The sequence below is a fragment of the Manihot esculenta genome, chromosome 4, assembly GCF_001659605.2.
Source record: "Manihot esculenta cultivar AM560-2 chromosome 4, M.esculenta_v8, whole genome shotgun sequence".
In the NCBI taxonomy this organism is placed as follows: domain Eukaryota; kingdom Viridiplantae; phylum Streptophyta; class Magnoliopsida; order Malpighiales; family Euphorbiaceae; genus Manihot; species Manihot esculenta.
In genome coordinates, this window is record NC_035164.2 from 34,647,766 (window position 1) to 34,708,713 (window position 60,948).

Here is a 60,948-nt window from a genome sequence, read left to right on the forward strand (position 1 = left end):
ATGTCTGAGTGTCTTTTTGAGTATTATAATTCAAAATAATAATATTTATTTTCTTGATTTAAAAAAAAAATAATATGGCATTAAAAATAATTAAGTTATTAATGTCCTATATTTGAATATGCATTTGAGTTGTCACCCTACTTCCATACACATCAAGTGATGCAAACAAAAAACTCAAGTGATGCAATACCAACAGATTCTGATATCTGAAAAAGGAAAACGACAAAACAAAACAAAACGACAAACTTATCCAAACTGATTAACCATAAAACGCATTGAGTTGCACCGTCGTCGTGACTACGAGCATCTACTTATTTCCTCTCACGTGTGTAGACACTTCACACGTGACATTGACCCGTGTTTGTCTATTAGTTGCCACTTGTACATTTCCTCTTGTTCCGTTTCTATTTCAAAATGGAAAATTTATAAAACCGTACTTGCATTGTTAATAGGTTAATTTATATAATTTTAAAACTCATAAAACATACATACTTAAATTTTAATTTCATTAAATATTTTAATTACTTTACTCATCTTTCTAAATATATTAGAGTGTATTTCAATAGTTAAATTTTAAATAAATAGCTATTTAGTTTTTAAATTTTAAAATTATTAACATTTCAGTTTATTAATTTTAAAAATTATATAAAAACATTCTTATATCATGTGTGATATAATATTTTTCTAAAAGTTTTATCACTATGACCGTATGATGGAATCAAGTGTTAAAATTTTAACGATTCGTGATTTGGATCATTTAAATTTTATCCATAAAAAAAACGATTAAATTAATACGATGATCAGTATTCAAAAGGACAGAAAATTCACTCTCCCATATCTGGTTGAGCTTTTCATAATGTATAAATTACTATTAAAAAATATTATATAACAAATTTTCATTACGTTTATAATAAAAATTTCTATTCACCGTTTGGTACTAGTCGAATTTATAAAAAATTACTAATTAATCTTATTTTTTTACAATATAAAAGTAAAATAAAAAATATACAGAGTTCATTATAATTTTTTTTAAATTCAAGTAAACTCTTTAATATTTTTGATTTAAGTGTCGAAATGTACACTCATAAATATTAACCACTCATCTTTTTTTAGAGTAATTGATATTTTCTAACTCATTCTCCATTTTAGATCCCTTATTTTATAAAAATATTTTTTATATTTTCTTTAAATATTATCAATCAAATGCATAAAAATGTTAAAATATTTTACAGACTTATAAAAATATAATAATCAACTTATTATAGAATAATAAGAAATTATAATGCAAAATAAGGAATCAAACCAATTTGAAAAATCCAGCACTCATCCATTGAGCATGAAAAACAAATATATTTTAACATGTGAAAACTTATTTATACTCTTATAAAATTAAGATGAAATATTCATATTATTATGTGAAATTTCTTTACCACATCTAAAATTTAATGTAGTATATGATTGAATGGTAATCCTTTTGACTAAGCATAGAAATTAATTAAATTATTATACATACATTTGGTTGCTCAGAAAGTCTTAATTTTGATAAAGAGATGGGTAATTCAACAAGTCCTTTTCAAGAAATTTGAAATTAAAAAAGAAAAAAGTAATGATGGTGAGTCTAACAAGCCAGATATCCAACACCAATCTACTAATTGTCTTTGGTCCATCCTTTTTACTTTAATTTTTTTTTTTTTTACTTTATCAAAAGATTTTTAAAATGCTAAGGTGTCCACTTTAACCACAAAAAAAAAAAAAAAAAAAAAAAAAAAAACTAATTTAAGAGGGAAAACCACTAATTTGTCTTAGTTTGGGGAAAAGATTAGTTGACAAAAACATTCTCATCCAAAATTTGATTATTGTGTTGAGGTTTATTCAATTATTACATTAATTATGGTCACAAGTATATGTGGAAATCTATTACCTTATTTGAAAAATAGTAAAAAAAATATTTATAGAAGAAGTCTTCAATTTGGTGAACAGAGGTGATCCACTCATAGCAAAGAGACAGTTGTCAAAGATATTGAGGCATGATTGCCACTTTGGAAGGAGAAAAATAAAATAGATGGTGGGCCTTAATTAGTATAGAAAATAAAACATTGCTGTATTGCCATGATCAACATTTTTGTTTTTTAGATCATGAAACCACTGGCTAAAGCTTTCTTCTTTCTTCTTTTTTCTTCACTTAACACATTCTTCAAATCTTAACTAAAGATTGGAATGGTGGGGACTCTAGAGGGACAAACTTGGTTGCCCCTAAGAATTATTGTCTAAATCTTTGAATTTCAAAGGGAGGGAAAATGACATTAATTATAAATAAATATTGAATATGATAATATCAATATATATATATAGTTATGTGATATATTTATTGTTTATGGTATGTTATATTAAGATTGTAAGATAATTTTAGTTACACTTTTAAATAATTTAAATATAATATAAAATATTTTCTAAAATTAGAGTGTCACAAAATTATTTCCATGATAGATAAAAACTCCCCCCTACAAAAAGATTGAAATATGGGGTTAGGTGTTGAAAAGAAGAGATAAGAACAAGAAAAAACAATAAAATAAAAAGGACATGAGGCATTGAATTACAAAGTTAAAAAAGTGAAAAAACAAAAGGAACAGAAGAAGGCAAATCGCTTAAAGAAAGGACTGTGGGGTTTCAACAGTTCACATGCAATAATTGAGCCTCCCATTATTATTATTACTATGCTATAAAGAAAGCATAGGAATGGGTCTCAGAGTTTATATTTGAAATTTGAAATTTGGTGATATTTTTTAATTCAGAATTTTAAATTTAAAAAATGATTTTTTTTTCCAAAAAAGTAAATATTTTTTTCTTAAAAATAACTTTAAATATTCTTTTATTGGAAAAATGTTTTTCATTTATATGTTTTTTGAGTGTTCCCAAGTGATAAAACATTTGATACCCATATTTTATAAAACTTGCATTTTATTTTCATGTTTCATGGGTTTATCCTTTAGGACTTTTTGAAGGGTGGGTTGATCATTAATTATTTGATTTAAAGAAAAAAGAAGAGTTGGGAGGGTTTGTGAGAAGGTTCTTGCATTTTCTATCTTAATTCAAATTATTGTCTTCTAATCTTACCAACTTTTGTTAAAACAAGGATTATGATAGTGATGGCAATTAACCATTTTGCTTCTTTTTATATCTAATACAATGACTTAATCATCTTTAACTTTGAAGCAAAAGCAAGCACTTAGATAAGCTTAACAAGGCCATGCCCATGCCCATGCCCATGCATGCACTAACCTAATTAGCTCTTTATTACTCATCATACTAAACATGGGATTAAAGTAAGATTGACTACCTTTATTTACTTTTATCTTTTTTTCAAAACAAATAATTACATGGAGGTATTTTTCGACTAAACCGAATTAATTATTTTACAATTTTTTAATATATTCTAATAAACTTAAAAGAAAAAGTAACAAGAAGTTGGCTCTTAAATTAAGATTTAATTATTTAAAATTTTAAATACACATAAGTTCTAAATGTTAGGCGTTGAACGTATTCACATATAGGTCTAATGTTGATCATCAAACCGACACCTCGTCGGCTAATCGTAAGTACTAGATTGACACCATTTTTTCTGGGTGGAAGAATGCTTTCTTCATCGGGAATGGTCTTACCTTGAATTTATTAGTTTCTGGTAACTTCAACCAGTGTGCAATGGCTGCTTTTATTGTTCATTAATTGGATCAAATCTGGCAAGGAAAATGCTCCAATTGGGCTGTAGGTTTTGGTCCATTCTCAGAGTTTACATAGGGCTTACGATCATCTGACAGTCGCATGGCTGGCGGGCTTTGCCTGTGCCGTGCGCTAAAACTTCAAGCGAACAGAGCCCAAGTGCGGCCGAGTTATTGGATGCAAGTTTTTTCTTCCCCTCTTTTTTTTTTTTTTTTTCTTTTCTTTTTAATGACATGGGGAGTATTTCCTGTAGAAGTACACGGATTTATGTTCACCTATATTTGTTGTTAAAATTCAATTTAAATTATTTTCAAATTTTTATTCAAATTAAATCAGAAGTTTTAGTTTAAATTTAATTTAGTTTATAATTCAAGAAAATTAAAAATTAAAATTTTAATTTTTATAGAACACCTCTAAGATTTGATAAAATTTATAAAATAATTTCTCACTTCTCTTTTAGTAACAGAATTAATCCAACATTTAAAATTAATGTAGTCAAATACTCCTATAACTAAGCTGTCCTCTTCATAGACCCTTGGTGAGCATCATGCACCGTGAGCAATTTTTAGGTCCGCCACCGTTAACTTCTTCGCTTCTATCCACAGTTTCTGACCTTTCTTCCTCTGATGCTAACTCAAATGGAAAGATCAATTAGAAATAATTGACAACGGATGCCAATAATTCAAAAACCCTAAGAAAAGAGAGAAACATAGAGCAAATAGATAAATTCACTTCATGTCCCGAATGATGCGATGATGAGGAAGACAAAGAAGGTTTGGAGGAAACATTATCATGTACACAATCGGCAATGGAAATGAGAAGCTCTCGATCCCTCTCTCGGTCTCTCTTCGCCATCACGATCGTGGATTTCTCATCTCCAATGACTTGTAGATAAAGAAAAAACAGACAGAGAGAGAGAGATGGGGTGACGCCGTGTGAAATTCGAAAAGCCTCCGGTAGCTGCTCCGAAGACCCAGTCTTCAGCCTGGCCGCTCTCTATCAATGAGAAGTTTGCAGGCGACCAAGGCAATGCAACGCCGAGCCCCAAAGAGCATATCTCTTTTTGAAATGCTGGAAAACGTAATGTGGCAGCTACAACTCTCTCGATTTCATAATGGAATTCTGGGTTATTTTCCTTAGTAAATGTTCTTGTATATGGAATAGGTCTAAGAGGAAAACTGTCAATTCTTTCTCTTCACTTAAAGAGTATATTAACCATTAATAAAAATATAATCTCCAGAAATGGCAATTTGCTTTTTTTTTTTTATTAACAGAAACGGAAATTAAACCTAAAAATTAATATGTTATAAAAAATTTAATGAGGAATTATTTTGTGGATTTTGTTAAAATTCAGGAGTGACCCTGTAAATTACCTGATAAAAAATTTGAAACAGGATTATTTTTCTTGTAGTTTGGCTGCTTGGTTTAGTAGCAAAATATAATTTTCTTCTGCTTATCAAAAGAAAATAAATATGTGAATTTAATCTATTTTACACGTGATGAGTTCCATATTCACGATATCTCTTTATCAACAATGAACGTAGTCAAGATTAAAAAAAAAAAAAAAAAAAAAATGGGTGAAGAAAAAAGTGCATTGACTATGAAACTATTGCCCAGTGATTTTGATGAGAAACTGGGTTACGTCTCTGGCGAAGATCCTCCAGGAGTCGGCGAGTCTCGTGGCGGCCAGAAGCGCTGCAGTGCCTGTAAGATTTTCTCATTTGCTTGGTAGATATTTCTAGTTCTTTCATTTCATCCAAAACAATCCGTCTGTTTCTGCATTCTATGCTGCAAAAGCCTTGATCTCCCCTGTTACTTAGTTCTAATCCATGTTAGATCTATCTGTTCACTTCTCTCCATGATCAACATCCCACCAAACAACTAAACTAATTAAATTAATTAAAAGGTTAATATTAAATCCAAGTTGATGAAGATATAATTACCTATACATGTAGATGTCGCTGTCTAGTCTCAACTTCTTGTTGCATAAGTAACAAGATTTGAGGTAGCAATAAGATTCAATGGTGGTGGCTGAAGAAGAAGCAGCCGCTGGAAGGTGACGATGATTTACCTTTTTCATCGAAGATTTTAAAACCACATTAGATTTGGATTTTGCTTCTGATGATGATATATGAACTAGAGTTTGCAGCCCAACAACCATTACTCTCTCCTTTGAAGTTGCACACGTTGATTTGGAATCCTGAGAGAAACCTGCAAGCATGGCAAAGGGATTCTTGAAATTTCTTAACATTTTCTTGGATTTTGAAGGAAAGAAAGAAGTGAGAAGAAAATTATTGGTGAAGCGTTGAGTGAAGCAAAGAGATGAGATGGATATATAGAAGAAGAAGAATCATCTTGGCCACGTAGGACACAGTCAGCTATGATGCTAAGAGTCTTTACCTGTGCTGAAAATAATAATAATTTGATAAGATTTTGAGGAGTTAGAGCGTTTCAATATTAATTACAAATAAAACCAAAATTTATATTTTATTTGTCCAATATTAAAAACGTGGAAATTGTGAAAACAATTGAAAAGACTTCGTCGCTAAATGGATTAGCATTTTTTTAAATTTAATTTATATAATTAATATAAATAAGAGTTGGCTTCTCCGCAGAATATCCTAAATTCAAATTTAAAAATGCTAACAGATCAACAATAGGTCATATTTTTTTTTAGTCTAATATTGTTCTTAATTAACATGATTAAATTTCATCTGTTTATGAAAAAAAAAGTGTATTGTGAATTTATGAGCAAGAGGATAAGATTTTTTTCGCAGTTGTAATAAGGATAATTTTGAATGGTTTTGTGGTGGAGTGATTGATTTAAAGGATGAAATTCTTTCCCTCATATAAAAGCAGATGATTGGTTTAATTTTGAAAATTTTATTTTTATTGTAAAGCTTTCTTTTCGCGTAGTCTGATTGGGTTTTAAATTATACAAGCATAATATATCTAATTTTGAAAAATTTATTTTTGATTGTAAAGCTTTCTTTTCATATGATTTGAAAATTTTATTTTTGATTGTAAAGCTTTTTTTACGCATAGTCTGATTGGATTTTAAATTATACGAACATGATTGGTCTAATTTTAAAAAATTTATCTTTGATCGTAAAGCTTTCTTTTCATATGATTTGATTAGATTTTAATTTCAATTTCAAAACAACCTAATATAACTGCTCTCGTTATATTGAAAGTGACTACATGTTATTCTCGTCTAGAAATGTAATTTATTTTTTCATGTTAAGCTGTTGGTTTTGTAACTTATTTTAATATAATAAAGTTTTGAATTAAAAAAAGTTATGAGAAATAATAAAGCACAAGTAAACAAAATTTTATTATAATGTGATAAAATTATAATACTATTAATATTATTACACCATAAATATTTTTCTCTCTAGTTTTCAAGTAAGCAATATCTATTTTTCCAATGGAACTTTTAAAAAATGTTTAGTTTCAAAGATTGAAAAAGAACTAATAAGCCTCAAATTTCTATTTAACTTGGTTCCGAATCAAACATGAACATATTTTATAAGTTGGTTTGCATATATAAGTACCCAATCCTTAAATAAGCTTTTCATATTTAAAAAAAAGTTTCTTTTTTAATGGGATTTTGATAAAAGTGAACTCATCCTTTCTTTATGTACCAAACTATATATTTTATAAATATTATTGATTATAATTATATTTTATTAACTGTTGAGTTAATATTATTGGTTATTATACATAAAAATTATTTTATAAAATAATTTAAAAATTTTATCCAATTAAATTTGAATTTTCAAAATAAAATAACATATAATAAATATGAAAATTTCAAAATTCCAATAAACCATTGACCGAGTCTTACTCTATGTTTTGCCCAGCTTGAATCTGAGCCTAAACTGGACCTTAATCAAGTGTACTCATAACCATGTAGTGAGAACAGATTATCCAAGCAACCCTCAATTAGCGATTTTAATTAAAAATAGAAATTGTTAAAAGAATTAAGAATAATATTATCAATATGGAATTTATTATTATTTATTAAGATTGAGTAGGGGATTTGTTTTCTGATATATATTCTCCAACTCAGTGAACAATGGTCCAATTGGAAAAGAGAAAAGAACATATTGTTTACAGTCCGTAGATAACTCCACGTTATTCTGGATTTTACTAGTATCCAAGAGTAAGTGGATTTCGTAAATTATACTTATCTTCCAATAACAACAATTACAAATATTCTTTCTAAAAATAAAATCAAATATTCTCAGACTTCAAAAACAAATCTCCTGCTGGAACTCTTCTTCTAACACTTAGTATAAAACAAACGCTTCATTCACCGATTTTACCCAGACAACCCCAAACACCTCTTTCCTACTGCTTTTTGTCAATTTAAATGTGGAGGATTTTAAATTTATAAATTAGGAGTTGGGGAAAGATATTTGTAAATTTAAGATTGAGATACTAGATGGCAATCGAAAAGTGTGTTTGATGTCTGTTTAATAGACGCTAAGCATTTTTTTCTTTTAAATTATAGTTTAGCACCATTTAAAGTGGCGTCGGATCATAATTTATTTTTTTTATTTTTTAATTATTAATATATTATAATAAAATATTTATATTATATTAATTTAAAAATTAAATTATTTTTTAGTTTTAATATTATTTTTTAATTATTAATAATAATAAATTTAGTATTATTATGTAATTATATAACGGTCTAATAAAATTAATAAAATATATTATAAAAAAATTTATAATTAAAAAAATATAATATAAATAACATTATCAAATTAATAATATATTTATATTATATTAATTTAAAATAGTATTTATATTATATTTTTATAATAATAAATATTTTTTATAATTTTAATATATTAATATTTAATAAATTTTATTATTAATATTTAAATAAAAAATTACTGAAACTATATTTCAAAATTATAAAATTGATATTATGTTGCGATTAGATGTATAAAAATAATTCAATCATATAATATACATTTGTCCAGTGATAAATTTTTTTATTATTTTAATAAATTAATACAGTAATTCTGCAATTTAAATATGTTTAATGTTATTTCACATAAAAATAATTATCATAAAAATATTTTTAATATATAAAAATACTATAAAAATTAATAATAAAGAGACTGCACATAAAAATATTTAGAATTATAATATTATGCTTATACTGCTATTAAACCTATATAAAATCGCTTCATTGAATTAATTATTTAATTTAATTATTATTTACTTTTAATAAATTATAAATGATTTGCATAAAATATTTAAAATTATTATATTATTTTACTATTTGATGTTATAGGAGAACGAAATTGTTTATAATTTATAAAAAAAAATAAATTAATTAATTAATTTAATTGCAGAAAAAATTAATTAAATCTATTATCTTTAATAAATTATAAAGAATCAGTTTATTCCATTCAACATTTAATCACAACATAATTTTATTCTATAATTCTAAATTACAATTCAATAAAAAATAAATTAATTTTTATAATTTTAAATATTCATATTAATTAATTAATTTATTTATTTATATTTTATTAATTATTTAAATTACAGCATAATTTTATTTTATAATTCTAAATAGCAGCTCAATAAAAAATAAATTTAATTTTTATAAATTTAAATATCCATATTTATTTATTTATTTATTATTAATTATTGAAATTACAATATAATTTTATTCTATAATTCTAAATAACAGTTTAATAAAAAATAAATTTAATTTTTATAATTTTAAATATTCATATTAATTAATTAACTTATTTATCAATTTTTTATTAATTATTTAATTCAGTACTCTTATACATATATTTAATAATAGTAAATAAATTTATAATTAGTATTATTTAATTATAATATTATTATAATAATATATTAAAATTAATAAAATATAAATATTTTATTATAATATGTTAATAATTAAAAATAAAAATTTAAATCAGGGTCTACCACCGCTTTAAGGCGCCCAAACCATAATTTAAAAAAAAAAAAATACATGGCGCCGCTTAAAGTGACACCGGGTTCTGGCGCCAAATATAATTATACTTATCGATGTCATTTGACATCTCAACTCTAAATACATAAATATTTTTCTTTCAACTCCTAATTCACAAATTTAAAATTCTCCACCCTAAATTGGTAAAAAGCCCGTCGTTCCTGATTGTTTTCCTGAAAATGGACAAACTTCAACTCAGGAATTTTCTGCTCCTCAGGTTGGTTATATTATTTATTTATTTCAATAGTAATTGGTACATGTAAATGTGGTTTGTAATGACTTATGGCAGTAGATGATCATATGCAGTTGCAACAGAAAACCCGAGCAGCCAGCAGGAGTTATCAGTGATGAGGATTGAAGAAGGCCAAAGATTTGGCAGAGAAGAAGGTTAAGCAGAAGGAGAAGACGTTTTGGATGAGAGATCCCAAGACTGGAAACTGGATTCTGAGACTCATTTTGGCCAGATGGATGTTGCAGACCTGAGAGAAGTTTCTTACGGAAAAAGATAAAGTTTAAACCAATTCCACATACTTCATTTGGAATATGGAAGAGCTGCTATTTTTTCTATGCGTGTACAAGCTACAATCCAGTCTGCTTGTCCTGTCGTCTTATAATCAGCTAATAAATCTGCTGTTTTGCCTTTTCTTTGCTTGGCAGCTCTTTATTCAGATCAACCGGCACTACATTTCTTTTAAATTAACCCAGAAAATAATAATCACATTGATAGACATTTTTCTTCTATAATTGCACAAGAGAACAAATTAACTGCATAACTTTAAGCACAGGCCTACATATAATTCAATTTGATCCCCACTATATTTAAGACAAAATTTTATGCGCTGCATTCAAAATTGTCAAGGAATACCATGCATACATGTTTGTGTCATGTTTAAATCTAGATCAGTGACAAGTTTCATCACTGACTACAGATAGAGTGTAGTATGCCGAGGTCAGTAAAAAAGCAATGTCAGGTACAGAGGAGCATAATCCATGGCAGATGTTTCAGCTCCACCTTCAATGGGATGGGTACCACAAAATCAATGGGCTATAAGGCAGGTGCTATGTCTTTTTGGTCTAAAGGATAAAGACGGGCAAATGCAAAGCAAAGATTCTTTAATCGACAAGCAGATCAATGAACTGAACCCTAAACTCAAATGCTGAAGTTTTAATTATTATGCATTAATTATCCAAAACATTGTGCTGACTGTAAGTAGGGGGTTACTAATTAACCAAGTTGTTTGTATGGAATGAAATATTTCACCATATAAATAAAAGATTTGCATACCTTGTATCTTTCAGCAGCTACTTATACAAGTCTATTCGTGCTATGTACCGCCAGTGCAATATGGCATGTCCCATGATGTTAATACACTCCACTTTCGACAAGTTCATCTGCTTCGACAATTGCCATCCACTTCGTCCATAGAATATACGCAACAGAATAGGTGTTTCACTGGAAATCAAGCATGGCCAGTTCATTTGACAATCTTAATACTGTCCTATAAGGGCTTGATCCTCTGCATTTGATAGCATGGCAAAGTTAAAAGTGAGGAACAGGAGAATAAAAAAGTAAAATAAATAACTAAACAAGTGCATTCTGTTAATCAATCCTGAACTACAGCAAGAACCCATTCATCAAAAACAGAATCATGATGCAAAGACTCTATGCCAACAAGAGAATACCACCATGTTTTTTTACAATTAAGCACGGTGTTTACTGGACGATCCGTATGTTAATGAGGTGGATAAATGCATTTTTATATTCTTCATTCATCAATCAATGGACAGGAAGACAACAAAATAAGCAATGTATAGATAAAACTTTTGCTATTTTTAGACTGGGGAGCATCAAAGAGATATCAGGCGATAAAAGGAGGTGAAAAACAAATTGACTTAATTCGGATGACCAAAAGTCTGGATTAGATGATCTTTTACATAATTTGCAGTCCACTCAGGCATACTTCAATTCAACATTGAAATTATAATTGGCCAAAATAGATAAATGATCCAATTTCAGTTCCAATTGCCACATTTCATCCCAAATTTTAACATAACATCCATTAATCACTAACATAAGCAAACCATTAAAAACAATCAAATTAGCAATGACGGGGAAGAAAAAGAGAAGAAGAGAATACTCACTTTGAGCGAATCTGATGCCTTACTTGGGCTCGACTTCGAGCTCCATCATTGTCGTCGCCTCACTGTTCATAATCGCAAAGCAAGCGCCCTAATTGCAGAAAAAGTGTCGGCTAAGTCCGGCTGCTTCGTCCAGTTATTAAACTCCTCGTTTTGATACCATGGATTTTTTTTTTTTGGTTTCCACGGATAAAGGACTGAAATTGAATCCCAAAATACCTTCAATTTAAGTTTTAATTTGATTTCAATTTTGGTTAAATTTAATGGTTATTTTTTAAATGTTTTCCAAAAATTATTTTAGTTGAAAATTAAATTAAATCGCGTTAATTATTTTCAACTAAAATATCTTGATAATTTAATTTTAATTCCAAGTTAAATCAGTTTAATTATGGCTAGGAAAGTCTGCCCATATTGATTCCTCGAAACTTATTAATTATATGATACGAATTTGAAATATAATACAGGCTCTCGCATTTAACATGGTTAATTAAGGTAATTATTTTTAAAAATATTGACGAACTAAATAATAATTAATAAAATATATAGAATATTTTTTAAACTATAAAAGTATTAAATATTAAATTAAATAAATAATAAATTTCGATTGTGACATTTTTTTACACAGAAAAATCCATTAAAATTGACTAACTAAAGAAATAACTTGGCTAATTGACGAAAAGTATATATATATATATATATTTATTTTGAGGTTGGCAAATGATTCCTATTAGGCTGCCATGATATGGTTTAATTAAGTTTTTTTTTTAATAAATTTATTCACGAATAGGTCATTTTATAAAATCAAAATTTTTAATTATTCTATCAAATAAAACTTTAAATGAATCTCATATTTATTTAAAATAGATATGAGGTTGATTCCTCTATTAATATGTCCTGCCACATATTACAAAAACGTTTCTGTCCCCAACCAAAATAAAAATAAATTATTATTCAGAAATTTATTATATTTTTTCTATATCAATCATTTATATTTATATCTCTCTATTAAAAAAATATGTTGTATTTATCTTCAATTACATATAAATAAACTAACAAATTATGTTAATTCGAGTACTATGAAATTTAATAATAATTAATCTAAGAAAACTCAGAAAATATTTAACTAAAGAGACACTTTTTTTATTTGCTAGTTTACATATGTACAAAAAGCCATTCTCTTTACATATTTTTTTCCCCCAAAATTTCAGATTTTACATTTGATGAGATTATAGACGACAACAAGTCCCATGATGAGACAATGATCCATGCATGGCTCCACCACCATTGTTAAAACATCTTCACCTAACACAACTCCACTCTTCGATTCCTTTCTCTTCACCTACAAATAAAAATTAACACCCACATCACTTAAAATAATATTAATTACGTACAACACAAATAAATCTATAATTGTAGCTTAATTACCTCTGCTATGAGTTCTCCAGACTTGTCTATTATCTTGCATGTTGAGCTGCGAGTCCAGCTTTGAATCTTGTATTGCAAAGTCTGATTCTGGTCTAACCACACAACAGCCCTGCATGGTGACCCTCCTCTTAAAAGCCTGAAGCTTTTTCTTACTTGAAAACCTAGTTTTCTCTCCTCAAATTCATCACCAAAGGTTCTGTAGCCTTCCCAACAACCCAGCAACTTCAATTTCTGCACAAAGAATTGCTAACGATTAATATTAACGTGGGATGTGAGATAAGAGAATATTATACTTGTTACTTGCCTTGCGCAAGATGGTGAAGAGGACCTTGCCCCTGGAGTCCATCAGAAGAACTTGATTTCCAGACTTGCAGTTGTAGTTATCGACACGGTAAACGACATGGCCGTTTGAATCGAAAACGGTGCAGCCATTGCCACTCAGAACCAGAGACTTCATCCATATAGTGAAAGTTTCTTGTTTAGAAGTGAAGTAACAGGGAGCTGAAGAAACAGGTGCTCGTGGGTGAACCTTTGCCATGTCTGTCTCAGTTTTACTTAGTATTTTTCAACAGCTCTTTTAGTCTTAGGTTTCTGTTAAATGCTTAAATATATAGAGGGCAAGGGAAGCGGTTTATGCTCAACAATAGTATAATACAACTTGGAATTAGGCAAAGGCGAGTTAGGCTTTGACTCCATTTTTGCAAAATTACATTATTAAATAATTTTTTTTTTTAGAAAAAAAATGGATCTATTGGACCGACTTAAAAATAAGTATATAAAAGTACTAAGTTTAATTTATTTTTTAAAATTGTTGTATCTTTCATGAAAACACTAGTTTAATGCATGAAAGTTATTATATATTTGGTATGTTAATCCTTATATCTTTACAAATTTTATAATTTTTGGCATTTAATTGAGACATTTTTTTATTAATTAAAAAAAATAAAGTTATATATATATTATTAATATTATAGTTAAAATATATATACGTAAAAATTATCGATAATAAAAAGGAAAAAGAAAAATGACAAGTTGGCAAAGTGCCATATTGTATGTATGGGCGGATTACTGAAGCATTAAAAAAAGATATCATGAAGAGCAACCTGCACAAATTTTATATTTATTGTGATTGGAAATTTTATTATTATTAATTATTAGTTTATGGTATTTATATAAAATTAGATTACTCTAATCGAATCTTATCGCTTTAGTGACTCTATGTATGGCCCATTTCACATGTATCTGTTCCCAATTGTAGATTTCGTCATCTGCCCTAAACCAAATAACATCAAATTACTTTTAAATTTTAACTTAACGCTCAATTTTCATTTCTCTATTTATTATTCATTTTTAATACTCATTTCCTCACTTTTCATCCAACTTAATGGATATGTTTCAATCCAAAAATTAAAAATTAAAAATTTAAATATTTTTAATAAATATAAAAATGAAATTAAACTCTCTTATAATCCTCATTCACTTTTTTTTCTGAAAAAAAAAATGGAGTAAATGTTATTTTTTGGAAAGACAATAAATTTCATTTTTTTTCCATATTTGTTTTTAGTGCATAAGAAACACAGTCTTTCCATTTGGTACAATTCATTCATTTGAAAATAATTTAAATGAATTTTTTTAATTGAAATTTTTTTAAATTAAAAATAATTAAATTTATTTATTTTAAATAAAAATTAATTAAATTGAATTGAATTTTTGTGAAAATAAAAAGGAATAAAGTTTAAAAAATAAAAATAAAAATCAACTTCAACGGAATGATTAAAAAATAAGATTATAATGACTTAAATACATGATATGATATACAACTGGCATGATGATGGACCATTTTAGAAAGTTGATGGTTTTCATTATGGTTCGGTATATTAGGTAATTTTAAAAAAAATAAAAATATTTAAATGAATTTTTAAAAAATATATACATAAATTTTATTTAAGGTAAAAAGTTCTTTTATGTTATATTAAATAAATCATAAAATTTAAATTTGATAAAAATATATACCCTGTTGAATTAGGTTTATAAATATATAGATTATCTACGATCGAGTTTAATATGGTAATAAATACATATAAATAAATATAAAAAATTTCAAATTTAATTTTTAAATTTTTGATCTCCATTTATAAAAAAAAATACATAAATTATTTTATTTAAATGTGAAATTAAAATAATTTACAAAATAGTATTATTTTAAATTTAATTTAAAAAACCATAATAAATAAAAATTATACAATTTTAAATTAATAATTTATTAATGACATGTATGGAAACTATAACTAAAATTTTAATTTTAATTTATGGTATCTAAACGTATTATTAAATTAAAAAATAAATAAATGATTTTATAATGAATATAAGAATTGACAAAAAAAATAATTAAATTATATCATTTCAAAACTATTGATTTTGAGGGATATAGATTTAAAAAATGGGTTGGTGGCTTTTAAATTTAAGTAAAAATTGCAACAGGTCTATTGAGATGGATGCTTGGCCAAACGTGGACCTTTCATTTAATGTATTTATCTTACACTTGATCATACTTTTCAGTTTATTTTTAGATAATTATATATCTAAAATTTCCTTAATTACTTTTATTTTGGCCAATAGATTTTGATATATTACCTTATTTTCGGCTTTTTTTCTTTAAACGATTGTATTATATTTATTAATTATAATAAATTTTATTTTATCATAATCAATAGTTAATATATATTTATTATTTTTAAAATTAAATAATTCTCATTATTTATAATGATAAATATATATGAATAAATCTGAGAGTTACTGCACTTTAATTTCTTAATTTTTAATTTAAAAAAAATATTTTTTAAAAAATATTTTTTAATATTTTGGATACTCATAAAATTTAATAACAGAAAATAGTTTTCTAATTGAAGAAGAAATTAAGATATTTAAAAAAAAATATTTTTTCAAAAAATTATTTTCCACTTATTAAGATCTTAATGTATAAATTTATTAATATATTTTACTTTTTAAAATTAAAATTAAACAAAAAAAGCAATTATATCATTAAAAATATTTTCACAAAAAATATATTTCATAAAAATATTTATTAAATATAAATTATTTCTAAAACAAATGGAGCTTTAATCATATATTTATAAGAAAAATATAGTTTTTTTTTTCAATTTATGCCTGTTTTTATTATTTTTTAATATAAGATATATATTTTAGTCGATTAATTTAATATTTTTTTCATATTTGTGATAAGAGTTAGTTACACTGAAAAACATCTTCTTAAATATATTAACTAAAACTAATATAAAGTTTAATAAAATATATTTTAATTATAAAAATACTAAAAATAAATCAATAAGTAAAAAATTTAAATTATTTTTAATCGCATTTAAAATAATATAATTTTAAATTCTCAATTAAAATAGAATTTTTAATAATGATGGGAGATAAATTTATAATAAAACAAAATGTCAATAATTACAAACAGGCGAAGTGAGCTGCCAGTTAGCATTCAAATCTAAATCTAAAATTAATCAAATATTTCCTGAAAACACAAGTAAGCATGTTTTGTCTTTGGATAATAATAATTTAATTATGAGTATTTTAGTTTTTCTTTCTTCTTAATTTTCTTCACTATAACAAATCAACCCTTTTGCTTTGCTTCTCCTTCAAACCAGCATGTCTGCCAACAGCTTCCTTTTTCTTTTTCTTTTTTTTTTTTCCTTAATTTTTAAGATAATACACTATTATTTCTATATTATTATAGAAAAATACTGCTATCAATTGTGGAAATGCTTCGATTAAATTAATTATATAAAATGCATTTAATTGATTTGTTTTTTATTTATTGTCCTTTTTATTAAAAAACAAATCTCATCAGTCATGCCATTTCATTCATGGAAAATGTGTAATTATTTTTTAAAGTTAATTACTATATCATATAAATTTAAAATCTGAAAATATAATTTTAATAGGAATATGCAACATCATAAAGGAAATATTGTGATAAATTATTAATTTATTGTAATATTTACATTTTAAATAATAAATTAAATAGAAAATAATAATAAAAAATAAAAAACGCGTTTGGAGATAATTTGGGGAAAATCTGAGAAAAAAATGATTGGACACAGAAACACAATTACAAGTACACAATGGAGCTTTACAGTTGTCAAAAGTCAACAGTCAAACCAAAACCCAAACTCCTAAGAAAACCATGTCCATTTTCCACTTCCTCAGGAATACTGTTCTGAAATGACGTCGTTTTTTTAAGTCTCGAGTCCATTAAATGGTACCGTGGACGTGTGCCCACGTTATCAACGGGTCTCTTTCTCTATGCAGAAGAAAAAGTAACAAAAATTAAAAAAAAAAAAAGAGAAATTGTTTTAATTCATTAAATATACATTTTTATGTTAAAAAAATGATATACAGAGGATTATATATTATTTGATCATTCAATCACGAAGCAGAATATTATTTATTGTCTGGTGCTAGTCTATGATGGGTTTTGTGTTGTTTTTTCTTATTAAGATTTTCATATTCATATAGTTTATCTACATGGAAAAGCGTGAGAAATTCAGGATCATGAATTCATGATTGTGATCAAAGGATTGAATCATATTGGTTATCTGAAAGAATCGCTGTCTGGGTAGGCGGGCTTATGCAAAATCACCACCTACCCCTTTGTCACGGATTCATTCACTACGTGGCGCAAGTCCCTTGGAGAAGATCTTGATTTTTGATGTTATTTTTCTTGATTGCCTTTTCAAGGTAACATTTGGTTCCTCATTAGAACTTTGTACAAATGAGAATAGAGCTCTTCGTTTTCTTATAGGAAACACTCATATAGATATATATATATCTCTGGGCATTGTTTGGGATACTGGTTTTTCAATTTATTGAATTTCAGAGGTGGTTGTGAGTTGTTTCACTGAGAAAACTATGTTTTCACAGATTGAGGGGCTCTTTTATGGTTTTATACAGTTCTGAGCTTCTGGGTTCTTTCAATTGAGTGTCCCTTTGGTCTGTGTACAATTTATTTAGGGACTTGGTTCGTTGGTATATTTAGCTCTAGTGTCTGGTGAAAGGGGTTATATATCAGCATTTTTTTTTTCGCTGAGAAGTTGGAAGTCTAGTTGGAAGTTTGAGGTACCGTTGAGGTTTCTTAGAGGAGGCTGTGGTTTAGAAGATTTAATATTTGGATTGAGATAGGAAAGTTGGATCTGCTGTAGCATCGGTGACTGGCCTGTGATCATTTGAATTTTCATATTGGAGTGTGTTAGTAATAGCAGCAGCATAGGGTTTTTTGTTTCCTTTAATGTCTTTTTAAGTTTTTGTGAGCCTTTTGTTTCTTGATTGAAGCTGAAACTTTTGGAATAAGGTTTGTTAAGTGGAAAAATGAGTATAGCATGATGAACGGGCCTGTAAGGGGTGTTTGTAGATGGATTCTCCTGACAAGACATTTTCTGAGCTAGTTGGGACATTGAAATCGTGGATCCCTTGGCGATCTGAGCCACCAACAGTGTCAAGGGATTTTTGGATGCCCGATCAGAGCTGTAGAGTATGCTATGAGTGTGATTCTCAATTCACAATAATTAACCGTAGACACCATTGTCGACTTTGTGGTCGTGTTTTCTGTGCCAAGTGTACAGCCAACTCAGTTCCTGCATCATCTAGTGATCAAAGGACTCCACCGGAAGAGTGGGAAAAAATTCGGGTATGTAATTATTGTTTCAAACAATGGCAGCAGAGGATAGCTACTTTTGATAATGGAATCCAGGTTCCTAGCCTGGATCTTAGTAGTTCACCATCAGCAGCAAGTTTGGCCAGCTCTAAATCTAGTGGCACTGCTAACAGTAGTACCTTCACTCTTGGCTCGATGCCATACTCAGTTGGGCCGTATAAACGAGCTCAACAAATTGCAGTTCACAGCCCCCGTCAAACATCTGAAATGGAAACAAATTCATCAGATAAGCAAAGAGCAGTAGCATTTGGAAGGAGCAATGGCCTTGTTTCAGACATCGACTATCAATCTCCAAACCAATATGCATTTTCCATGAATAGGTTTGATAATCATCTCATGTTAAGCACTCCTATTGCAGTTATTATCTAGCATATGCATTAGAAATGCATAGCAATATAACAATCAAGTATATTTTTGTTAACTCATGTCGATTGCAGAAACTGACATACTATTTATCAACTGCTGAAAAAGTGTTCTTTATAAAAATATCGCAAAAAATGCTTATGTTTGAGGATAACATTTTGCAGTTTCAATTACAAGTGTGAATACACCTGTTACATTTAGTAGGTCCTCACCAAGCAAATAAAGAGGAAAGTGTATATATATAGGTGCAAATAAGTAGGATATTTTTGTTCATATATAATGATTGTTTATTTGATGCTCAGTTGTTGTTTTGTATCAGAAGTGATGATGATGATGATGACTATGGTGTTTTTCGCTCTGATTCTGAAATGAGGCATTTTCCGCAAAGTGAGTATTCCCAAAGTGAGTATTTTCACCAAGTTGAGTTCGATGACATAAGCAATGATGAGGGATCACATAAAGCTCATCTTGATGGAGAAAATGTTGACTCAAAAAGTTCAAGCTGCTCTCCGGTGAACCATGGTTTTGGCTCACATGATCTGGAAGGAATGACCCAGCATGGGAAAAAACAAGGGGTTGACATGGATGATGAATGTGAAGCACCTTCCTCCATGTATCCTGGGGAGAATGGCAATGCTGAACCTGTGGATTTTGAGAACAATGGACTGCTCTGGCTTCCCCCTGAACCAGAAGTTGAAGAAGATGAGAGGGAAGCTGGTTTCTTTGATGATGATGAGGACGGCGATGATGTGCATGAAGCTGGGGAATGGGGACGTTTATGCACCTCAAACAGTTTTGGAAGTGGAGAATTCCGTAGTAGAGATAAGCCAGGTGAGGAGCACAAGAAGGCTATGAAGAATGTGGTTGATGGGCATTTCAGGGCTTTGGTAGCTCAGCTATTGCAGGTTGAGAATATTCCTGTAGGCGATGAAGATGATAAAGAAAGTTGGTTGGAAATCATTACATCTCTGTCATGGGAGGCAGCTACACTGCTAAAACCAGATATGAGCAAAAGTGGAGGAATGGACCCTGGTGGATATGTGAAAGTAAAATGCATTGCTTCTGGACGCCGCTGTGAGAGGTAGTTACCACAATCATTTTCATTGTCCATGCATAATATAGTTCGTTATCTTGTTCCACATTCTCAGGCAAAAGCCCTGCAATATGAACTTTTCTTATGGTAGTAGATCATTGAGCAAGCTGTGGCATTGTTTATATAATTGTTTTTGGCATATGACTTTGGCTCAGATTTGCTGTTAAAGTTCGGTTATTGGGGAGTGGAGACATTGTTCCTGAAATAAGTTCTCTCTGCATTAAAACAACCTAAAAATATCCATAGAAAATTTTGAATTACAACAACCCTTGTACTGGTAAATATCCATAGAAAATTAATTATGTGACTAGAAGACCTGTAATGAATGGTAATTTCACAACTGTGCTCTAACTACAGTCCAGATTAGGGAACAATGCAACTTGATAATTTCACAATTATGGAGAAAACATAAGGAGATTGAAAAATCTTTTTCTTCGAGTCCTGGTAATTGCTAACACTGGACTACTGGAAACTTTAATTAGCTCCCATTGGAGGATTTTCTTTTTAAAAAAAAATCTTTTTTGTTTTTTTACTCCTATCATAAGATAGGAATTATCAAGTTGACTTTTTTGACAGATAATATAACTTATCCACATTAAGTTTATTAAAAACTGCTTTAGAGACTAAAACAGATTTTTTGCTTACCATAATGAAATTTGTTCTTTTATCTGTCTTTTGGTTGCAGTCATTCTTTCTATTGTTCTTACTTGGCTTTTTATTGTTTCTTTTCTAGTATGGTGGTCAGAGGAGTTGTTTGTAAGAAAAATGTGGCTCACCGCCGAATGACATCAAAAATAGAGAGACCTCGCTTGTTGATCCTTGGAGGGGCTCTTGAGTATCAACGGGTTTCTAACCACTTATCTAGTTTTGATACTCTGCTACAGCAGGTTGCGATTCTTTACTTTCCCAGCTTATCATTTATCACATTGTTACTAGTTACTTTTTATATCTTCAAATGCAATCATTTTCATTTTTTTGAACTTTTTCCTATCTTATCTTCTTTTTCATGGGCTCTCTCTCTTTCTCTCTTTAGGAAATGGACCATCTTAAGATGGCTGTGGCTAGGATAGATGCTCACCAACCTGATGTCCTCTTAGTAGAGAAATCAGTTTCAAGATTTGCACAGGAGTACCTTCTTGCTAAAGACATATCTCTCGTTCTCAATATCAAGAGACCACTTTTAGAGCGCATAGCCCGTTGCACTGGTGCTCAAATAGTTCCTTCAATCGATCATCTCTCTTCCCCAAAATTGGGCTACTGTGATATGTTTCATGTTGAGAAATTTTTGGAAGATCTTGGTACTGCTGGGCAGGGTGGAAAAAAACTGGTGAAGACATTGATGTTCTTGGAGGGCTGCCCAAGGCCACTGGGTTTTACTGTAAGTCCCTGAAACTTCAAATAATAGAGAATTGAAGATGATCAAATATTCAATTTCATTTTATAACAAGTAGAGAAAGTAGAAAGATGCCACTCTTGATCAAGTTTTTCAACCATATTCATATCTTTTATATCAATTCATGCTTTATCTCTGTTTGTTCATGAATTGGCTGGTTGTATGAACTCTCAACAGCAGAGTTATGCACATTGTGTAGCTATGCTCTTAATATATCATTTTGTTGATCTCGTAGACTTATTTGAAAATGATGAGCTGGATCTGATGCCAAGTTGTATTTACCTCTTCTGTTTCCATCTGTTTCAGATATTACTTAGAGGTGCTAATGGGGATGAGTTAAAGAAAGTGAAAGATGTTGTCCAATATGGAGTTTTTGCAGCATATCACCTGGCTCTGGAGACGTCTTTTCTTGCTGATGAAGGAGCATCTCTACCAGAATTCCCTCTGAAATCTCCAATAACAGTGGCACTCCCAGAGAAACCTTCAAGTATTGAGAGATCTATATCAACTGTTCCTGGTTTCACTATTCCTGCCAATGAAAAGCCTCAGGGACTGCACACAAGTAGTGAACCCCAAATATCTAACAGCGTTCCTATTGCATATAGTGACTCAACAATCAGCAGTTCTTCTATCGATCAAGTTGAAAGGCAACCACTAACTGATGGTCATAGCTCTCAATCCACAGCACTCAATTTGTCTGACTCTGGCATCAATTCAGCTGCATTTCTTTCTACTGTTCCTTCTAGAGTGAAAGACATTTCAGATTCTTACTGTACTTATGAGCAGAAAATTAAAATGGGATCTGGAGGTTCTGCAGTAGCAGAAATAACTCCTGTTAACAACAAGGTGACTGTCATGGGTGATCATCTTACAGTTAATGGCTTTGAGCATTCAGAAGGTATTATTTCAAATAATTCCCCAGACCATCTCAGTGAAGTGGTTCCTACTTTATCACACAGCTCAGAGGTATCATCTTCACAACAGGATAATAAAAGTAATCTTGAGGAGCCTGGACTTCTAAAAGAAGAATTTCCTCCATCACCTTCAGATCATCAGAGCATTTTGGTTTCTTTGTCTTCCCGTTGTGTATGGAAGGGGACTGTCTGTGAAAGGTCTCATCTTTTTCGAATTAAATACTACGGTAGCTTTGACAAACCATTGGGTCGGTTTTTGCGAGACCACTTATTCGATAATGTAAGTTCCTTTTTCTTAGATTTATTTATAGCTCTATTTATAAAATATAGGCATTGCATTTTAAAACTGACAACTAGTAATTATTTCTTAAGGGTTACACATGCAGTTCTTGTGAGATGCCATCAGAAGCGCATGTTCATTGTTACACTCATCGACAAGGCACTCTGACTATATCTGTTAAGAAGCTATCAGAAATACTCTTACCTGGTGAAAAGGATGGAAAGATCTGGATGTGGCATAGATGCCTGAGGTGCCCCCGTACCAATGGTTTTCCTCCAGCTACTCGGAGAGTAGTGATGTCTGATGCTGCTTGGGGTTTATCTTTTGGGAAATTTTTGGAGCTTAGTTTTTCAAACCATGCAGCTGCAAGCAGGGTGGCAAGTTGTGGTCATTCTTTGCATAGGGATTGTCTTCGATTCTATGGGTATTTGTCTTAATTTCTTTATTTTATTGTGCTAGAAAGCATAGCATTCATGTCACATGTATGCAATCTTAATCCTAAAGATGAATTTATGGCTCATTAGAGAACAAATATGTATATTTGAGATATCATTGGCTGGAATCCCTTGTTTTTGGATGCTTGAGTTAATGATTATGTTCAATGAAACTGATTATTAAACTCATATTTATAATTGTGTTCTTTCAACATAGATGGTGAAACTATATTGGCAGTAGTAACAAAAACCTTTCTTCTTATTCTTCTTCTTCTTCTTCTTTTTTCCTTTCACTTTAACAAACCCCTCCCTCTCTCTCTCTCTCTCTCTCTCTCTCTCTCTCTCTCTCAATCTCTTTGTCTAAATCTGAGAGTATCTCCAATTTTATTTGTGCAGATTTGGGAACATGGTTGCTTGTTTTCGTTATGCAACAATTGATGTTCTCTCCGTGTACCTTCCACCCTCAAAACTTGATTTTAACTTTGAGAACCAGGAATGGATACAGAAAGAAACAGTTGAGGTCAGTGGGCCCATTTGAATTTTTGGATATTTCATTTAATCAGTTTTCTTTTTTTTTGACAGAACTTAAATCAGTTTTCATATGGGTAGTTTTATTATCTGATGATAACAGGTTGTAAACAAAGCAGAGCTTCTATTTTCTGAAGTACTCAATGGTTTGAGTCAAATTGCAGAGAAAAGATGTGCAGCGCCACCAAACAATGGCACGAAACTACCTGAATCAAGACGCCAAATTGGAGAACTTGAAGCCATGTTAAAAAGGGAGAAGGCAGAATTCGAGGTCAGGCTTTCTTCATATAAGATATATTAGTCTTCTACTTCTAGCCCTTAATTAATAAAAGCCATATCCTACAAGCCAAGTTATATGCGTGGCCGACAATATTATTGAGACCATTTCAAACATGGATATCCATGTAGATAAATGGGAACTCCTAGCTAGGTAGCCTTTAGTCCACAATCTTTTTATGTAAGTCTTCAAGTTATTAGGATGAATTAAAATTTACTTGCTAATGCTCTTTAAATCATTATGGAAGCTATGCATTTGACTATATTTTACAGTATGCTAGGCAATAACTTGTTACTTATCTGATTTAGCTACAAGTTTCCTTGTGTCTAAAATGACTGTAAATAGTATCCTTCTCTCTGAGCACATTCGGATTCTTGGTCAACATACTTTATTAGCTAGTAATTTTGCAAGCTGGATAAGATCTTCTTAATCTACAGCAGGGGCCATATCATAACATCATACTTATGATAATCTTAATGTGCCTTATTTCACATCAATGGAACTACTATAATTATTCTTGGGTATGTTTGGTAGGATACGATCAAAACTGTGGGAAATTGTATGATTATTTTCCATTACTTTTGGTTGCACCCAAAAAATCTAATTAATGTACGTGTAATCAATTACACTTTGTTTATACTTTGTCTATTAATGCTTTCACATATGTAAATGCTATCATGATTATTTATTTGTTTTATGTTTTTTTCTAACTCAATGAATCTACTAAGTAAATGCCTATTTGCATTGCAACTAATAGAAAAAAAAAACAAAAAACAATTACTAGACAGGACTAGTAGTTGAGTGCTCCTTTTGGTTTGGATCTTGCCTGGGTTCAAGCTCCCAAGCTCTTTGATGTTGGGGAAATCTGAAAGGGTCTTGCACTTTCTTAGTTTACTTGCTATATTTTTGACCATTTGATGTGTAAGTTCCAATTGTTATCTTTTTGTTTTAGGAGTTACTCCAAAAAGTTTTGAACACAGAAGCAAAAAAAGGTCAGCCTGTTATTGACGTTTTTGAGATCAACAAATTGCGGCGGCAGTTGCTTTTTCAATCTTACATGTGGGACCACCGCCTAGTTTATGCAGCCAGTTTAGATAACAGTCTTCAGGATGATTTGAATTGGTCAAGTTCCAGACCTGTGGAAAAACCCATAGCTAATACCGAGCAGCTCAATGAGATGGATGTGAATGACAAGCCAGGAAAGGGTTTTAATAGCTATGACTCTCTCCCTGTCGATACAACATTACTTAAAATCCCTGGTCAACAAGTAGGACTTAGCAGTAATCCTGACCAGTCTGACACAGCCCATGAAACAGATAAGAGTCAAGGTTCTAATCACGGAAAGGAAGACCAATCTGAGGTTTCAGTTGTCATTCCCATCAGTGATCAACCCAGTGGCCTGGAATTTAGTGGAAATGTTCTCAGGACCCTTTCTGAGGGACAGGTTCCTGTAATGTCCGATTTATCTGATACCCTTGATGCTGCATGGACAGGAGAGAATCTCCTAGGAATTGGAATTTCAAAGGATGATGCCAATGTACTTTCTGATTCAGCTATGGCAGATTTCTCAACCACATCTACATTGCCGGAAGGGTTGGATTTGTACAATCGAGTGGAAGACCAAAATGGGCCCAAAGTCAGTTATTCACCTTCACATGCATTGTCCACCAAAGGCTCTGATAATATGGAAGATTCTGTAAGCTACTTAAGAATGCCCTTCTTAAACTTTTATCGCACGATGAACAAGAATTTTGTGGCAAACACCGAGAAGCTTGATATAGGGGGCGAGTATAATCCAGTCTATGTTTCATCCTTTAGGCAGTTGGAACTCCAGGGTGGGGCTAGGCTCCTTCTGCCTGTGGGTGTGAATGACTCTGTCATTCCTGTATATGATGATGAGCCTACGAGCATTGTATCTTATGCACTACTATCGCCAAAGTATCATGGCCAACTGACTGATGATGGGGATGTAAGTTCTTCCTTATCTGACCCCATGACTTCTCACTCTTTCCACAGTGTTGATGAAGTCACCATGGATCCTCACAGAAGCCATGGGTCTACAGAAGAGAGTATCTTGTCCATACATGGATCTCGTAGCCCTTTGCTTTCAGACCCACTCTTTCACACAAAAGCTATGCATGCCAGAATTTCTTTTGGAGATGAAGGCCCACAGGGTAAGGTGAAATATTCTGTGACTTGTTACTGTGCGAAACGGTTTGAAGCATTGAGAAGGATATGTTGCCCATCTGAGCTTGATTTTATAAGGTCTCTCAGTCGTTGTAAGAAGTGGGGAGCTCAAGGTGGCAAGAGTAATGTCTTTTTTGCGAAGACCTTGGATGATCGGTTTATCATTAAACAAGTCACTAAGACAGAATTGGAGTCATTTATAAAATTTGCTCCTGAATATTTCAAGTACCTCTCTGATTCAATTAGCTCCAGAAGTCCAACATGCTTGGCAAAAATTTTGGGGATCTATCAGGTACTTTCTCTGCAAATCCCAAATAGAAAACTATTGTAAATTATCCTAGTCATGAGTTTAATCTTACAGCTTTTGATACCAATTCATTGAACTTGTCGATACAAAATATTATATACTTGGCTGGCATTTATTGACATAGAAATTATGGTAAATTACCTTAGTCATTATCTTTCAGCTTTCCTTGGCCACTCATTAAACTTGTCCATACAAAAAGCTATATACTTGCCTGGAATTTATCGAGTCAATCATTGCCTTTTTGTTGGAAGGTTGCATCAAAGCATTTGAAAGGTGGGAAAGAATCAAAAATGGATGTTTTGATCATGGAGAATCTTCTGTTCGGAAGGAACGTGACCCGCCTTTATGATCTTAAAGGATCTTCCAGATCACGATATAATCCTGATTCTAGTGGGAGCAACAAAGTTCTGTTAGATCAGAACTTGATTGAAGCAATGCCAACTTCTCCTATTTTTGTTGGAAACAAGGCAAAGCGGTTGCTGGAGAGAGCTGTCTGGAATGATACTTCTTTTCTTGCAGTAAGTATCAAACTCTGTGTTAAGAGTATACGGTTTGAGAGGATGGGTGGTTGTAAAACATCTGAAATACCTATTTGTGCAGCTTGTCCAGCGTTAAAATGAATTCATTTTCAAAAAGTTAATTGTTTTATGCTTGTGCTGATGCAGTCTATTGATGTGATGGATTACTCATTGTTGGTTGGGGTGGATGAAGAGAAAAATGAATTAGTTCTTGGAATCATTGATTTCATGAGACAATACACGTGGGACAAACACCTGGAAACATGGGTGAAAGCTTCAGGCATACTTGGTGGGCCACGAAACTCATCCCCAACTGTTATTTCGCCAAAGCAATACAAAAAAAGGTTCAGGAAAGCAATGACTGCATATTTTCTGATGGTCCCAGATCAGTGGTCACCTCCCACTATCATTCCAAGTAAATCCCAGTCAGATTTGTGTGAAGAGAACTCACAAGGCGGAACTGCAGTTGAATGATACTGGGAGTCTGTAAGCTTGTACATTGCATATGCACTTTGGGACAATTAGTCCCACATGATTTTTCCCATGTTCATATATTTTCCTTGTATTCCTATTCTTTTTTTTTTCAGAATATAGGAATTATATTTGTATGTTAAAGAAAGAAAAGTTCATAATTATTTGTTAGGGAAGCAGAAGAAGGCTGTTGAAGCCGCAGGAATTTCAGGAAGAGGTATTAATTTGGACGACCACTCCATGAAATATCCGTGCAATGTATTTATGCATCTATATACAATTGCAGTGTCTGAATTTCGAGCGAATTTTATGTTTGATATTTTAGTTCTTAGATTGTGAGATTCTTTTCCAGTATTCGGTTTGTATTTCCTTCTATGTGTGGACATACTTTCCTTCCTGTACTGAAATTCTTGGGCAACAGGATGAACAGCTTCCCATTGATTTGGATTGACCATTTAGAAATAGAACTCCCTTCTCCCCAGAAGGAACTTTAGTAACTGGTGCTGGAATTTGAAAAGAAAATGGTACGAATAATTTTTGTAAGATTTCTTGGTAGATGTGCTCGAAAAAATGTGAATTGCATTAGTATGGTTCGCATATACTAGAAGGATCATTTTAACCTCTTCGAATTTGTTCCTTATATCTATCCACAAGGGAATTTTGTTAGATCTGAGCATAATTTGTCTATTTGAGCATTTAGAAATATTCACTTTATTTTGCTTGATGCCATTCTTATTCTTTTGAACATTGACCTTATTTTTCATCTATTACTGGTTGCTAATTTATTCCCCGCAGGAGAATGCAAGAAAAATAGTTGGGAGGAAAAGAAAAGAACCTGAATTATTTTACAACCAAAGACAGATAAAAGGCTTTCATACTTAGCATTTACATTTGAAGTACACAGATGAAATTGATTTGAGTTAGTCATTGATCAATAGAATTTGTTGAAGCCATTCCATTTGAAGTCCTCTTGCACAGCAGCAACTCCATTGTCAGCCTTTTTAAGCTCACCACCATTAACAACTTGAAGCAATCTTTGTTGAAGCAGATTGATAATCTCTGCATCCCTGAATTCATTCCAATCTATACTTTAAAATAACATCATAAAAAAGAAACAAAAAAAAAAAAAAAATCTGACCTGTTGTGTACTGTATTGCAATAAAATATAACAGGAGTAAGAATATGATCTGCATAAATGATTAAGCATCATCTTTGTGTTAGGATAATCTTCCTTTACCTTGAAGGGTATGCTGTTCTTGGAAGATGTTGATGGAACCGAGGGCCTTCATCTAATCCCTCACAAATGATCTCTCCGCTAATTTCATCTCTGTAACAGATTATCCCCTCAGATTGATTCTCAAACACCTGCTTTCAACGGAACAAGTAGACAACATTAATCACTGTTTCAATCTTGATACTTTTGGTGACAATCTGATGCAATAATCCAATTCAATGTTTAGAAGAGTATACCTTGTCTTTGAAAGATGATCTGACTTGAAGAGAAGGAGATTTCTTGAGTGGAAGCTGAGTATGCTTAAACATCTTAGCTTTGCTTCTAGGCTTTATAAATGGACCATAATTTTGAACTATGAGTTGATGATAAGAAAAGCTTGCTGAAGCCATTGATCATATGCAGCAACAAGAAGAAGAAGAAGAAGTTTGTATGGTGTTTGGTGGGAGTATTTAGGCTGGCAGGAATAGAATAATTTACAAGTTTACAAGGTTGGATATAAAAATTCCATGATTGACATGGTATGCCTTGTCACCAAGCATCAATTATCAGTGTAAATTTATGATCAGAGGGGCCCCATGTTGCTTGTCTTCTTGCTTCTTGCGTATACTGTTGGTTGATACTAAGCTCTTGTTTCTAATCAATTGGTTTGTGGGTCCACTCTCAATAAGCTATCCCTTTTGTGATTTATCCAAGCTTGGGTACCAAACACATCAGGAATAGGCAGATTCACATTTGGATTTAAAGTATTCAGATTGTAACATATTCCAATTTTTTTTATTTCAGGGAAGATTTAGTGGGTCATTTTAGATTGTTTATTGGATCATTATATGAGGAAAAATTTTAATTGTTTTAGAGTAGAATTGTTTTCAAACTAAAATAACTCAAATTTTAAAAATAATTTTATATCAATTTATATTCTTTAGGAAATAAATTACAGATAATTTGGGATCAGATTTAAAAAAAAAAAAAATACACCTCAGTGGAGAAGACTTTGGATCAAGTGAAGGGTTGAGTTGAATGGAAGGATTTCTAATTTTATTAAAATAGTGGATGCATGAGTCACCATATCAATAGGGCTCATAACCAATAAAATTTTAAAAGCACACATAAAAGAAAATTAAAATTAAAAAAAAAAAAAAGAAAGGGAGAGGAATTTGTGAAAAAACAAAATCTTCAATGTTTATGCGGAGAAAAAAAAAAGAAGAAGCAATCTCTAAGCTATTTATTGAATTTCCCATCAATCAATTCACTTCCAATAATTCAGTAGATAAATTTCTGTTTTCCTTTTTTCTTTTTTTATTATAGTGATGAGTTTCTACACCCTTAAAAAAAAAAATCATGATTTCCCATACTAACATAGGCAAAAAAAGCAAAAAATAAAAATTACTGGAAAATTGATGAAGTCAATGAAAATTTTTTATATATATTTCTTCCTAATTATTGTGTGAGAAAGTCATTAGGATTGATTATTTAATGGATTTAAATATAGTTAGAGCTTAATCATAGAAGTGGGTATTTTAAAATATAATTCATGTGGTGATGATTCCACCTTATACTTAGTCAATATTATTGGCTCTTCTTGCCCACAAATAGCCAACAAATCAATTTGCTTTTAGACCCATTTCACTCTATTACCCTTTCAATATTTTTTTAAATTATTTATGTCCAATTTTCTAATTTTATTATTTTGAAAATGATTTTTAGTATTATTGAATTAAGATTTATTGATTAATCTTTAGCCCATTTTTTTTATTTAGGATTGGCTTTGAGTGGATCTATTATTTTAGGAGATGGCTTTTGATATTTGGGCTATGGCCTTTCTAATGTAAATAAGCACATTGGGCTTTGTATTGTTGGCAAAAACAAAAGAGCCACGTGTAAGGGTGATGTGGCATATGAATAATAAAATTGACCAGAAAAGGAATATACGTCCACCTTGACACATGAAAATCACGTGCCTGACTCTGTTTTCTCCGACACTTAGGCCTGGAAAAGGGCAGAGGCAGGGGAGGAGTGAAAATGTCATATTGTGCCAGAGACTTTAGAGAGGCTTTTGGGAGATTAGAGATAACTGCAGTATATTTAGATTTTGTTTAAAGAATTTACTTTTTTTTAAAACGAAAGAGATAAGTAAGTTATTTTTTAAAAATTAGGTAAGTTATTTTTTAAAAAATTACTTCTCACAAAATAGAGAAATTGAACCAAAGTGTAAAAAATTTTGAATTAAGTTCCGGAATTCATTTGCCTGTGTTATCATCCCGTGAGCTGTGTATGATACTGCACAATTATAGAGAATGGGAGGGATGCAAAGTTTTGAAAACCAATAAGAACCTTCCTAAAAAGAAATGAAGAACTCAGAATTACAGCAATGAGATTAATTAATAAATCTATCATTTTTTTGTGCTTTCTTAGTACCCTACCAGTGTTTTTTTGCAGCTTCCAAAGCCCTCACTCTTCTTTTCAGGAAGTACTGTTTCGTCTCCTTCCCAGTCCTCACAGTCACAGACCCACAACTAATATCCATGTCATTGAGTGAAACACACTGGTCTCTCTCTCATTTGTTGAAGAAACAGTGGTTAAGTCTTAAGTGGTTATCTGATATCCCATGTGGGTCTTAATACTTATTAAGGTAATGCTTTTTCTTTGTAAAGCTACATTGTTCAACTGCTTCCTCAGTCGCTTTCCCACGAACACTTTTTGTTTGTTGTGTGTCCAAAATGAGGCAGGTGGATTGCTCAACCTCAAGTGTATCCAAGTCTGTCTTCCCCAGATAGCTCAATAGTCTCTATAATGGATTTCGCAAGTCCCAAATGTTTTCAAGCTGCTCCTGTTTTTGCGTCTACTGGGGTAACTTGTTTATTTGTTGCTTTTGTTTCCCATTAGGGTCTGTGGATTCTTGATTAACCTTTGATGGTTCTTCTTCTTTTTCGTTTGTTGATTTAGGATCCAGCATTGCAAAGTAAGGACAACAGGTTTGCAGACGCCTTTCAAGACCCACTTTGCAAGCTTAATCTCAAGGAGACATCTGAGTTTGTCAAGTCATTTCCAATGGCAGGCAATATGGAATGCAGAGGTTTTCTTGAATTTCCACCTCAAAGGAGAAGAGAAGGAGTGCATTCAATGGCTCAGAGGAGAGTAGAAATTCCCTCTACTCCTGGTAGGCCAATAATCAACTACAGCATTGGTAATCATACAAAAAAGAGCTTGCCCTCTAAGTGGGAGGATGCAGAGAAGTGGCTGATGAGCAGTTCTTGCCATGAATCTCCTGCTCATGCCTTTAAGCCATCGCCAGGGTCTTCAAAGATTCAGAAACAAAGTGATAACTTTAAGCATCAAATGGAAGAAGTTGCAGAGAAATCAAGGGTCACAGAGGAAAAAGTCTCAAAGCTTGTTCCTTCTTTTCAGGGGTCGGTATCTTTGGAACGAATAGCTTTTAGTGGGGTCTCTTCTTCTTCTAATGTGCTTCTAAAAGGTATATTATTTCTCTTTATTCAAATTTTAATGAAACCTTTACATATTTGGCTTTTACTTCTCAGCTTTCTCCCTTTTTGCTCCGCATTTATCCTCGTTATAGCCCTTCTCTTGTCTTCTAAAAGCTTAACAAAGCTTTGAAGTTTTTATCCCTACTGTTGATTGCTCAATTTATGCGGGGAACAAAACACACACCGGTCTCATCTGCAGAATATGTATCACAGAACTGTGAAATAAAAGAAATTGAAGTAAATAAAAGAAATGAACTGTGAAATTATGATGCATCTTCTTGTTTTAAACTATTGTATTAGGCTCAATTTGGTGTGAGTTAAGTTTTCATTGACTGACCCCAGAGGATGAAAAATAAGGTTGTAGCATTCTAGTTACTTGTCTTTGCAGCATTTCCCTTGCAAGCAACAAAATGCGTATTGAATGATACTTAATACTGCTAATGCCTTCATATAAAGCTTCAAAATATGTATGCAATTCTTGAATGGTAAATTTAAACTTTTTTCTGTGACAATTAAATAATCACAATTCTGTTTAAGATTCTTATCCTAAATGGAAGTGTATTTCCTACCCAATTTTTCGTTTATTTTGTTCTTATTTGAAGTTCATTTGCAAATGCAGACAAGTTCATTGATGAGGAAAAACCAGTTCTGCTAAATTTTAGATTCTCAGATCAATCAAAAGAAGGATTTCTTTTTAGAAACTCAGCCAATGAAGCAATGAAAGGTGTTGGTCCTGAAGTATTTCATGAGGTAGAACATAGAGATATTGGTACAGAAATGACTCCTCTAGGCAGTTCCATAAATTCTAGATGCCACACACCAATCAAAAGCTCATCACCTGCTCGCCATAACACGCCTGCTAATAGGTCAGGCCCTTTGCCTTTGGGGACGTCTGGCAGCACCAATAGTAGCATTGACATATCCCAGCTACAAGCTTGCCATTTGGCTAAGCTACAACTTGGGTCTCAATATGATTCTATTACATCAAATTGGAGCTCAAGGGAAGAAGAGGAGGAGGAAATATCAAAAAGCCTGAGACACTTTGAAACAGGCATCACTTGCAGGAAAAGTGTTTCAGATTCAAGAGCTGCTGCATGGGAGGAAGAGGAGAAGACAAAGTGCTGTCTTAGGTAAATTATTACAAGCTTAACAATATGCATTAACTTTTAGCAGCATTCTTTCCTGAAATGATAGTATCTGTTTTGAATTGAACCACAGGTATCAAGGAGAGGAAGCAAAAATTCAAGCGTGGTTGAACCTCCAAACTGCAAAAGCAGAAGCTCAAACAAGAAAGCTTGAGGTACTATGCTTATCCTGTTTTATTTAAGTTATAAATTCTTGCTTCTTTCATTCTCACGGGAGGCCACAAAAACAATTTGGCATTGTCAAGGAATGACTGCAAAAATCTAACACTTTGCCAAACCTCACATTGTGGGAATCCAATGCACTAGGACGCCCTCCCTTAATTCTGGCATTTCTCGCTAGTTTTTATGAAAATGCAAGAAAAGTGAGCATGATACTTGCCTTTGCTGCTCAAAAAAAAAACTTGCCTTTGCAGCAGTATTCTCATTTTTGGCTTTTAGCTGTGTAAAGTAATTGTCTCATCCTGTCTGTCATATAATTAGATTAATGTAAAGAGTTAAGCCATGTGAATAAGCTGTAATCTTGTATTGAAAAGTATTATAATGCTCGTTGTCCTATCCAGTTGTGCATATATCTATAATATGGCATTATAATGTTGGCCATGTCTAGTTCATGGTAGGCTTCGTTGCCTCGAGCCACTCACTGGTCTTTATCACGTTTGTCCTCCTGTTTTCTTGACTGGTCCACCTCCTTTCAAAATAAAAAAATGGGTCCACCTCTGTTGGGGTGTATCAGTGTAATCTTCAACTCTATATTCTTTGTTTCATGCTTCAGTGTTAAAGAAATAGGAAGAAGGCTGGAAGTCACCGTGTTCATGCATAAATAAATCCACAGTTGTTGCAACTTTTAAGCCTTCTGTCAGCTAGCGTTTAAAATTTTGTCGGGAACTGGAATTTACCCTTGAACTTTAACTTTTCTCTTGCCCGGAAGCTTGGCCTTTTAGTTTATGTTGATTAAAATAATAATTCCCCAGTATAATATGAAAATGATAGCACTAGTTGTCAGTTTATTTCTGCTTCTTGCATTCACACTTTATTTTGGTCGAGTGACCGTAGAATCCTGATAATTCTATCCCTTTGATGAAAATGGAACAGGTGAAAATACAAAAGATGAGATCAAACTTAGAAGAGAAGTTGATGAAGAGAATGGCAATTGTTCACAGAAAAGCTGAAGAATGGAGAGCTACCGCTAGCCAGCAACACACTGAGCAGATGCAAAGAGCTAGTGAACAAACCAAGAAGATGATGAACGGACAATTTTCTGGCCACACTTCTTGTGGTTGCTTTCCTTGCAGCATCTATCCTTGATCTAGAAATAAAAGATAGATGTATCCGTCTCCTGCTCATTCTAAGCAAAACCCAATTAAATATATTTCATTCTTTTCTTCTCCAAACATAATTTTATATCTATCATATAAGGAATCTAATAGAAACCGAAGAACTTGGTTTGAACTTCAGAAAAAAAGAGTTTCCCAGTGCACATCAAAGAGGGGGCGTAGGCTGTTTCGTAAAGAAGTACCATCTCAAATGGAACCCAGCTTCTCTTATAGCTAAAAAGAGCTTCTCTGACGATAAGGGGGCCAATTTCTGCAAACTTTAAATTTGCAAGGATAGACATAGGCTTTCTACCTAATAGGATTTGAATTGCAAAACTAGACCCAAAACTACTACTGATAGTCTAGATGGCTGCTTTAAAGCAATGAGTACTCTCAGTCCCTACATATTTCATCTCCCTCTTTGGTTCATAAATTTTGAAACAAACACACATATGCACTCATTAATCACAATTTAAGAGAAAAAAAAAAGGAATTGATAGATTAAACGTAAGATTTATGTCCATGGATAATATAAATATAAAATTCTAAGATGATGAAAAAGAGTATTGATATTCTGAAATCTAATAGAAGGTTGGATTAGGATATATATGTGTGAACTTAGTCTGAATGGCTCCTATTTTCCTTTCTTTATTCTTTTTCCCCTTTTATCATCTAGTGACGTGTAATCGTCATCCTGCAACATATTGTTGTCATGCAAGGCTATACATACGGACATATTGTGTCTTTTCCCATCGTCAAACAGCTATTTAATTTCTTTCGACGTCTGTATTGACATGATCCCAGATGTGTAGGGGTTTGTTGTCCCACGGACCCATCAAGTCAGTTGAGCTGAATCCCTTTCACTTAGACCCAAGCCTTGCTCTGTCCAACTTGCTGGTGCAGGGTCTGGACCGCGCTTATATGGGTGGACCGGTGTGATGGACTTTCATAGAGCTGTAACTTGGTCTTCCCTCATGAGTTCAGCTGTGGCCTGAGTATCCGAGGTCCAATTGTTATCAAGTACTATTTACCCACTCATTAATTATTCCATGATTAATAAGGGGTAAATCTCGAAGCCCCAATTATTACTGCTCGTTTCTAGGAGTGTTTTTGTCAAAACATCTTCTCTCCGCTTTTACCCATTTTAAATTCATACTTTTGATTTTATTCTCGATTCTTCTTCTTGCGCTGCTTCTGCTAACTTGCTCTCCTTCTCCTCTGTAATCTCTACTTTCTCGCTTCAAGGTATGTCTCACTCTTCTCATGGCTTCCATTAGAATTGTTAATGTTGTGGGTTTGGTGTCCTCTGTTACTCCTTCTTTCCTCTTTAATTTCTTCTCTAGCGAGTATGCTGACACCACTATCTATAGGATTAGGGTTCCTCTTCCTAATGAGAGGATTGTTTTTCTCAATCCACCTCTGACGGGCTTAATAGACGCCCAGCAAAGGCGCAACTTAGTTTTCTTTATTAAGCAGCGCGATTTCAAGCTAAAATTCCCTTTCACCCTTTTCTTTATTGAGGTCTTCCATCACTTTGGAGTGACCCCGTATGTTGTACCCCAACTCTTCCTCTTCATGTGCTATTTCAAGTTTGTCTGTTTGTGTTGGGGTTTTGCCCCTCTGTCGCATTGTTTACCACCTTCTTTCATTTCTTTAGATCCAACCATAAGTTTTATTATTTTGGTCCCGGAGAGGGTTGTCTATTTTTGCCGCGTACAAAGACTCGATAAAGGGTTGGACTGAGACCTTTGTGGTAGTCGAGCTGAAAGAGAGCTTAGGGATCAGTTAGGATGTTAATCTCTTTTGGTGGGAAGTCCCTCAGGACAACAACGACTTCCTCAGGCAGACTTAGTTGGACTAAGTCTGTCTTCTTCGGCTGACCTCTATACGGAAGAAGCATGACGTCAAGAAGTGCATATTCATGTCCAACCTCTGGAACTACCGGAAAGCTGGTATTGCTAACTATTATTTATCTGATTTTCTTCTTTGTTGTGCTTTTTTTTATTATTCTGAGTTCTAATTCGAATTGACATCTCTTTTTCAGCTTCTGCCATTCCCATAGACAACATTAAGCTCCCAAAGAACTTCTCCATGTCCTGGGAGAGCATGAAGGCTATGCTAGATGCCTTCAAGGCTGGCAAAACGGTGGCGGATGTGATCCTAGAGGTCTTTCAAGTCGTGGCCCCTGCTGCAGTAAATCGGACTATTGTCCCTGCCCTAACTTTGGCGTTAGTACCTACCGCAGAGGGTTCTCAATCTGCAGCTTCTAGGGCCTCCATCCTTGCTAAGGCGCCGGCTTCAGCCAAATCTCCGATAACTCTTAAATCGGCCTCCAAGGAACCTATTGCCATCAGCGAGTCTGCCGAGAGAGGTTCGAAAGAGGGCACTGGGGTTGCCCCTTTGGATGTCCCACCTCTCCAAGCTGTAGGGGCTATTGTGATTGGAGGGGCAGCTAGCAAACGAGTTCGGACCTCAGAGCTTGCGACTGAAGGCAGGGCTCCTAAGCGAGCTCGTGCTACAAGGCCTACAAAGATAGCCCTTCCCCCCTTCGCTGACAAAGGGAAGAAGGTGGTGGAGCAGTTATCCTCAACTCTTGACAACGAGCTCTTGAACGCTGCCGAAGTGACTCCTGAATCTATGTTGGCCTTAGTAGCCAAGATGTTTTGTAATAAAATGTTTGGGGGGACTCCGGATGCTTTAGATCCCCATTTTCTGGCTCTCATCAGCCACCTTGCCTACTCCACCAAGCAACAAGCGGCGTTCAGCACTCATTTCTTAGACGATCTCGGAGACAGCTTGAGGGAAATGTTCCTCATGGTAAGTCATATGCTCTTCTCAAGGGTATTTCTGAGTTCTTTGACTTTCTTAACTTTGTTTTTCTTTTTCTGTGGCAGGCCTTCGGGGTGTTCCTTGAGATCGACGCAAGGAACCAGTTTTTTCAGAGCTTAGTGGAGCAGCGCATAACTGAGGAGTGCCGGGATAAAAACATCGTTGCAACTGGTGAAGTCAGCGGACAAGTCATTGAGTTCAAAGGGGTTAATGAGGACCTCACCAAGCAATTAGGGGAGATGAGGGTATATGTAACAGCCCGGAAACCGAACTGCCACCGGCACTAGGATCCAGATCGACTTAAGGTCGCCGGGACCCGTAGTAAGCCTGCTATCCTGTCTGTATACCAGTGAAATCCCATACATGATCATACATTTTCTGTAAAACCATAAAACTTTTCTTTATTCCAAGGCGTAACCTGTGCATGCACTCTCTCTGTAATCCCTACTAGAGCTCCTCATGGCCCTAGGCGGATCAAACTCATAATGTTAAGCCTGGTTTTGCTCATAAACATACAACAAGAAAGAAACATACATAAACTGATCATGTGACTCCACAAAGGGATTACAAGTCTTATAAATCAAGCACCATTCTATACACTGTACATAAACATTATCTCTATACATTTACATGTCCACACTAGCTATTACAATCCTCTGTACTCTTCCTGTACCCTGCTGAGTTCTCTCTGACCTCTGAACCTGCACAACTGAAGTTAGGGGAGAGGGATGAGCTACACTAGCCCAGTGAGTAGAATAGGCAAATACAAGTGATAAAACATGCTCTCATGGAATGCAACACATAAGCACATCACCTCGGCCGGACTCTGACAACTGGTACTGAGGATGGTTCCCTAATCTGACTGTCTAGCTCTCTCACATAAGCTAGGAACCCCTGACACCCCTTCCTTAACATTCTACGAGCCTGGAGGGCTGATATCAAACCCCTAGGTGTCACTCTTCTGTCTCCTCTGAAGACACACTCTGACCCATCCTGGTCTCTGACACAGACTACCTTGTCTCTACAGTTCAGAGTAGCATCATACGTAGATAACCAATCCATCCCTAGAATGACATCAAAATCTGTCAACTCTAGAACCACCAGGTCAGCTGGAAGGTATCTACTCTCTATGCACACTGGACTGAACCGACAGACTGACTCTGCCAAAGATGGATCACATTTGGGTCCACTGACCCATAGAGGACACTCTAACTCAGACACCATCAGACCCAACCTCTCTGCAGCTCTAGAAGAAATGAAAGAGTGAGAAGCACCGGGGTCCATTAAAGCATACACCTCAGAACACCCAATGAGGAGATTACCTGACACCACCGTGTTCGACGTGTCTGCCTCCTGCTGAGTCAGGGTGAAAATCCGTGCTGGGGCTGACGGACCTGCACCTCGGGAACCCATCCCTGATGAAGAGGCTGCCCCTCTTCCTCTTCCTCTACCACTGCTTGGTGGTACGGCTGAAGCTACGGGCTGAACTACACTACCCGTACTCATCTGCTGGGATGGTGCAACCAAAGTCGCCTGAGGACATTCCCGTGCATAATGTCCCTCCTGCCCACATCTATAGCAGGCTGTGGATCCCAACTGACAAGCTCCTCTATGCTGTTTGCCACACCTCTTGCACACTGGAAAATCTGCGCCAGAACTGGAGCCACTACTCATTCCCAGACCCGACTTAAGCCTGTTCCAGAACTTACCTCTCTTTCCTCTGAATTTCTCCCATCTCCTCTTACTTGCACTTGCTGTACTCTGTGAGGAGGAACCTGGTTTAACACCAGAAGACTGTGCCTTGACTACACCTTGACTTATGGCACTGGCCTCCATCTTTCTAGCAGCATCCACAATAGAGTGGAAACTTTCCTTCTCCGCATGAAGAATCAAAGAGAAATACCTGGGATGAAGCCTTGTGGCATATCTCTTTGCCTTCTTCTGATCTGTATCATATGCTTGACCGACATATGGCAACAATTCCAGGAACTTATCTGTATACTCATCAACGCTCATCTCCTCCGTCTGTCGCAACTGCTCAAACTCCACAACCTTTAGTTCCCTGGAACTGTCAGGAAAAGCCCCTCCAGCAAATTCGTTGGCGAACTCTTCCCATGTCATACTCTCAAGTCTCGGGTCCACATAATGCTTGAACCACTCTCTAGCTTTCTTACACTTTAACGTGAACCCTGCCATCTCAATGGCTCTACCATCATCTGCTCCCAACTCACTTGTTATCATTCTGACTGCACTGAGATACTCAAAGGGATCATCTCCTGTATTGAATTTCGGAGCATCCAACTTTAAGTACTCGGTCATCTTCACCTTACTTCCCCCTGACGAACTGGGTTGCTGTGCTTCCACAACAGGGGCTACTGGTTCAGGAGGTGGTGGTGGAGGAACTGATTCCCTCACTTCAGGTTGTACTGGACTTGGATGAACAGGTGGGGGTGGATACATGTGATATGGTGGATAAAAAGCAGGATAGGGCATATATGGCATGTAGGGTGGATATGGGGCAAAACTGGAGTAATCCGACGTGCCTCCCATCGGATACTCTGGGCCCTGTGAAAAGGGTGGATAGCCAAACCCCGAGGCCTGCATGCCTCCCTGGGACTCCCCCATACCTTCTTCTGACCTTCCTATACCCATGCTTGCATCTCTACTCTGATCCTCTTCCATCACACCTCTTTCTTCTACTGACCTTCCCCCTCTGCTTACTCCTCTCCTGCTCTCGTCAGAAGACCTTCTAGGGTCTCGTGACGTTCCCTCCCTGCTTGACCTGTGAGATCTTGCCCTTGGCAAGGCAGGTGGACGAGCAGCTATACCCTCACTTACGGGTGGGACTCCAGTCAATCTCGCGGATCGACGAGTTCCTCGCATCTTCACTCTCTGGGAAACAACAAACACATAACACATCAGCAACACATCAAAAACATGCACATGCATAACTCATGGCATTGCACATCGGCATATAGCGACAGGACTGACATCCTATCCTAGTGGACATGTTTTCCTATGGTGCTTGACCTGATCAACCTCTCTATGAGCCCAACTCTCTCTATAGGTCCGACCATGTGAACCTAGGGCTCTGATACCAATCTGTAACAGCCCGGAAACCGAACTGCCACCGGCACTAGGATCCAGATCGACTTAAGGTCGCCGGGACCCGTAGTAAGCCTGCTATCCTGTCTGTATACCAGTGAAATCCCATACATGATCATACATTTTCTGTAAAACCATAAAACTTTTCTTTATTCCAAGGCGTAACCTGTGCATGCACTCTCTCTGTAATCCCTACTAGAGCTCCTCATGGCCCTAGGCGGATCAAACTCATAATGTTAAGCCTGGTTTTGCTCATAAACATACAACAAGAAAGAAACATACATAAACTGATCATGTGACTCCACAAAGGGATTACAAGTCTTATAAATCAAGCACCATTCTATACACTGTACATAAACATTATCTCTATACATTTACATGTCCACACTAGCTATTACAATCCTCTGTACTCTTCCTGTACCCTGCTGAGTTCTCTCTGACCTCTGAACCTGCACAACTGAAGTTAGGGGAGAGGGATGAGCTACACTAGCCCAGTGAGTAGAATAGGCAAATACAAGTGATAAAACATGCTCTCATGGAATGCAACACATAAGCACATCACCTCGGCCGGACGGATCAAAACTCCCTCTATCTCATCTGGGGTACCTAAGTACCATTTGCCTGGTCCCCGTAGGGCTGTTCCAGGTCTTTATGCCTGGTCCTCGTAAGGCTGTTCCAGGTCTTTCCTCTGAGGGCTAATGAATCCTCACGAAGTCCGTGCCGTCTCACATAAGCAATGTACAAGGAGCAATGCCAAGTACAAGGATAAATGCAATGCATCATCTTGGTGTACACTAATGCACTCACCCTATAGCATATTCATGATGCATGAAGCATGATAAAATATTCAGTTCTCATATTAAAACATTAAGTTAAATTCCACTCACCTGTAGTTCTCTCTGAACTGACTCTGCAGGTTCTGACTCTGGACTCACTGCTGATGTCCCTGATTCCTCTGGTCCGTACCTACACAGGTGGACTCAAATGAGGGACTAAACTCACTCAAGAGCATCTCTAAGAAACTCCCCAAAACCCCTCTAAACAAACCTCAAACCATCACATAAAACATGCAAAAGGAAGCTGGACAGGGCACTTTCGGCGGCAGGTTCGGCGGCCGAAACCCCACTCCAGAGACGAAACTCATGCATGTTCGGCGGCACCTTCGGCGGCCGAAGGTCTCGTCCAGAGACGAAACTCACACACTTTCGGCGGCCGAACTCCCTCTTTCGGCGGCCGAAAGTCCCTTTCTAAACCGAAAGCCTAGCTTTCGGGGGCAACCTTTGGCAGCCGAAACTGCCTCCACAAAGGGTTCGGCGGCCGAACCTTCCTTCGGCGGCCGAACCTGGTTTTGCCCGAAGGACAGAACCCTGCTCTGTTTCATGCAAACTTTGCCCAAAAACCTACAAACATGCATAGCAACTACTCCCAACTAGCATATACACATATATATGCACAAAGGGGTCTAAAACTATCCTAAAACCCCAAACAAACATAGCACATAACACTGAATCATGCTAGAACACCACAAATCACCAAAAACCTCACCTAAACCTAAACATGCAAACTACCCATACAAACTTCATAAAACCTTTCAAAATCAACAAAGAAGCTCAGGATCTTCACTTACCTCTTACACAACTTGAGGATGAAGGATCCTAACGTGGAGATATGAAGAAAAGCTCTTCCAAAGCTCCAAGCTTCAAAACTTGCTTCTTTTGCTCAAAACCTTCATAAATCACCAAAACTCTTAAAACTCTTGAAAGATTTGATGAAAATCATGGAAAACATGAAAGTCAACGTAGGAGAGGCTGAAACTCACCTCTGGCTGCAAGTGGAGGAGAAATAACCTCCTTCCACCGACCCTTGGCCCTTTTATAGGTGGCTGGCCAGACCACCTTCGGCAGCCGAACGTGAAGCCGCAACCATGCAATGTTCGGCGGCCGAAAGTGCCCTTCGGCGGCCGAACCTTTGCATTTCTCCCTTGTTGCTTTTCTTTCAAAACTCAATGCTTTTCACACTTCAAAACATGAAAACAAGGGAAAATACCTTAAAAACATATGTATTACCCTTCTCGAGGGTTCCGACACCCGAGATTCCACTGGACTACAGGAATTCCGATGCCGGACTCGAGCCGGGTATTACAGTATAGGTTGCCCAGGCCTTCCAATGAATTTTTGCGGCTGAGTCTAAGCGAGATGAAGTTTTAGCACAACTGTCCTCTTTAGAGGAGTCCTACCGTCAGTGTGATGAGGCCTTAACTCGTACTACTGTCCTCTAATAGGATCTCAGCAAACACATCGAGGATCTGAAAGGAATGGCTTTGGCGGTGGAGGAGTATTGTCTCCAGCAACAACAACTTCGTTAAGAGGTCACTGCTCTAGAGGAGAGGTGTTTCGCATTATTGAGAGATGTCCGGGCTGTAGAGAATATGGTCCAACAGACTTGTGAGGAGCGCTTGCGGGAGTATAAGGACTTTATCGAGCTAAAAGCCAAGATCTAGCAGGTTTGTGAAGTGCAACTTGAGGAGTACAAGACCTCCAAGGAGATGAAAAAAAAGAATATACAGAGAGGTCTTCCGCATGTTCGTTTCGGGCTACAATCAAGGTCTTAAAGCAGCTAGAGATGCCCCTCCACTTCGTTGGCAAACCTACGAGCTCCTAAAGTGGACAACAACACTTTGCCTAAAAAGGCTCCTTGCTTACCTTCTAGACCTTAAGGGGAAGATATTATAAATAAGCCCTGAAATGACTTAGTTCTAGTTCTCCCTCCTTTGCTGCCTTTGTAACTCATTACAACAATCAATAAAAATTTATATTTCATTATTTTTTCTTCTGTCTATTTTTATTTTTTATACTTATTAATTTATTTGTATGTTTGTATTTGAGCAATTAACTTGTGTAGTTTGGTCTTCTCTCATGAGTTCGGCTGTAGTTTGGGTATTCGAAACTTAATTGTTATCAAGTGTGATATAATTTTTTTAAACTCTTAAGAGTTGAGCCTTCTGTTGCGGCTAGTCTGTTACTATATTCCTTATAAAGTATTCTTTTGATTTGTATTGTGAAACTTTAAATTCAAGTCGTAATTCAGTTTATAAAAAATTATATTTAAAATTCAAAATATATAATTAATTAATAATAAATCTTCTAAGATATTCCAAGGATTATATGATGATTAATATTATCCCATGATTAATATTCTCCCATCAAAATAAACTGATCAGGGATTTTGTAAAATAATGTAAGTAATAATAGAAGATAAATCTTTTTGGTCTATCAATTTAGTGGGTACCTATATATATGTGACTTTAAAAATCTCATATTATTTCTAAGGCGTAAGAAACAGATCCAACTCTCAAATTTAGCAAGGGAAGGTAACATTTCCATTTTTTTAACAGGAACGAAAAGATTGAGAAAAGTTAAAAGTCCTTGGGAAACGTTGTCTTTGTTATTTCATGGCAGGCTACGATTTTAGGGTGTTAGGTGCATTATTTTTCAGAGTTAGAGCAGTCATCTGTGTTTGAGCATTCACTGTCTATTGTCTCCGTTTTTAGTTATTGGTGCAATTCATGTATTTCTATGCAATAATTCACACATCCTTACAAAATATGCCTACTCACGTTTCCATGCTCTACTCTTAGAAACCTATTCTTTTATTTTGCATAGATGTGATTGGGTGTTCACAGTCTAGTTCCCCATCCCAAGGCTAAAGCTAGGACATATGAATGAGTTTTAGCTCCTATTTGACCTAATTTTGATTTTAATTCTAATTCCACCTAATTTTACTTATTTATTTTTTTGTTTAAAAGGATTTTTCAAAATTGAAATAGTTGCTTTAAAAGTGTTAAAATTTTATTTCCATTTATACAAGTTGTTTTTTATAACGGTAAAAATAGTTGAATGTTATTTAATCAAAGATTAAATTAGACAGAGTCTGGCAAGTGATGAAGGAAAATTTATCCAAATATTTATTAGAAAAAATTTAAAAAAAAGGAAATTATTGAGGAATATGACAAAAAAGAAAGCCCATTGGATTCAAGAACTCAAAGCAGGGCCCAATCTAGAGCTGGATTGAGCCCAAAAGTGCGATAGAAGAAATGAAATGTTTCGGATTTACGTATCTTGTTTGGCAAGTGGAGCTCCGGAAAAAAGCACATGAAAAGCCGAAGCAAACGTACCTATTATCTTCTCTTGTCTCTCAAGGATCCAGCTGTTGGATCGAACGAAAGATGTTCCTCACTAGGTAAATCTTGTATTACCCTTGCAAGAATGCTGCAACTTGAGTTCCTGAATGCTTTGTATGTCTCTTTTTTTCTTTTGGATTTTGATTTGTGTGTGTGATTATGGAGGACCGAGGAGTGAACACTTTCTCACCTGAGGGAAGTGGGGCATTCGATCCATATGGTCGTATGAGCACTTCTGTAGCAACTGAGGAAGACTAGGCAGGGAAAGATGGTTAGTCTGTTGATTGATTAGTTGGAATTTGGAAGTTGTTACAGAACTAGCTAATGATAGTTCAGTTAGAATGTATCTAAATCGATTGAGTTGTGGTTCAATTCCATTTGAAATTCAATTGTTTGTTATGATATAACTTAGAATGTAACATTCAATTGAATTTCAATTATTTTTGTTATCATTTCCTAAACCACCTTTAAGAGTTAATAAAAAAGAAATTACTTTATCAAAAAATTTTAGACTTGATAAATTTATAACCATTAACAAAAACATAAACTAATTAAAAATATATTAATAAATTTAAAATAATTTTTTATGACTTGAAAATTTATATAATAAAATAAATAGTCTTACTGAGAAGAGAAAATAAGTTTAGATTTTTTTTAAAAAAAAATAAATTATATAATTGTCTATATAGTAATATTGAATAAATAGAAAATTATTTTATAGTTTTCATGTTTTATAATTAATAAAGTTTAATTAAATATAAAAAAATAAATTATTTAATATAGACATTTTAGTCTGTAAATTTTTTAGAAATTTATTTCAAATGTATAAAATATAAAATTCAATTGAATATCATAAAAATTTAAGAATTGAAATTGAACAGAACATACTGTAGAGAATAGTAGGATTACAATCTTGGCTTATCCTCTCATGTTCTTACTCTATTCCTCTCTCTCCTTTCTAATCTCTTCCTCTGTTGTTTTCTTCCCACTTTCCTTCTTACCAAACAGGAGTTAAGACCTGTAAATCCCAAGGACTCAACTTATGGGTTGCATGCATTCAGAAATGTCCAATAAAGTAGCAATCCGTTATATTTATTGCTAATGGATGCTTCTATTTAAACAACTTATCAAAACGCTTTCGATTTGGTACATGTACTGCTTGGAAACTGATACGCGTCATAGTTGTGGAGTGCAACTTGTTACAGCCATTATTTCCTCGCAATTCTCTCAGGAGCCCACTAGCGTGGAGAAAGTTATGGAAATTGATGAGCATATTGGATGTGCCATGAGTGGATATGCAGATGCTCATGCACGTGTTGAAACTCAGGTGCTATTTTCGTAATTGCTCTTCCAATTCCTTGTACAGATATAGCTCCTTTACTCATTCTTTTAATTAATACTTCAGAACCATAGATTCGCTTTTGGTGAGCCCATGACAGTGGAGTCTGCAACCCAAGCAATCTGTGATCTGGCACTACGATTTGGTGAAGGCGATGAGGAATCCATGGTACAGTACAGCATTTTCAATCATTTGGGGAAAAAATTCTAATAATTTGATTATGCCTGTTTTCATTTCTTTGTGAAATGCATATAAAACAATGAGCATTGTTCATTCAATAACCTTCAATTGCTTTCTACCATTTCATTAAGTAACCTTCATTTAGAAATTCATAAAATCTAGTTTCTATACTTCTTTTCTGTGCAAATAAAATGTGTTTATAACAGATTTCCAAGTGGTCGTCTGCTATTAAACCCAGGATATAAATAGTTTAACACCTATCATAGCTGGTCATGATAAGAATGGTCCTATCCTGAGTGCTAAGCTGTTTAAGTATTTTTTTGCTTTCCAATGATGAAATACTCCCACCTCTATAAAAGTAATAAGTCGAAGTTGTACATACATGATCCCAAAGGACTATTTTTTAGTCTGGGTATGTTAGGGAAATTATGTTCCTTGTATCCTTTCGGGTGTGCAGCAGCAGCCTTTCTGAACGTATGCGAATTTAATAACTATCCAGAGATGGTGCAACTATATTATTACGTACAAAGTTAATACTCATAGAAGCTACTAGAATCAACCCTGTGGAAATGCATTGATCATGCTATGACATGTTACAGTACATGTTAGTGGGCTTAAAAAATATTGTACATGAACAGGTATTATACATGTTAGTGGGCTTAACATGCTATGACATGTTACAGTACATGTTAGCTGCTCCTGCTCTAATGTGACTCTTCTTCCTTAATCTCCCTCCCTTCTTTCCCCCCTCTCTTATGTTCGCAAAACACTGCATTACTTGGTAGCTCCATGAGTAGTTCAAAATGAATGTCACATTTCAATGTGGTCGTCTGTGCTAAATATAATAGTTTGCCATCTGTGCTAATATTAGACGTCGGTGAGCCTTTTCCGCCATCTATCTAACATGTTTGATTTGAATTTCTGATGTCATGACATGACTTGCTAATTTATGCAGGACATCACTCTTCAAGAGGGCGAGACAATTGCACTTTCCATTATGAAGCAAGTTATGGAAGAAAAGGTAAGGGTTTGTACTGTTTACCTGCTTTGGATCCTAACATTTGTGCATGCGTATTTATATCATTTAATGCTTTAAATCATTTATTCCTTTAGCATCACAGATGGATATGTACTTCTACATTTAATTTTCGCCAACCAAATTGTGCCATTGATTTCAGGTGACTCCCAACAATGTCGACATTGCAAGAGTCGCTCCAACATATCATTTGTATACCCCTGCAGAGGTGGAGTCTGTCATTAGTCGCCTATAATAAGGAATCACCATGTCTTGAAATTTCCTTCGACATGACTTGTATTCCATCAAGGTCACTTGACACCGACTAAATTAGCTTTAAAAATATCTTTCACCAGTTCTGATGGAGACTCGATCAACTGAAAGTCATAAGAGTTCAAGGACCTTCAATAGCCTGAGAAGCTACTAACGCGACCCACTTACCCTCACAAAGGGAATGCGTCTACAGAACATCCCAGCTGTGCATTATTTGGAGGAACATATAAATGATGTTTCTCTGAAACTAAATAAAACCCACTGTAAAAAGAATTGTTATTATTATCTTTTGGAGAAATTACTTCTTACTCTTTAAAATTTGGTTCTGTCAAATTGAGGTCTCTCCATCTATATAATTTGTCAAGTATATGGTGGATAAAATATGGTAGAAGAAGAGAGATTGTACTTTAATTGCAAAATTACTCTCTTCCTTGATGTCACTTCTCTCTCATTCTCATTCTTCACCATCAGTCTTATGGGTACTATCCCATTTTGCCCTCACGAGTTTGTACAGATCGATCTACAAACCTCTTTCTTCCTTTCTTGGATCTATAAATTCTCTCCTATTCTTTGTCCAGATTGATCTGCATACAATTGCAAATTTCATGCCCATTGACTGTAACGAAACTCGAAGTTCTCATCATGGATTCAACCTCATCCATTGGATACAATAAAGCTCAGGTTTCATCATCGATTCAATCTTATCTCTATCGATACCTATCCCTAGGTCATCCATCAACTACAGCCTAGCTCACCTTCCAACACTGCTTCCTCTCTCTCGTATGTCTTTGAGTGGAGTTACGAGAAAATAGGGAAGTGAAATTTGGTCTTCGTTTGGCAATAGGGTCATCAGCAGGAGATGATAGTCGCTCACAATCCCTCGGTTTCAAATCAAGAATGTTATAAAAATTTAATTAAATCTTTTTTCAAAAATAAAAAATTTAAAATTTGAAAAATTTGAAAAATTTTAGAAAATGGGAGAGCAAATAGTGGCTACGGGCGAAATGACCCATGTTTGAGGAAGAATAAAGGAGATAACTCGTTTGATGAAATATTGAAGGCAAGGCAATGCTGGAAACGTTTAAGGAATTTTCCAAGATAATCAAGGGTAATATAGTCCTTTCATTATTTCATTAACGACAATTTCAATAAATCAGAAATAGAATAATACAGTGACTAATTGTGCTAGGTCTCAACGATTAAAAGTAATTTTTCTTCCTTTTCTTTATTGATAGAACACTGATTTGACCTTTGATATCATGTTAAAGCAAAAGCAAAAGCAAAATGCCACTATTTCTTTCAGACTGATCAAAATTCACCTAGGTGATGCCCACCTACGTGTTTCTAAAATGTTCGACTACATTTTATTCTGCAACTTTCCTCAACGCTAAGAAAGCAAAGCTCCCTCAATCACGAAATTCATTCGTGAAACTTTTGTGGAACTCCGTCAGGCGGGAGACAACGGCTGGAATCTTATCCTCCTGAGGCAGTATGGTGCACCTAAAATGCCAAGTGCCCGGAACCTTTTTCACGAATACAAAAAGAAACAGTCAAGAGTCTAAAATGCGAGGGAGTTGGTTAGCATGACAGAATCACTTTCACTCAGAAATTTTAACAGAAACTTGGGGAAAGAAGCATCAACTTCTCAAGCATTAATAAAAGCTTTTCAATCATCCATGTTTTATTGGGGTGGAGTTGCTGGTATTTAGATATATTAGCATCACTGCGAATATTAGAATCAGAAAGCAAAATCCAACAAGAGAATCTTGCATTATTTAAACAAATGTAAATAAATAAAACTCACCTGTCTAAAGCCAGAACCAGGAACAACAACTACTCCAGTGGCATTGAGGAGACGCTGACAATAAAATGCATCCGGGGCCTTTTTTGCAGCTTCTGCAGCTTTAATTGCCTTCTGAGGCAGGCGGATACAGGGGAAAAGATACATTGCTCCCTCTGCCTTGTTGCATGTTACACCCTCCAAACTGTTGAACGCTTGTTCCAATGTCTGCCATTAATTAGTTAACAAAGAATTACCAATAGCATCACATGAAAATCACGGAGAGACAAAGGATTATCAATAGCATCACATGAAAATCACGGAGAGAGTCTGCACACTTAACAGTGATCCATTTAACTGCAGAATTCAGTATGCACACTAATCCTATTACTTTCTTTTTGCATTTCCTTTCCCTAATACCTTAAATCAGACAATAAGTTGACTTCACTGAACTGACCTTTGCACGCCTTGCAAGGGATGATAAAATTCCATCTTTTTCAGCAGAATATGATTCATAAGATCCATCACCAACCTGCATACATGCATCTAATTTCATCAGTTGCAATAGTAAACCAGCAAAATAGGGGATTTTCTATCTCTTTAGTAACACCAAAATCAGATACAAAATGAAGCTTACTAAACTGAATTTGGACACTGAGTAAAATAAAATTAAAGGAGGAAAAGAAAAGTGACCTTTGGTGGATTCATGACAAGACTAGCAAGAATTTGACCAGAAATATTGGAACAAAGATTCACTGATGCCACTTTGTATATTTGCTCCCTTACTTCAGGACTAAACCCAGTGACCTCCATGTAACCTCCTCTCTTTCCACACTCCCCATAGTACCCTGAAAACATACAAAATTATAAAATAAAATGGCTTTCAACATCAAATTCAGAAAATTGCATAATATTCCTTATCATCTTGATATAATTCATTTAACTACTTCACCTTTAGAGACCGACTGAAAAGATACTAGACAAATATCCTCTTCACCATACCCCATAGACCGTGATATCTTTTTAAACGAGTGGAACTTCTTCTCAGGAACATATACATTTTGTTGATAAACCTGGCATGGAATTCATTAAGATTTTTCAAGCCAGATTTATTTTGGTAAAGAGACCAAGAATGTCAGGCTTATCCAAGTTACTAACTACATGCGTCCACCCCACCTCATCTGCCAAAAGAACAAGACCTTCTTGCTTGCAGAACTCTACAATTGCTCGCTGGTTTTCCTCTGCAAGAACCTGCCAACAAATCAATTATTTAGCAAAGACTGTAATCAGTTATCTCCATCATGTGATACAAAAGTAAGTTGCTTACCTGCCCTGTTGGGTTGCCTGGATTTATAACAACCAATGCTCTGACAGTGATACCCTTAGACTTTGCATCTTCTAATTGCTTCTTCAGCTCAGAAATTTCCAATCCCCATCCAGTTGCTTCATCAAGATAGTATGGAACCTGCAGAAACCAGAGAGTTTGACTTCAAATGCTAAATCAAAAAACAACTTAAACTTTGTGTCAAATGTCTAATTTTTTTCCTCTTCTTCTATTAGGTGAACTAATTTTGACTACTCCACTAGTAACTATTGAAGCTACTTGCTATTTACAGCCAGCAAACATTCAACATAGGAGAGTGAGGCAAATAATCAAGTTCGCATATGATGCTTCGACGTACCAGACTGCCACCATGGAGAGCAATTGATGCAGAATACAAGGGGTACTGAGGAATGGGGCAGAGTAATCCATCCTTTTCTGAACTTATTAGTAACTGCATCATCATATGGACCTGGTAAAAGGCATAATACTCAGTTAACTAAATGCTTTGGATATGTTTATGTGCTTGGTAGGCGCATTTACAATTATACTTGATCACATGTATATAAGCATGGTCATGATGCTAAAATTTAATCAAATATATGTGAGTTTGACTGTTACCGCTGGACTTGCACCATCCGTCAAGAAAATGTCATTTGGATTAGCAGGAAAACCATCACGAGCTTCAATACCAGCAGCAATTGTATCACGTAATCCTTTTATACCCTGATGTGGGAAGAAAAATGAGGATATTTTGTATTATTACAACAGCCACTGCATTTGAATACAAATATAAAGTTCATGGATGTGGATGATGTGATCATAACCTGACTGTGACTGTAAGCACCAGTTGCTTTTCCAGGAATTTGATCAAGAATCTGCCGAGCTCGTTGTATAGCATCAGCACTGTCAAAAGTTATAAGGTTAGTTAAACAAATCATTCTGAAAGCATGCCTTAAAGATCACAATATTCATTTTGACCAGATTCTGCAGAAGAAATAAGGATAGTTAGGTAAAAGATTCGTTCAATTGTAGTAAAATCTGTTCAAAGAGAAAAATATGAAGTAAATTAACTTAGGAAAGGGCTAAAGGTAATTCATATATTCAAAAGTAGTCTTTTGGACTCTTTAACACTCCAGTTTCAATTTTAGTATAGAGTTGGAAAGGACGCAATAGTTTAACCATGGAAGGCTGAACATATCCTGAAGCTGGAAATAAGGGTCATAATACTCAAATTTTTTGCTCATTAAGCAAAAAGAAGTACAATATGTTGTCTGCTATATTGGAATGGCAACAAGCAAATAGAGAAGTTCAATAAACCAAATCATGAAAATCAAATACCTGAACAAACCCTGTATTTCCTTTTTGTCCAGAATAGCAGGATGGTCACATAATGCAAGAACCTAAGGAAGAAATATGTATGCGTGAGAATTGGTTCAGTAAAATACAGAATTCATTGCATTCCTTTATGAGGTTGTTGCAAACTAACCTCTCGAAAGAATGTTATTGGCCGCTGGCCAAGAGACTGAGGATTTCCAATGTTGCAGTAAAGTATCTGCAATATGATGATAAAAAACCATTGTCAGAGCACTGAATGTGCTAAAGAGAACATCCAGTTAAAAGCAAACATGTATATGGAAAGTCCCTCATTTGTTTCTTTACGAGTTCGTCATTCCCATTCCGCATAATTATATAACAAGCTAATCAACCAGCCATACAAATGAAAATCCAGACAGAGTTTAGTAATCCAAAAACAAGTAACAGACCTCGTCAAATGGCAGAGAACCTGGCTTAGCCTTTAACTCATCTTGTAACCGCTGTATCAAAAATATAGAGATTCCATCACACTCTCAGGTGCATATAATTTCTTTTACAGAACAACAAGGAAGAATAATATTAAAACTTCAAACAAGTTTGAATCTAACGTGCATTGATATACTGCAAAAACTATACCTGTGCAATGGTGACAATCTCACCACGGACAGCATATTCACATTGCAAAACCTGGAAATACAAAATATGGTAATAAAGAAATGGAAATGAAAAAATGAGAACAGGAAAAAGGGCCACCAAAAGCCGTACATTTACCAAGCAAAAACTTGATCACTAAATTACAGAATAAGGAGAAAACTCATTCTTTTGACCATATGCTAAATCGCATTCTATCGAACAGGATGCGAATCTAAAAAAAAAACTCTTTTGTTTGAGAAATAAAAGTGCACTTCTGACTGAAACTCCAACTTCAACTGGATGAGCATAAACGTTCAAATCAGCACAAGCATTTTCTGTGCGCGCGTGCGTGTGTGTATATATAGGTAGATAGAAAACCACAAATGAATGGATAAATCCAAAAGGGAGACAAAAAGAAGAATACCCAATAGCGAGAAATAAATTGAAAAAAAAAATTGCAAAAAGATACAATACAACTAAATCCATTTCCAGAGAATAAACAATAATAAAAGGCGAAGAAACAAATAAAAACAAAGCAAATTGAACATATAAAGCTCAACAAATGAATCCGAATCAAAAGAGCAAGAAAAGAAAAAAAAGCACCTTAGGATTAAGGGTATCACGAGAGACGGTAGGAGCCATGGATGAAGCGGAAGCAGAAGGGAAATGAAGAAGACAAGAAAGGAGAATGAGAAGGGGAAAGAGGACGCAGCAAAGCTTGGTTTTGATAATGATATTGATAGGAACGGTTGAGGAAGGCTTCTTATCTCTGCCAATCACGAATTTTCACATCGCCTGTATGTATACATGTGTTGATTGTTGAGTATACATATGAGAGATTTTGACGTGTGTTTTTTTTTTAAAAAAAAAAAAAAGAAAGAAATTTAAAGACAGTGTTTTCGGGAAAGTCGTAACCAACTTTGGAAGAGATGAAAGGGTAGTTTTTTAACAATTTCTTTATGGATTATCGTGTACAAATTCCAATTTGCCCTGTTTCAAAGAAAAAAAAATCCAATTTGCGAGGTGCCCACAGACTCTAGATCCACTTTCCTGCATGCCTTTCAAATCTGGCGTGCTCCTTTTTTTTTCGAAAACTATTATTTAATTTTATTAAAATATAAAAATAAAAAAAATATTATTTAAAATTAATAAATTTTCCTTTGTACTTGAGCCTTAGACCTATTTTTAATTAATAAAAATCTTTATCTTTTAATAAAAAAAATAACAAATATGTTTTCCAAAGAAAATAATCTTAGATTTAAAAATAATAATAATAATAAAAGAAAATACGAATTAACAGCCCAATTTTTGTTATAACTTACAGACATTATTAATAAATATGAGAAACTGACTCCATGCATACCCTAAAAAGAACAAAAATCTACTAGATTGCACATTGATTTATTTTTACTTTTTTTTCTTTTAATAATTCCATTTATGATAAGTTGATGTTAAGAAAGCTTTTCAGATGCTTTCAAAAAAAAAAAAAAGAAAGCTTTTCTGATTAAAAATAATAGTAAAAAAATATTTTTATATAATTTTTTTTTTCAGGAGGTAAAACAAGCTTGCCCTTGTCAACAGAGTTAAAATAAATAATAAATAAAATAAAATAAAAAACTTGCCTCTGACAACACATATGCTAGTGAAAATAAAAATCCAGCTAAATAAAACAACGATGTAAACTCCGCTGATTGTTTTTTAAACCCGGCCCATATAACAACCCGAAGTAAAACCCAGTTGCTGCAGCTCTAGCGCTGCTTCTCCTGCACTTGGTTTCGCCGGTCGCCTGAATTCAAAACAAGCCGCAGAGGCAAATGAGCATCCTCGCTATAGTAGCCCTTAAAGCATAAAACATCCACTGAAAAACCAGAGGAAGAGAGATATAAAGAGAACTCAAGCATCGTAGCCACCAAAAGGAGAAGAAAAAAGATATGCAACCATCAGGAAAAACTCTAGGTAAACACCCAAGGCCAAGGAAACCTCAATCAGCTCAGACTTGAAAACGAAGGTGGCGGAGGGGTGCTCTTTGGCGACCCACGCTTTTTGAGGCATCCTCTGCGAGCTCCCTCTCAACCAAACTTTGCCTGAAAATAGGTAGCAGAATAAAGCACAGTAGCCGATTGCAGCGTCTCAAACACCTTCCCTTGCTTTAGAGAGCGTTGCATGGCAGAGTTCCTCAGCAAAAAGCCTTCAGAGTCAATGAGGTCACTAGGTGAAAGGAGAGACTCCAGAGATGACATACAAGAATCATTTTCCAATTTCTCAAGCTTTCCAAATAGATAGATCGCGTACTGAAATAGGGACAGGGGAAGGTAAAGCATCATCATCAAACGCAAGCTTTTAGACATCAGATAACTCATTGCAGCTTCACCTACAAAAGAGGAAAACAACACAGCAACCAAGCAAAGAAAAAAAAGAAAAAAGAAAAAGGACAGGGAGAGGGAAGATGGCGGTTAGAAGGAGATCTCAAATAGTTTTCATAGTCGTAACGTAACTACAATACTAATAAATTAAATTCCATTAATTAAATTTTAAATATTTTATATAATTTATTGAATTATTGTAAATTGGATGATGATTAATAATTTAGAAATCTTCCCATATGCTTTTATTGATTAATCAAGAAAGCATACATATATATAAGGCCTCATACAAAGACTCACCAATGAAGCAAGAACTAGCTACAACAAATACAAGGGGTTAATCAAGCAATAACACATTAATTTTTCTTTCAAAATCTTACAAACCAAGAGAAAATGGGAAGGTAGTGGAAGTCAACCAAGTGTGACCAGCAATGAACTCACTAGGAGTGAACCCTTGAGCCTCACTTGCATTAGTAATCACTTTGTAACCCTCCCAGTTAACTCGGTCAGATGTTCCAGAACCAGCTCCACTGTTCTCATACTCTCCATAAAACAATGTGCTCAGTGCAAAATCCCCATTCCACTCGTGCCATCCTGCAGGATCTATCACATCACTGATCACAGATTGCATTATTACAGTTCTTGAATACTCTTTCCAGGGCCTGCCGAGATAAGTTGGGAAGCTACTCTGAACAGGCAGCAGATCAGAAGTGGCTCCAATTCTACTCTTTTGAATAACAATGCCAGTGTTCTGATTTGGGTCGATTCTGCCTTGTGCTGTGACCATGTTTTTCTGGCCTGAATTGGGTTTACGTGCATGGATGTCGCAGTCTTGGAAAACTACTGCTGAATTGCCGAAAATGAAATCAACTGTGCCTGCAATTAAGCAGTTGATGAAGAATTGGCGATTGGAGTGGACATAGAGGGTGTCTTGGTAAGCTAGCATGTCGCATTCGTAGAAAGCTGCGAGATCAGCCCCAACCCTTAGTGCCACTGCTTGGTGCTTGGAAGGACCCGCTGTGTTTTGGAAGGTCACCCCCTTGGCTAGGAATCCTTGGCCCACTACAGCTGCAACCACATGATGAGATTCATGTTAATGAATAACCATATACCTGCCAATTAATTATCAATTAAATTTCAAACAGTTTGTTGGTTCATTAAGGAAACCAAATCATTTGTGGAAAAAAAAACAAGAGAGAGACTCCAATTAATCTGAAGTTGTGGACAGCTCTGTCTCCTCACTCAAACATAGAAAATTAGGAATAGGACCATCATATCAGTTGAAGAAATTTCGGCGAAAATTCGTATTTATGTAAAAATTGGCCTGACGTACCAGTCTATACTCATCACCGCTGGGCTGTAAACCACCATATGCATAGAATGTAAGGACAAATACGACACCCACACACATTAAATAGTTTTGAACTTTTCCAAGTATTAAGTCATCCTTTTTATTATTTTCCAGATTCCTCAAGCAAATTTAATTTTACTCTACCCACTATTTTTTTTTTAACAATACTAATTCAAAAAAACTTATGCAATAATAATATCATAAATAATTATCTTGTGCAATAACTTTTATTCATAATGGGTAAAAGACAAATGAGCACAGAAAGAGATAGAATTAGTATTTGATGGTGAAGTTAAATTAATTCAAATTTTGCTAATCATTTTGGAATATATGTGAAATGGTCAATGAAACTGGGATGTGTCAGGAAGGTAATATTCAATTCTTCCTAGCTAGCTACTTCTTGCTTCAATTATGATGTGTTACCTACCACTGAAACCAGGAATCGATTTCAGTTGTTTACTAGTGTTTGTTTTTGAAAATTTTATACTGATTATCAACTCCAAAACTTCACATGTCCCCATCAATAATTAAACAAGCACCCACAATCCGCGCCCAATGCAGTCCATCTTGTCTGGCTATCTACTGTCTACACTAATTAATGATCTATAATTTCTAAAAGATAATTTAAAATTTGATAGAACTTATAATCTAAAATTGGTGGATGAGTGAATAGAATCAATGGCAGGGCATGGGGCTTACCAACTGTGGCAGATTTGAAGGTTGTGCTTCCATCAACCACGTTTCTGCTTGCTGTAATAATAGTTGTGTTTCTTCCATCTCCCAAAAACATTATGTTTGTCTTGCTTTTTGGGACTTCCACATTTTCCCTGTAAACGCCTGCCTTTATTCTAATAATGTACCTCTTGCTGCTTTTCTTAGGAGCAGCAGCTACTGCATCTGATACTGTCTCATAGTCCCCACTTCCATCAGCTGCCACCACCGCATCTGGGGTCACCGACGATGTCTGCAACAGCCGCCTGTCCGCCACTGACATCCACTCTGGCCACCGCTCACTTTCTTCATCTTTCTCCTCCTTTAGCTTCCTGTTTGTAGTGGCTGCTGCCGCTTTGGCTATGTCTGTATCTGTCATGTTCTTGATCATTGCCAGTGCATTACTGCACATTCGCTCAACATGAACTTGGCCAGCCAACAGAGCTTCTCTCACTTTCTTATCGGCTTTCTCATAAGAGAACCCATCCAAGCAAGTTTCTTGATTGGTCATCGCAGCGCTCATTAGAGTCTTGAGATCATCTGCGTGTTGAGTTAAAGATTTCTTGCTGGGATACTCCTTTAGATCCACCAAGGCCTTGTGCAGCTCATCGAGAGTCTCATCTATAGTCTCCAAACAATCATGGAGAGCAGTCTTTTCTCTCTTGGTGAGTTTCCTTGTGGCTAAGAGCTTCTTCACGGTGAAGTAATTGTGTTCGACGGCGGTAGTTGTGAGGTTCAAGGACACTTCAATAACATCTTTTTGGCTAGCCAAATTGCTGGTGGCTCCACGGACAGAAGCTACAGCTGAGAAGCACAGATCAGGGAATCTTGTGCTGCTGCACGAGGATTTGAGGATGGCATGAGATGTTGAATTCTCACCATTATCATGCGAGTTTATGCCAGTGACAATGGCAATCATAGCGGCAACTAGAAGCAGAAAAGCAAAGAGAGCAAGGAATAGCTTCTTGTGTTTCATGGAGAAGGAAATGAGATTCCTCCTGGTTTCTGGCATTCCATTCAAGCTTTCTTTATCTTGGGTCATTTTGTATGGAGGATTTTGTGCAGGAAGAAAGGAAAGAACAGAGCAGACAGACAGAGAAGCATTGGACTCTTGTGCTTATAAAGACATCAATGGAGCAATGGCTTTGTCTTCGCTATTTTGTCTTTTTGTTTATTCTTTTTATTTTTTGAATTCTCGTGATCATAACGTCTTTATGAAATTATTGACGCTTCCGAATAAATTATTTTTATTTCAAACTCACATGGGTTCCAACATCTTTATTTGAAAAAAAGAAATCGTGAGTGAATGATGTATTAATTCTGTTTGTACGTCATCAGATACAATATTTTTCCTCAGATAATAGAAAAAAAAATACTTTATAAAAACTTCTTATATAAATAAGTTTAAATACTTCTAATAAAAGGTTTACTTAATTAATTAAGAAAAATAAATTTTTTTCTATATTTAATTCAAACAACATTAGTTGGGTTAGTTTGCTTCAATATGTAAACTAATCAGCACTAAGAGACTTAGTTTACAGATAAATATATTTAAACAAATTTGAAAAGTCTCAATTTTATTTTCTCAATTCTCATTTTACAAATAAATAAATATATATATATATAAACTAAATTATTTTAAAATTTTAAAATTAATGAATATTTTGAAATTAATAAAAAATTTTAAAAGAACAGTTATCATGGGAAGGTAGTTTATATTGACTATATTTTATAGTTGAAAAGAGTGTATTATTTTATTCTTTTGTTTCTTTTTATGAACTGTATTGATTTGCATCTTTATTTATTTATTTTGGTTCAAAAGATGCAAATCTCATAATTTTTTTAAATCTTATACCTAAATAAGGTATAATGCCAAAGAGAAGGAATAAGGGAAGAAAAATAACAATATTGAAATATTCCTTATTTTCCTTTATTTTGTGTTAAGGATGTGAGAAAAGTAAAAGGAATAATATTTTCCTTGTACTTATTTCTATTTTCTTTTTAATTAGTGAAATTTATATTTATTTTTATTTTCTTTACTCTTTTTTTCTTCTTACTTCCATATTAATTTTTTTTTTGTCTTTTTATCTTTCTTACCTACCTGTTATTTTCTTTCCCTTCTTTATTTTGCACTCCACCAAAGGAAAAAAATTAGCATTTATGCCATGCAAAATTATTGCATGGATTTAGCTTTCTTTATATAAATCGTTATGCAAAATACTGATAAACTTTAATTTAATAATGTTAAATTATTTAGAATTATGAAGTTTTATTTTATGTTATATTGAAGTTTGATTAATTTCTTTAGACTTTATCTGTAATTTTGATATGAATTTTATTTTTATAACTTAATTAATAAATGGACAAGTAAACCTTTTTATTTTTCAAAGTAATTGGAAAGGTGACTGCTTTTGTTTTTCCTTCTCTCCTCTTCTCTCCGCATTCAGAGGTTGTACAGTACAGTACAATCTGGCAAGCATGTTATTGTCTATTTCAATAATTATTAATTAGAATAAAGGTTTCCTCACTTTATACTGTTAATTTAATTAATTATGAATATAATGAGAGAGCCACATAAATATTTTACTCATCGTTTTTGTTTAAGATTGTAGCCGAAAGGTTAACGAAAAAGATATTTTTAAATTATTAACATTAAAAAAATAATTTAAAAAGAATATCTTAAAAAATTATTATTTTATTATTTTAAATATTTTAAATTATAATTCGTATGGTGGACATACTGCTAATTTTTTTAATGATTTAATTTTAAAATATTAAATTATAATTAAAAAATATAGAATAACAAAATCAAAATATAATTTTTTTTTTTGTCATTAATATTATTGAATAGAGAATGATACTTGCAGAGCAGCCCATACGGTCCGACCGGTGCATTGTTTCTTGGAAATAGTCAAATTAACAATTCCACATTTAATTTAAGATAATATTATTAATTATAAAATAGAATCTGTTAATATTTTACAGCTGTATATTAAAAATTATTAATTATAAAATAGAATCACTTATAATACAATCTTATAAAATTAAATATATTAAAACACTGCATAGGAATAGGATTCCCTATATATGAATTTGATGAAAATTTTTAGTGAATTATCCATTATACTTGTTAGGTTTTAAAATAAATTTTATTATTTGAGAATATTAGAATAATTTAATATTAACTATCGTAGTGTGTTAAAGAATTTGATATTTATTTAATTAAATTTAATGTGAAGGAATTATTATTATTGGAGAATAGGTCCATTGATATCCAACACTTTTTGACGACAACACACATATGATGTTAGTGTGACAATTCTACGTTGGGTGGAGCTGGAGCTGGAGCTGGACATCAATACCTTTATCCATGATTTGCGGTAGCCTACCTATTATCTGACTAAATCAAACAAAAATAACAACATTTTCATTTTAATCTGCTTTAATTTAAATTTAACTATCATTCTCACCTACCAAAATTATTATACATCAATTTCATCTCTATTAATATACATTTTTATTAAATATATTTTAATTCTGAATTAAAATTTTTTATGATTTAATTTATTTTTTTTTCTTTTAATACA

General features: G+C 34.1%; 9 protein-coding genes and 1 long non-coding RNA gene across 14 annotated transcripts; 4 read left to right on the forward strand and 6 right to left on the reverse strand.

Moving 5' to 3' along the window:
- Positions 1–3,916: 3,916 nt before the first annotated feature.
- Positions 3,917–6,242, reverse strand: LOC122721194 (FCS-Like Zinc finger 17-like). Its single transcript, XM_021753968.2, has 2 exons — positions 5,661–6,242; positions 3,917–5,526 (listed from the first exon to the last, which is right to left on the reverse strand). The coding sequence occupies exons 1-2, from the start codon at positions 5,966–5,968 to the stop codon at positions 5,316–5,318; spliced, it is 519 nt and encodes a 172-aa protein (XP_021609660.1). The 5' UTR covers positions 5,969–6,242; the 3' UTR covers positions 3,917–5,315.
- Positions 6,243–10,471: 4,229 nt separating this feature from the next.
- On the reverse strand, positions 10,472–12,038 carry LOC110613049. The gene is made up of 2 exons (XR_006350387.1): positions 11,870–12,038; positions 10,472–11,244 (listed from the first exon to the last, which is right to left on the reverse strand). It is a non-coding gene; the product is annotated as an uncharacterized LOC110613049 (long non-coding RNA).
- A 946-nt stretch (positions 12,039–12,984) lies between these two features.
- LOC110612718 (protein LURP-one-related 3) lies at positions 12,985–13,853 on the reverse strand. Its single transcript, XM_021753488.2, has 3 exons — positions 13,596–13,853; positions 13,292–13,522; positions 12,985–13,205 (listed from the first exon to the last, which is right to left on the reverse strand). The coding sequence occupies exons 1-3, from the start codon at positions 13,827–13,829 to the stop codon at positions 13,071–13,073; spliced, it is 600 nt and encodes a 199-aa protein (XP_021609180.1). The 5' UTR covers positions 13,830–13,853; the 3' UTR covers positions 12,985–13,070.
- Positions 13,854–17,733: 3,880 nt separating this feature from the next.
- LOC110613497 (1-phosphatidylinositol-3-phosphate 5-kinase FAB1B) lies at positions 17,734–28,121 on the forward strand. 2 transcript variants are annotated; one of them, XM_021754656.2, is made up of 11 exons: positions 17,734–19,345; positions 19,711–20,469; positions 21,215–21,368; positions 21,515–21,859; positions 22,181–23,068; positions 23,161–23,492; positions 23,899–24,022; positions 24,134–24,301; positions 25,260–26,786; positions 27,053–27,319; positions 27,467–28,121. In XM_021754656.2, exons 1-11 carry the CDS (start codon positions 18,723–18,725, stop codon positions 27,791–27,793), a joined length of 5,514 nt encoding a protein of 1,837 aa, XP_021610348.1. In that variant the 5' UTR covers positions 17,734–18,722; the 3' UTR covers positions 27,794–28,121. The 2 variants fall into 2 exon arrangements, with proteins under 2 accessions (XP_021610348.1, XP_021610346.1); XM_021754654.2 differs by having other exon boundaries at positions 17,735–19,345; positions 19,708–20,469.
- A 483-nt stretch (positions 28,122–28,604) lies between these two features.
- LOC110613498 lies at positions 28,605–29,557 on the reverse strand. The gene is made up of 3 exons (XM_021754657.2): positions 29,261–29,557; positions 29,028–29,155; positions 28,605–28,857 (listed from the first exon to the last, which is right to left on the reverse strand). Exons 1-3 carry the CDS (start codon positions 29,411–29,413, stop codon positions 28,722–28,724), a joined length of 417 nt encoding a protein of 138 aa, XP_021610349.1. The 5' UTR covers positions 29,414–29,557; the 3' UTR covers positions 28,605–28,721.
- Positions 29,558–31,344: 1,787 nt separating this feature from the next.
- On the forward strand, positions 31,345–35,016 carry LOC110613352. Its single transcript, XM_021754433.2, has 6 exons — positions 31,345–31,653; positions 31,751–31,871; positions 31,968–32,496; positions 33,126–33,636; positions 33,725–33,806; positions 34,744–35,016. The coding sequence occupies exons 2-6, from the start codon at positions 31,815–31,817 to the stop codon at positions 34,954–34,956; spliced, it is 1,392 nt and encodes a 463-aa protein (XP_021610125.1). The 5' UTR covers positions 31,345–31,653; positions 31,751–31,814; the 3' UTR covers positions 34,957–35,016.
- Positions 35,017–35,147: 131 nt separating this feature from the next.
- On the forward strand, positions 35,148–38,037 carry LOC122723509. The gene is made up of 2 exons (XM_043955814.1): positions 35,148–36,916; positions 37,009–38,037. Exons 1-2 carry the CDS (start codon positions 36,886–36,888, stop codon positions 37,911–37,913), a joined length of 936 nt encoding a protein of 311 aa, XP_043811749.1. The 5' UTR covers positions 35,148–36,885; the 3' UTR covers positions 37,914–38,037.
- Positions 38,038–45,032: 6,995 nt separating this feature from the next.
- Positions 45,033–48,998, forward strand: LOC110613507 (proteasome subunit alpha type-5). Of its 4 annotated transcripts, none has more exons than XM_021754670.2 (5): positions 45,033–45,137; positions 46,087–46,405; positions 46,484–46,585; positions 47,553–47,618; positions 47,776–48,998. In XM_021754670.2, the coding sequence occupies exons 2-5, from the start codon at positions 46,184–46,186 to the stop codon at positions 47,866–47,868; spliced, it is 483 nt and encodes a 160-aa protein (XP_021610362.1). In that variant the 5' UTR covers positions 45,033–45,137; positions 46,087–46,183; the 3' UTR covers positions 47,869–48,998. The 4 variants fall into 4 exon arrangements, with proteins under 4 accessions (XP_021610362.1, XP_021610361.2, XP_043812075.1 ...); XM_021754669.2 differs by having other exon boundaries at positions 46,261–46,405; XM_043956140.1 differs by having other exon boundaries at positions 46,310–46,405.
- Positions 48,999–49,086: 88 nt separating this feature from the next.
- On the reverse strand, positions 49,087–53,776 carry LOC110613506 (alanine aminotransferase 1, mitochondrial). The gene is made up of 15 exons (XM_021754668.2): positions 53,540–53,776; positions 52,940–52,990; positions 52,753–52,803; positions 52,476–52,541; positions 52,328–52,389; positions 51,814–51,892; positions 51,608–51,712; positions 51,348–51,458; positions 50,993–51,130; positions 50,842–50,916; positions 50,618–50,738; positions 50,359–50,513; positions 50,123–50,197; positions 49,690–49,893; positions 49,087–49,408 (listed from the first exon to the last, which is right to left on the reverse strand). The coding sequence occupies exons 1-15, from the start codon at positions 53,576–53,578 to the stop codon at positions 49,292–49,294; spliced, it is 1,449 nt and encodes a 482-aa protein (XP_021610360.1). The 5' UTR covers positions 53,579–53,776; the 3' UTR covers positions 49,087–49,291.
- A 1,738-nt stretch (positions 53,777–55,514) lies between these two features.
- LOC110613505 (pectinesterase) lies at positions 55,515–58,473 on the reverse strand. The gene is made up of 2 exons (XM_021754667.2): positions 57,350–58,473; positions 55,515–56,367 (listed from the first exon to the last, which is right to left on the reverse strand). Exons 1-2 carry the CDS (start codon positions 58,401–58,403, stop codon positions 55,676–55,678), a joined length of 1,746 nt encoding a protein of 581 aa, XP_021610359.1. The 5' UTR covers positions 58,404–58,473; the 3' UTR covers positions 55,515–55,675.
- Between the last annotated feature and the right edge of the window lie 2,475 nt (positions 58,474–60,948).

What these genes read in the sequence shown, in the direction of transcription:
- LOC122721194 (XM_021753968.2), bottom strand. Translation starts at nt 5,968, where the DNA reads ATGTTAAGAAATTTCAAGAATCCCTTTGCCATGCTTGCAGGTTTCTCT. An exon ending in AGCGACATCTACATGTATAG is followed by an intron (nt 5,527 to 5,660) that starts GTAATTATATCT and finishes ACTAAGTAACAG; the next exon opens with GGGAGATCAAGGCTTTTGCA.
- LOC110612718 (XM_021753488.2), bottom strand. Translation starts at nt 13,829, where the DNA reads ATGGCAAAGGTTCACCCACGAGCACCTGTTTCTTCAGCTCCCTGTTAC. An exon ending in TCTTCACCATCTTGCGCAAG is followed by an intron (nt 13,523 to 13,595) that starts GCAAGTAACAAG and finishes TTCTTTGTGCAG; the next exon opens with AAATTGAAGTTGCTGGGTTG. An exon ending in CTGGAGAACTCATAGCAGAG is followed by an intron (nt 13,206 to 13,291) that starts GTAATTAAGCTA and finishes TTTTATTTGTAG; the next exon opens with GTGAAGAGAAAGGAATCGAA.
- LOC110613497 (XM_021754654.2), top strand. Translation starts at nt 18,723, where the DNA reads ATGGATTCTCCTGACAAGACATTTTCTGAGCTAGTTGGGACATTGAAA. An exon ending in GATTGTCTTCGATTCTATGG is followed by an intron (nt 23,493 to 23,898) that starts GTATTTGTCTTA and finishes TTATTTGTGCAG; the next exon opens with ATTTGGGAACATGGTTGCTT. An exon ending in ATGATACTTCTTTTCTTGCA is followed by an intron (nt 27,320 to 27,466) that starts GTAAGTATCAAA and finishes GTGCTGATGCAG; the next exon opens with TCTATTGATGTGATGGATTA.
- LOC110613498 (XM_021754657.2), bottom strand. Translation starts at nt 29,413, where the DNA reads ATGGCTTCAGCAAGCTTTTCTTATCATCAACTCATAGTTCAAAATTAT. An exon ending in GATCATCTTTCAAAGACAAG is followed by an intron (nt 29,156 to 29,260) that starts GTATACTCTTCT and finishes CGTTGAAAGCAG; the next exon opens with GTGTTTGAGAATCAATCTGA. An exon ending in AGAACAGCATACCCTTCAAG is followed by an intron (nt 28,858 to 29,027) that starts GTAAAGGAAGAT and finishes GAATGAATTCAG; the next exon opens with GGATGCAGAGATTATCAATC.
- LOC110613352 (XM_021754433.2), top strand. Translation starts at nt 31,815, where the DNA reads ATGGATTTCGCAAGTCCCAAATGTTTTCAAGCTGCTCCTGTTTTTGCG. An exon ending in CTGTTTTTGCGTCTACTGGG is followed by an intron (nt 31,872 to 31,967) that starts GTAACTTGTTTA and finishes TTGTTGATTTAG; the next exon opens with GATCCAGCATTGCAAAGTAA. An exon ending in TTCTAATGTGCTTCTAAAAG is followed by an intron (nt 32,497 to 33,125) that starts GTATATTATTTC and finishes TTGCAAATGCAG; the next exon opens with ACAAGTTCATTGATGAGGAA.
- LOC122723509 (XM_043955814.1), top strand. Translation starts at nt 36,886, where the DNA reads ATGTCCAACCTCTGGAACTACCGGAAAGCTG. An exon ending in CTGGAACTACCGGAAAGCTG is followed by an intron (nt 36,917 to 37,008) that starts GTATTGCTAACT and finishes TCTCTTTTTCAG; the next exon opens with CTTCTGCCATTCCCATAGAC.
- LOC110613507 (XM_021754670.2), top strand. Translation starts at nt 46,184, where the DNA reads ATGCTTCTATTTAAACAACTTATCAAAACGCTTTCGATTTGGTACATG. An exon ending in ATGCACGTGTTGAAACTCAG is followed by an intron (nt 46,406 to 46,483) that starts GTGCTATTTTCG and finishes TTAATACTTCAG; the next exon opens with AACCATAGATTCGCTTTTGG. An exon ending in AAGGCGATGAGGAATCCATG is followed by an intron (nt 46,586 to 47,552) that starts GTACAGTACAGC and finishes TAATTTATGCAG; the next exon opens with GACATCACTCTTCAAGAGGG.
- LOC110613506 (XM_021754668.2), bottom strand. Translation starts at nt 53,578, where the DNA reads ATGGCTCCTACCGTCTCTCGTGATACCCTTAATCCTAAG. An exon ending in GAAATACAGGGTTTGTTCAG is followed by an intron (nt 51,893 to 52,327) that starts GTATTTGATTTT and finishes AACTTTTGACAG; the next exon opens with TGCTGATGCTATACAACGAG. An exon ending in CTCTCCATGGTGGCAGTCTG is followed by an intron (nt 51,131 to 51,347) that starts GTACGTCGAAGC and finishes TGGTTTCTGCAG; the next exon opens with GTTCCATACTATCTTGATGA.
- LOC110613505 (XM_021754667.2), bottom strand. Translation starts at nt 58,403, where the DNA reads ATGACCCAAGATAAAGAAAGCTTGAATGGAATGCCAGAAACCAGGAGG. An exon ending in CTTCAAATCTGCCACAGTTG is followed by an intron (nt 56,368 to 57,349) that starts GTAAGCCCCATG and finishes ATGTGGTTGCAG; the next exon opens with CTGTAGTGGGCCAAGGATTC.